The sequence below is a fragment of the Glycine max genome, chromosome 1 (genome assembly GCF_000004515.6).
Source record: "Glycine max cultivar Williams 82 chromosome 1, Glycine_max_v4.0, whole genome shotgun sequence".
Lineage (NCBI taxonomy): Eukaryota > Viridiplantae > Streptophyta > Magnoliopsida > Fabales > Fabaceae > Glycine > Glycine max.
This window is the reverse complement of record NC_016088.4, coordinates 41,806,281-41,878,369: the sequence shown is the minus strand read 5'-3', so window position 1 is coordinate 41,878,369 and position 72,089 is coordinate 41,806,281. Positions and strand designations below refer to the sequence as shown.

Below are 72,089 nucleotides of genomic sequence, written 5' to 3'. Positions count from 1 at the left end.
TAAATCTAACAAAACATAAAAACCCTAAAAATCTAAAGCTACAGTTGAAGTCTTCTACCCTAAAGTGAAGACAAGAAAAAGAGAAAAAGAATCAAGGAACTTACTTGGATGGTGTATGGTTGATGCTTCAAAGTTGAAAATGCACAAAGAAAGCACATATGCAAAATGTGCAAATTTTTGGAAAGAGAGAATGCAGAGATGAAGTTTCTGGAATCTGGCAAATGTGAGTGTAACTGTTGTTACACTCACTTAAGCAGTTTGTTGATACTTTCGCTTAGCGGACCAGTGCGCTAAGCGAGCAAGAAAGACATTTGGTTTCTCAACAAAGCTCACTTAGCGGACCCGTGCGCTTAGCTGACGTTTCAAATTCGAAATTAATTTTTTTTAACAGAGACTTGGCTTAGCGTGAGGGTAAGTCCGCTTAGCGAGGCCTGCAGATTAGAAAAGCTACAACTCTCGCTAAGCCTGGCTCTGGCTAGCTTAGCTAAAATGATGCATCCTAAGTACAAAGGAGCATGCGCTTGGCTAATAGGGACTCGCTTAGTGCTCATATTGCCGCAATGAATCTCGCATAGCTGCCATGACTGGTGCTTAGCTTCATCGACCTCAGTTATTCACAATTGCGCTTGGCGACAATAGGTCACGCTTAGCCACGGATAAGCTATCGCTTAGCGATCAGGCTGAAGCTTAACTGAATTTAGATCAAATTGAAGTTAGCTTAGCTCAACCTTGGCCAGCTTAGCGGACCAAATCTGCCTCAGATGCAAGGGTTGGGCGCTAAGCGCTTGAGACTCACGGCTGAGCGCATGAACAGAGATGCGCTTAGCGAAATGACTGTTTTTTTTCAGAGAAATTTTTTTTTCTAAGTTATTTTTCAGTCGTTTTTCCAAGAAATTGAAATCCTTATGTTAAACATTCAAAGATTGGCTGATATACTCTTATGTACAGATTATATAGCAAGTTTTAGCTGATTAAATGCATGAAAAACAAAGATAACAGAAATTCAAAGCTGGGTTGGCTCCCAGGAAGCACTTCTTTAATGTCATTAGCTTGACGCTTTTACCTCACTGGGTGATCTTATGTTTTGGTTCTTACTTTCAGAACCTCTTGACCTCCTTCCATTACCTGTAAGCAAACATTGTATTCTGGAGCAGGTTTGTTTTCAACAAACAAATCAAAATCAATTTTCTGATCTTCAAAACCTAGCTCCAACTTCCTCTTCCCCATATCAACTATGCAGCTTGCGGTCAACATGAATGGCCTTCCCAATATTACAGGGATGTCAGTATCTTTAGAGATATCCATTACCACAAAGTCTGCCGGGAAGATAAAATGTTTTACTCTGACTAACACATCTTCAATTACTCTATATGGCCTGGTAATGGAGCGGTCAGCTAATTGTAAAGTCATTCGAGTGGGCATTATTTCCAACTCTCCCAATCTTCTGCACATGAAGAGTGGCATCAAATTGATACTGGCTCCCAGGTTAATAAGAGCTTTTCCCACATTGACTTCTCCAATTGAACAAAGAATAGTTACACTCCCAGGATCTTTAAGCTTGGGTGGAAGGATCTTCTGGATCACAACACTGCAATTTCCTTCCACTATGATGTTTTCCTGATGAATATATGTATGTTTCCTTGTTAACATATCTTTCAAAAATTTAAAGTAGAGTGGAATCTGTTGCAAAGCTTCTCCGAAGGACATGGTTATTTCCAGTTTCCTGAAAATATCTAAAAATCTCACCAGATGACGATCTTTTTCTTTCTTGGAAGGTACCACAGGATATGGTACTTCCACACCTTCATCCACAACTTTTTCACTCGTACTCTTCTTTGCATTCTTATTATTTTTTTCTTATTTTTCATTTTTTTCATTTTCTATTTCTTTTTCTACTTCTTTTTATTTTTCTTGGTCCTTCAATTCTTTATTCTTAACCATTATTTGTTCCTCTTTTTCTTGATTACTTTCACCTCTCACCTCATTTTTCTTGCCATCAGTACTTTTTTTGTCAGCAATTTTATTTTTATGCACCACACTATCCTCATCCTCAGCCTCCACAAACCTTTTACTCCTTGTCATCACAACTTTGCATTCCTCCTTGGGATTCTGTTTTGTATTTGCGACAAAACTGTTGGATGACTTGTCAGCTATCTGCTTGGCCAGTTGTCCCACCTAGACCTCAAGGTTCTTCATTGTTGACTCAGTGCTTTTATGATTTGAGCTTGTTACCTGCATAAACTGAGTCAAGGTCTCCTCCAGCTTAGTAGTTCTCTGGAATATGTTAGGTCCTTGTTGGATTGGCCTGTTTGAAGGTCCACTATGGTCTTTGTTGAATTGGTTACCAGGGTGTGTCCTCCACTGTCCTTGTTGATTATAGGGACCCTGCTAGAAGCCTAAAAATCCTCCTTGAGTATACCCTTGTCGCTGTTGATTTCCCATATGATGAATTTCTTGAGTATTTTCTTTAGTGGGAATACATTGGCCTGTTTCATGAGTCTCACCACAGATTGTACAACATGTAACCTGCAAAACAGAAGAGTGTGTAGGTTGACCCATAGACAACTTAGTTGGCAGCTTACCAAGTGTTTCTGTTAAAATCTCAAGTTTCTTAGAAAGCAACTTGTTCTGTGCCAATAAAGCGTCATGTGATGATAGTTCTATCAAGCTTTTCTTCGTGGGTTGGTGGGTTGTGTCTCGTAGAATGGCATGATCACTGGCTAACATGTTCTCAATTAGCTCAGTTGCTTCTTCGGGGGTCTTCAGTTTTATCTTTCCCCCTACAGAAGCATCTAACAGTTGCTTGGTTTGTGGTCTCAGCCCATCTATAAACATATTCAATTGGATTGGCTCAGAAAACCCATGAGTGGGAGTTCTTCTTAACAAGCCTCTGAATCTCTCCAATGCTTCACTTAGAGAATTATCAGGAAACTGATGAAATGAAGAGATTGCAGCTTTGCCTTCTGCAGTCTTGGACTCTAGGAAGTATTTCTTTAGGAACGTTTCAACAACTTCTTCCCAGGTTTTCAGACTGTTGCCCTTGAATGAGTAGAGCCACCTTTTGGCTTCTCCTGCCAATGAAAATGGGAAAAGGCTGAGCCTAATAGCTTTGTCTAGTACACTGGCAATCTTAACAGTGTTACATATTTCAATGAATGTTGCCAAGTGTGCATAGGGATCTTCATTAGGTAATCCTTGAAATAAATTCCCCTCTATTAAATGAATTAAGGAATGTGGATAGTTGATGTTTTTAGCTTGCACTTTAGGACGTGCAATGCTGGTGAAAAATTGTGGTACTGGACTACTTGAATAATTCTCAAGGGTAATCCTCTGGTCATGCTCTTCTGCCATGGTAATGACTTCAAGAAATTAAGTGGCAGATTCCCTTGATGATGGTGAATCAAGTGATAATAAGTCGAAGAAATGAGTCTCCTTCTTAAGAATGGATGCAACTGTTCTGTCTTGCAGAAGTTTCCTTCTCCTCTCGGCCCTATTCCTTCGCAATGTAGCTTCAATTTTTAAGTCCAGAGGAACTAAATTGCTTGTGGGAGATCTATGCATATACAATACTAACAAAACAACAGTTATCCAATTAAACAAGAAAAGACAGAAAGGAATTAAGAACAAATATTCACAAAAACAATCAAAGAATAACAAATAAAGAATACACACCTAAAAACGAGCTAACTTCCCAAATAAAAAGAAGTTCACCAGCAACGGCGCCAAAAACTTGTTCGGCTCCCGGCAAGTGTACCAGATCGCACAAGTAGTATAAAATGGTAAGAACCGAGTATCAGCAAATAGGTGTCTGGTGTGTGTAAAGGTAAGTGTGAATATGAACAGGTGTATAAACTGTTTGTGCAAAAAGAAAGAAAATCACGCAAGAGAAATGATGTATAAAAACAAGTAGAGAATACGTTGGTCCTCCTAATAGGTGACTGATGCTAAAAAGATATTCTCTATCTAACAATGCTCCTGTGTTCTTATGGTGTCTCCTGAGATACTAAACCCTGATTCCTCATGATAGTTTAGCCTAATCCTGATCAAGCTTCGTCCGCAGATTCCTCTTGTAAGACTAAACTCAACTAGCACCGCATTAAGACACACATACTCAACTAAATTATCGCACCCCGATTCCTCGTGAAAGCACGACAACTCAACCCTGCACTATCAAGGACTTTAGAGTTAGACCAGTTTCCACTGTTGAATGACCCTGACAAAGCATGCATCTACGTGATCAAGATAAAAGCATACTGGAATGAAAATCAGATAGCACAGAGAACACACAAAACATCATTAAATAGATATAAATATATTTACATCAGGTATTTACAAGGAAGATCCAACAGAAGATTTAACTTTCCATACCAGGAAGCCTTCTTAACAACAAAAAGAAGAACAAGATGAAAGATTGCAAAAATACAAGTGGTGAGGATGTCTCATTCACCTCTAGGACCTCACAATCACTGACAAACTCATTTCAAGCTCTCAATCGGCTCTTGTTTCAAGCTTTGGTCTCTGCAGATCTTCACACAACAAAATCTCTCAAAACTCTCTGGAACTTGGAGCTTTCTCTCTTAAGAAACCCTAGACATGAAAAGCTCTTAATCCCAATGCAAACTCCCCTCACAAAATCTGATTTCAGGCTTAAATAAATGGCCTTGTTCATGCTCGTGCGCTTAGCACACATATGGACCGCTTAGTGCACGTTAGTGATTTTTGGCTTAGCGCGCCTTTCTCGCTTAGCGGATGAACTGAAGCGGTGCGCTTAGCAAACCTGTACAACTCATCTTCTTCTGGATTCTTCCTCACGCTTAGCCCAGGAGTGTTGCGCTTAGCGAACGCTCGCTAAGCTTGCAGATTGGCTTAGCGAGAAGGTGAAAACAACACTTTCCAAAGCTTGCCTAATTAACCTGAAATTGAGAGAAAATGATTATTAAACACACAAAATGAAAATACTAAGTTTTTATTACCTATACTTAACATAAAATACTTATAACACTACAAAATAACCATAAATTAGGAGAGTTTGATACAATTTATACAAGTTTTATACACAAAAATTAGTTGTTTTCATCGACTAACATTGTGGCAACCAAATGTTGATCCTGCCTCAATGCTAACTCTAGCTGTTATTGAAGCAGGTAGAACACTCTCGTTGAATTCATCTGACTACTCATCAAAAAGTTCACAACTAACAAAAGAAACAACTATGACAACTTTTCCTTCCTTCCATAGATCCTCAGCAAAAGCAACAACAATTTCCAACTTAGAACCAGTTCCAATCAAAATAACATCAGGCTTGTTACTTGATGAGTTGTCGGAAATGAGGTAGCCACCCTTTTCAACTCCCTCAATAGAAGTTCTTGGAAGTTGGGTCAACTTTTGCCAACAAAGTGCAACAATTGAGGGTCTCTTCTTGTTAACCACAACAACTTTGTATGATCCAGCAGTGTCATTACCATCAGCTGGACGAAGCATGAAAGTGTTTGGCATTGCCCTGAAGCTTGCCAAATGCTCTATTGGCTAATGAGTTGGTCCATCCTCTCGAAGTCCAATCGAATCATGAGTCATCACATAAATAACTCCAGCTTCACACAGTGCAGAAATCCATATGGCAACTCTCACGTAGTCAGTGAAGACAAAGGGCATTTAGATTTTGCTGAAACAAATTTCTTGTAGCATCTGCAGGGCTTTTTGGAGTGTATGTATGAAAGCTGAAATTTAATTAGAAGGGTAGTCAATAATCCAGAAAAAATGATGGAAGTCAAGTTTTATTTATCTTAAAACTTTGAAGGCTATACATGCATGAAGCAAAAAGATGGATGATGAGTAAAGATGCAATGTACTTAATATGAATTTTAATTGTAATTAGGAAAGTTAATGATTATAACAAACCATGGAAATGAATCACCATCATTCAGTAAAATTGGATTACACATCATTCAACTATTAAGGAGATATAGCTCAAAATAAATATTAGGAGAAACCTAGAAGTTTGTTAGTTTACTCACCAGAAGTGCGCGCTTTCTCCCTGGTAATTTGCCAATAATAATAGCCTTTAGCTTTGCAGCTTCCTCATTGTATTTCTTCTCATATTCCACAAACTTGGCATTCCACTCAGCTTCAAGTTTAGTACCCTTAGGGGTATGGCGACTCCAATGCCTAAGGAAAAATAAAGAAAGTTTCATTTTAGATCATGAAAATCTCAGCAGAGTAAGAGGAAACAAAGATATCTCTAACTCCCCATCCATACTTCTTGACATCTTCTGGCACATGGAAAGGCTCGTATGGCTATCCAAGATTCTTCCTTGTAGCATCCACTTCTTTAGCACTGAATGCACTCTCATGAACACTGTAGGAATTAGCCTTGTTTGGATAAGCAAATCCAATGGTAGTGATTACCTGTGAAATAGTAATGAATTTGGAAATAGGCATAGCAGATGTTGGAGATGGCTCGACAATAGAAGTTTGGAAATCAGACTTAGAATCTACAAATACCTCCTCACTTGATACACTATTAGTGTGATCAATTGTCTTGACTCTTCGAAAAGGCATAGGCCAAAGTCTCCATCTGCGTCCAGATGAAGCTGGTCCAGGAGCATCATTCTTGGCCTTCACTACATCATCCAGTCCCACTGGAATTGTATCTTTAGGCTCAATAAGTAAGTCTAAACCAAATACAGTTATTCCAAGTACAAGAGGAGCAACCTTTTCCCACAGTAGATACCTCTCTCTAAACTTCAGAACAAGATTTTCATTCTTAATTATGGATAATGTAGAACTTCTAAATTCTTTTGCAGATATCCGATGTGCTTCAAAAACCTCGGCAGCAGCAACCAAACCCATACCCGCTTTAAGTTCATGACCACAAAGTGAGGCCTCAAACTCTGCATATTTTAAGAAAAGTAAATCAACAATTTATTAGTGCCAAACAATAATTGCATAGAATAAGCCAAACCAATTTGAAGCATAGTTGTTAGCTCTTAGTCTCTTACTCAAAGCAGAATGACTTTGGTCCTCCTAATTGGAAGTTGTTGTTTGAGGTTCAGTTAGTTCACTTTTCTTACAAGAATCTTCAAAGGCAGAGGTTTGTTAACTATCATCTACCAAGTTATTTGATACTGACCAATAATATCCTTAGTACCAGAATGACTGCCAGAACCAGTGTCAACTTCTACTAGTGCATCTTTATCAACCTCTTTATCATGGCCCAAAAAAAATCATGGTTAGATCAAATTTATGTGCATCTTGGATTCTATTGTGAGCCAGGTGAACCTCATTTGAAATTTGTCAAAGTTTCACTTTTAAACATTCATTTTCTTCCTCAAGAACTTTCAGATTGTGCCTTATATTTGTCATTTTCTATTCTACATGTTCCAAACAGTCACAACTCAAATTGTGCATTCTTTCTGTTCATCAATAACAACATGCAACATTGAGCTGAACCTGAACCAGAACCAGTTTCTAACATTGCCATATTTAAAATGTTGAACTTGAACCAAGTTCTTCCATTATTTAACATGGCTCTTAATCTTTATTCTTGTCATGTGTTCTAACTTCTATGTTCCTCAAGGACATGGAGATAGAACCTCTTATCAGTTATGCTAGAAACAGTCCCAATAAAAATTGTATAACCAATTTAAGGCAATTGTATAACCAACAGAAACTGAGAGCTCACTGCAAGACATTCTTCTGCACACAAGAACACAGAAACAGAAAAGAAATTATAGGTCCCACATAGAAAATGAATGAATGTTAGTTAATGTAGAATGAGTATGAGAATAAAATATCAAGTTGAGGTGTGAAATGCAGTAACAAAATTATCATTACTTTCTTTCCTTTGCCAATTCTTATAAGCTTCTTATGGACTTAATAGTGTCACCATACTTCACCAACTAAACCAGCAAAGAGGTGATCCCTCTTGCTATCTGATTTTGAATTGGACAAGCATGTAACATTGGAACTGTGAGCATAGCACCAATTATAATGTTGACAACTAGATTGTGAAGTTCACTAGCTAGATAGATAGCTAGATTGTAAACCTAGGTAGCTAGTGAGAAGACATAGCTTGCATGCATGTCCCAAGCATTCAAGTTGTGTCTTATAATATCCACTGCTCTTTCCATAAAATCAATTTCAAAATAACCAAAGTAAAAAAAATCATATATAATATCAAATTGTATACAACTTTATCTGCTGCAAACACTACTATAGTACTATTGCTATGTCTTATAAAATATAAAACTGCAGTTACTTCTCTGCCCCTTCTCAAGGTAAATCACAAGTATTTACCTCCTTAAAGTGGCCAAATACTCCTCTTTGGTCATAGTCTACATTATTTCTATCTCTTTCTCATAATCTAATATTTGTTGAAAGTATAAGGAGCATTAGATAGATCATCTGCGTCTAAACAAAAATATAGTCAATTAGCTTCTACCTTTATCCAAGCTTAGTAAGATACCACTTCAAATGTTCTAGTTCTTCCAGGATAGCAATGTCAACATCCCTGGATGGTATAAATTGATAGCAATGTCAGCATCCCTAGATGGTATAAATTGACAGCTATCTCTTCACCAGGCATTATACTCCACCTTGCATCTGAAAAATACACATGAGAATGACAAAAATATAAGAACTGACGACATTGATATGAAAGTATGAAACATAAAGTAAGATTGTTGGCATAAACCAGTTCTTCTGGTGAAGTAAAATTGAGATTGGTGGGATAAACCAATTCTTCATTTGATTTGCAAAGCCATGGAACCAGCAGAGTGAGTTTCTGCTTTGCAGCTTGTGATGAATATACAGCTCGAAATAGTGGGTTTACAGTTGTTCCCGTCATCCAAGGAAGCAAATATATAAACTAGCTGACTGCCTAGAAAACTACAGCAAAGAAAGCAATATATAATCCTGGCAGGTCATGAAAACTTGATCTTGCAACAAATTCTAGAAAAAGTAAATAACTATAATCATTTGATGAAGCACTAGAAATTTTAACTTGCTTGAAAATGATGAGACATTAACTTGCTTCAAAATCATGAGACATTAACTTGCTTCAAAATCAGACACACATCTTGGTTTGCAGTGCCATATAATCAATAACCCAATTATAATAATTCCTAGGAGTCTAATACCTAGAAACCAACAAAGAGGGAGGGGTCCTAAGAATTGAAGATTATCTTGAAGAACTACTTTCAAAAGTCAAATTTTGAAACTGTTTGATTTATTCACATTGTATGACTATCCTCACTACTGTGTATGCTAATTAGACTTATGACTTTGAGACATTGACAACATCAATTGATATATGTCATACTCTAAGCCTACTCATTGTCACATATTGATATTTGTTTGATGATTAATGTAGGTGGTCATTGAGTTATTTGTTAGATTGTTCATTTCATTTTGGACCATCCTGCACATCATCACAGGTACAAATGTTTGTTACAAATTAATGTTTTTATTACTTGTTCGCTGCCATTAAAGACAACTGATATATGATATACAAACTATGTTCATGATGAGAGAACTTTAGATTCCCGTTTGAGACTGAATGCAATGATTCTTGCGAACAATTTGCATTAATCATTGTATTCAATCTTGAATTGTCCGTTTGGACAGTTTGGGGAGACTGATATTTTTATGGTAGATTCATGCGTTAAGGTTAACATTATTTTGTTTAATTTGATGAAATTTTGGTACAATGCATTTCTAGTTGTTCTCTAAGTGCATACTTGATTATCGGGAAATTAATTTCATCGATTTCATGTCGTGTACTTGGAGACCAATGCGAAATGCTGCGAAATTTTTTCAAATTTAACAAGATAGAATTAACCCTGGCGTATGAAGCTACCATAAAAGTTGGTCTTCTTGAATGGGATAGGGCCACAGCTATAATAAAAAAGTGAGATTTTCATGCATTGAATAACTTTGTGAGTATCACGAAGTTATTACTTAGATGGATCGAACTTGGATGAATGAAAGTCGTATCAGCCCAGAATATGAGGAAGGCGCCGAGCAGTTCTTGCAATTTGCTTCAAAAAGAAGTCGACCGGATGAAGATGGAAAATATTATTGTCCTTGTATCAATTGTTTGAATGGAAGACAACAAATACTAGACAACATACGAATGTATCTATTGTGTGATGTGATTAAGAAGAATTACACGACGTGAATATGGCATGGTGAATTGACAGAAATGCAGAGTAGGTCCCAATCAGAACCGTTTGATGTAGAATTGGGAGATCGCTTGGAGGATATGATTCGTGACCTTGGACAAGAGTCTTTTCAGCAAGCACATGCCCCTATGTATGAAGGATTGCAAAGTGATTCAAAGAAGCCTTTGTATACGGGGTGCAAGAATTCCTTGACGCTGTTGTCGGCAGTGTTAAGTTTGGTTAATGTCAAGGCTAGATATGGGCTGAGTGACAAAAATTTTAGTTCACTGCTTCAAGTAGTGCACGATCTGCTTCCAGAGGAAATCACGTTGCCTAAAAGTTACTATTAGGCCAAGAAGATACTGAGTCCGATGGGTATGGAGCATCAGAAGATTCATGATTGCCCGAATGATTGCATACTGTACAAGCATGAATTCGAAGAAATGTCCAAATGCCCTAGGTGTGGGGCATCATGGTGTAAAGTGAAGGATGATGAGGACTGCAATTCTAATGAAAACTCAAAGGAGGGTCCTCCAGCGAAGGTGTTATGGTATTTTCCTAACATTCCAAGGTTTAAGCATCTTTTTGCTAGTGGAGACGATGCAAAAGACCTTACCTGGCATGCAAATGGGAGAAACTCTGATGGAATGGTCCGTCATCCGGCTGATTGCTCCCAGTGGAAGAAGATTGATGGTTTGTATCTGGATTTTGGCAAAGAGGCAAGAAATCTTAGGCTTGGACTAGCCAGTGATGGAATGAATCCATATGGCAATTTAAACACCCAACACAGTTCATGGTCAATTCTACTTGTAATTTACAATTTGCCTCTTTGGTTGTGCATGAAGCGAAAATACATGATGTTGTCTATGATGATATCAGGCCCAAGACAGCCAGGAAATGACATTGATGTTTATCTAAGTCTGTTGATTGAAGACCTGACAAAGTTGTGGGATGAGGGGGTTTTAGTGTTTGATGGGTTTCGAAAAGAGACTTTTCAAATGCGTGCAATGCTTTTTTGTACCATTAATGACTTTCCAACATATGGGAATTTTAGTGGTTACAGTGTTAAGGGTCATCATGCATGCCCCATTTGTGAAGAAGAAACAAGCTACATACAACTTAAACATGGTAGAAAAACAGTGTACACTAGGCATCGCCGTTTTCTAAAACCTCATCACCCTTACAAGAGATTGAAAAAAGCATTTAATGGAAGTCAAGAGCATGAAACTGCGCCGATACCATGACTGGTGAGCTAGTCTTCCAGCGGGTTCAACACCTGAATATTGTATTTGGAAAGACCCAAAAGAAGGATAAAAGTAAGACTTGCATATGGAAGAAGAGGTTCATTTTTTTTATCTTTCGTACTAGTCTGATGTAGATATTAGACATTGTATTGATGTTATGCATGTGGAGAAAAATGTATGTGATAGTGTCTTTGGGACGCTCCTTAACATTCAAGGCAAGATGAAAGATGGTCTGAATTCCCGTCAAGATCTAGTTGACATGGGTATACGATCGCAGTTGCATCCAAGGTCTGATGGTTCACTTAATTGTTCATCTGGTCAGAGAAATCAAATGTTTTGGTCCTATTTGTTTGCGGTGGATGTACCTGGTTGAGTGATACATGAAGATCTTAAAAGGGTATACCAAGAATCTACATTGTCTGAAAGCATTTATTGTTGAAAGGTACATTGCAGAAGAAGCCATTGAATTTTGTTCAGATTACATTGGAAAGGCAAAACCTATTGGCCTTCTTGAGTCTCGCCATGACGACAGAGTGGACGGTAAGGGTTCAAGAGGACTACATGTTATCACTCCAAGTGTAGAAGATTTGTTACAAGCTCACTTGTATGTGTTGAATAACAGTAACGAAGTTTTGCCATACATACTTCAGCATGAAGGTTTAGTCAAACAAAGTAATCCAAAAATGTCAAAGAACTGGGTCTTGAAAAAGCATAACAAGACAATCTTTGATTGGTTTAAAGATACAATCTTTGCTGATGAAAATGCTTCTGAAACATTAAGAAAGCTAGCAGATGGGCCTAAAATAAATATTATAACTTGGCAAGGATACGACATAAACAAGCATTCCTTTTATACAAAAGCACAAGACGAGAAAAGTACAATGCAAAATAGCGGGGTCACCCTAAAGGCTGAATCTCAACACTTCGCAAGTGTACATGATGACAATCCCTGTGTAGCTTCCATCCCTTACTTTGGGTTCATTGATGAAATTTGGGAGCTTAACTATGTCAAATTTACTGTTTGTGTTTTCAAATGTAAATAGGTTAAAAGCAACACCGGTGTGAGGACCGATGATGTAGGATTTACGTTGGTAAACTTACAGAAACTAGCTTAACACAATGACCCTTTCATCATGGCAGAACAAGCTAAACATGTATTTTATGTGCAAGACCCTTGTGATGAAAGGTGGTCCATGGTTCTACATGGGAAACCAATTGGTGTTAATGTAGAAGATATACATTGATACTTATGTTAGTCTTTTGTGCACACAAATGACTCCTAACATCATCGGAGAAGAAGAAGCTGACGATGTTCATGCTAATCATAATGATCATGATGAAGGAGAATTAATTAACATCGTCTAATGTAATTTTCTAATTATGTATTTCACTTCGGTACATTCATTTACATAACTGATTCAGTTTTTTGATAATGTTAATTAACTTAAGTTTTTTTCTTTACAGGCCCATGTCTACTCCACATGCCTCGCCTCTTCCTCCTCCTTCAGTAGCATTAGCGTCTCTGTCTACCTTGAAGGGGACACGCAAAGCCACACAGCTACGATCCTTGGCCACTAGACCACCTGGGGCAGAGAGACTGGTGGTCCACGTCGATCCTGCGACCAGGAAGGACAACGGTCCCCACAAGAAGAAATTAAGAACATATTTGGGAATTGTCACTCGTGATAAGGTCGACGTGACATACGAGACTTGGAAGGAAGTCCCTGCTGCTCAAAAGGATTTGATATGGAAGGATATTCAGGTATTTTAGTTTTCATCTTTCATTTTCTTTATTAGCCAAAATTTATAATTTACTAACAATAAAACCTAATTTATTGTTTGTCAAGCTGAATTTGGTATTCCTGAAGCTTCTGACGGTAGGACAAAGAAGAAAGTACTTCAGACTCTCAGCGAGCAGTGGAGACAGTTTAAATATGATTTGACGAGGAAATGGGTACTTGCAGCCGACAAGGATAGTGTAGACGACACTATTTGTGAAAAATACGACATTAGCAAGAAGAAATGGGCCCAGTTTTGTCAGACCCACAGAGACCTCTCGTGGGAGGTATGTACTTTGTCATTTTAATTGTTTTCCACTAAAAATTCAATTCTTATACTACATTGTAGTAATCATTTTCATTAATGTTCGATTATTGCAGGATGTGCGAAAAAAGGCACAGGCCATCCAGAAGTAAAACACCGCCCTCCACGTGTTGTCTCGTGTGGGTTATGAATATTTAGAACAGAAGCTGATGGCTGAGAAGACAAAGAAAAAACTGGAGGAAGCTGCTCAATCCAGAAGCACTGAGGGCGTGAATGACCCTCCATCTCCCATCAGATGACACGTGAAGTGAAAGATGGCCTGCACCAAGAAAACTGGGCAGATGACGTCTGAGGCAGGAAAGGAAATTGCTAAGAAGATTGTAAGTCATTTTCAATTAAGAATTGTAATTATATTTGTTTATTCTATGATTGACTAAACAAATATATGTGTTCTGTAAAGGATGCTTTTGGAGGAGTAGGCGTCACAGGGTTTGTATGTCCCCCATGGACATCAGGATCTCTTGACTGCTGCCATTGGGCTACCAAAACACCCTGGCCGTGTGCGTGCTGCTGGAGCCGATGTGACCATAAAGCAATACTTTGGATCGGCTCCACGAACCTCCCGCAGTTTTTCCTCCATGGCTCCCGAAGATCTCGAGCAACTGACTCAAATCAGGGACTAGCTAAAGGAATCGATCATAGATCCAATCACATGGACTTGCACTACCTCCGGAGCCTAAGGTTGGTCCTTCAGCTACTCATGTCAGCACAAAGGAGAGTTGTGGTGATCCCTCACCGACCGATCCAAACACGGGTGACTGTTAGTCGGTGAATACGACTAACTTTTGTGTATAAAATTTATGTAAATTCTATCAAACTCCTCCAATTTATGGTTATTTTGTAGTGTTATAAGTTCTTTTAGTTAAAGATAGGTAATAAATACTTAGTAATTTTGTTTTATGTGTTTAATAATCATTTTCTCTCAATTTCATGTTAATTAGGAGACTCTGAAAAGTGATGTTTTTCACCTTCTCGCTAAGCCAGCAGATTGGCTTAGCGAGCATCCGCTAAGCCTAGCACTCATTGGCTAAGCGCGAGGAACAATCTGGAAGAAGATGGGTTGTATAGGTTCGCTGAGCGCACCGCTTCATCTCGCTAAGCGCACCGCTTCAGTCCATCCGCTGAGTGAGAAGAGCACGCGCTAAGCCGAAATTCACTAATGTGTGCTAAGCGGATCAAAGTTGCGCTAAGCGCACGAGCACGAACAAGGGCACCTATTTAAGCCTGAAATCAGATTTAGAGAAGGGATTTTAGGCTGAGAGCTTAAGCTTTGCATGTCTAGTGATTCTAGAGAGAGAAAGGTCCAAGTTCTAAAGAGTTTTGAGAGATTTTGTTATGTGAAGATCTGCAGGGACCAGAGCTTGATGAGGAAGCTGTTCTGAGAGCTTTAGATGAGTTTGTGAGTGGTTGAGATCCTAGAGGTGAAGGAGACATCCTCACCACTTGTATTTTTGCAATCTTTCATCTTGTTCTTCTCTTTGTTGTAAAGGAGGCTTCCTGGTTATGGAAAGCTAAAATCCTCTGTTGAATCTTCCCTGTAGGTACCTGATGTAAATATCTTTTTATCTATTTAATGATGTTTTGTGTGTTCTCTGTGCTATCTGCTTTTCATTCTAGTATGCCTTTACCTTGATCACGTAGATGCATGCTTTGTTAGGGTCATTCAATAGTGGAAATTGGTCTGATTCTGATGACCTTGATAGGACAAGGCTAAGTTGTCGTACTATCACGAGGAATCGGGTGCGTTAATTTAGTTGTATTATGTTTGTCTTAATGCAGTCCTGGTTGAGTTTAGTCCAACAAGAGGAATCTGAGGACGATGCTTGATCAGGATTAAGCTAAACTATCATGAAGAATCGGGGTTTAGCATCTCAGGAGACACCATAGGAACACATGAGCATTGTTAGATAGAAAATATCCTTTTAGCATCAGGCACCTATTAGGAAGACCAACGCGTTTTCTACTTGTTTTTACACATCATTTCTCTCGCGTGATTTTCCTTTTTGCATAGATAGTTTACATACTTGTTTATATTCACACTTAGATTTTCACACCAGACACCTATTCACTGAAATAACTTACCAAGTAACACAAGTTCCCTGAGAGTTTGATACTCGGTTCTTACTGTTTTATACTACTTGTGCGATCCGATGCACTTGCCGGAAGCCGAACAGTGACTCAAACAAATGCGGGTTGTACATCGAAGAAAATCCTTCCCGCCTGGTTGCACTAGGAAGAGTTTACGAGGGATCCATAGCGGTTCACAACATATCTTTGTTACATGGCCAAGTGAAGGTTGGTGTTGAGGAGGTTAAAGATGTAGAGGCTTTCGTTCTTGTACCCACTGACAAGGTTATTTTAGTGGGGCAGACAGTTAACACCTTCCTTGCTTGGCCGACACATCTCATGAATCGTTTATCACAACAGGTATTTTGCTCTCATTATATGCTTCTTTTTTTCAATTGAATTGTTCACTGTAATTAAATTATGTTAATTAACTATGTAGGATAAACAGGAAATTGTGTCTCCAGCAAAACCTCCAGATAGGTCGATGATCCCTTACATTTGATGACATTGACTATCCCACAACTTTTTTTGAAGCTTCTCTGGGTTATGTGGGATGTTACCATGTTCGGGGTGTTTAATGAACATTTCCCGTTGTACATAAAGCACGAAGATCTCTCTGAAATTGCACACGGTGGTTAATGTCTCAGCATATTTGTTATACAATTGTGGATTTTGTAAGTCAATTTAGATTATTCTTAATTACCTAAGTTATTGTTTTAAATTCATACATAATTAACTTTGTCTTAACAACAATAGGCATCTGACTGAGACAAGTATGTGAGTGGGGAATTCCGATGTGTATGGATTTCACGAGCCACAGTTCATTCAGAGATTTGGGCAATCGCAATTTGAATCAGAAACTTACATGAAGAGTTGGATGTAGAGTTCAAAATGTGATGTCTTCCTTGGAGCCTATTGTGGAAGCAATGCCTTCCAAGGTTATTTTGATGATGCCAAAGAATCAAGAGTCAAGCAAAATTCCAAAGATTCAAGAATGAAGTTTTCAGGAATCAAGTTTCAAGAATCAAGAGAAGAATCAATCAAGATAAGTATTAAAAAAGTTTTTCAAAACATTGAGTAGCACATGAAGTTTTCACAAAATCTTTTACCAAAGAGTTTTACTCTCTGGTAATCGATTACCAAAAGGTAGTAATCGATTATAAGTAGCCAGCATTGTTTTTCAAACTTATTTACAAAGATGTAATCGATTACCATAAACATGTAATTGATTACCAGTGTTTTAAAACGTTAAGATTTTAAAAATTCAAAATGAAGAGTCACATTTGTTGATGTGTAATCGATTACACCTTAATGGTAATCGATTACTAGTGACTGTTTTCAAAAAAATTCATTTCCAAAAGTCACAATTCTTCGAGTGACTTGTTTCTGAAGATTCTTTCAAAAGTCATAACTTTTTAAGTAATTAGTTTTAAAGGAATTGCTAAGAGTTACAAGTTTTGAATTGAGTCATCAAGAAATTATAAATATGTGACCTTGGCATGAAACATTTTTCATTCATCTCAATCATCTCTTTCAATCAATCTTTCAATATTTTTTGTCATCTCTTTCAACAGATTTTTTCTGATTCAACTTTTTTCATCTTTCTAAAAGTTTTTGTTCAAAACTTTCTCTTTCAAGAAAAGTTCTTTGTTCAAAAACTTGTGTTATTCATCTTTTTCATTCTCTTCTCCCTTTGCCAAAAAGAATTCACCAAGGACTAACCGCCTGAATTCTTTTTGTGTATCTCTTCTCCCTTTTCCAAAAGAACAAAGGACTAATCGCCTGAATTCTTTTGCGTCTCCCTTCTCCCTTGTCAAAGAATTCAAAACAACACAGTTTGAGAATTCTTTTGATTCTTCCCTTTCCCATAAGCAAAATATTTCAAAGAACTAACCGCCTGAGATATCTTTTGTTTCCCCTTCACAAAGTTTCAAAGGACTAACTGCCTGAGAACTTTGTCTTAACACATTGGAGGGTACATCCTTTGTGGTACAAGTAGAGGGTGCATCTACTTGGGTTGTTGTGACTGAGAACAAGAGAGGGTACATCTCTTGTGGATCAGTTCAAGTGGAGGGTACATCCACTTAGTTGTTCAAAGAGAACAAGGGAGGGTACATTCCTTGTGGATCTTTGCTTGTAAAGGATTTTACAAGGTTGCAAAGAAATCTCAAGGATCGCAGGTCGCTTGGGGACTGGACGTAGGCACGAGTTGTTGCCGAACCAGTATAAAACTCTTGTGTTTGTCTTCTTCTTCTTCCCTACACTTTTTATTTCCGCTGTGCACTTTAATTATCGCTTTTACTTTTGGTTAAGTTTCTATTTCTATTCTTTACTTTCTTAACAACATAGTAAAAGCCTAAGAAGGATTAGATTTTTAATTAGTAAAGGTTCATTAATAATTAATTCAACCCCCCCTTCTTAATTATTCTAAGGCCACTTGATCCAATACCTACCTGAATGGGTAAGTCAAACTGAACAGCTGAATTTAAATAATGTATAATACTACAATAACCCATATTGGTCTCCACTGCAGCGCACACTGGCAAATGGTCATCATTTTGCCTAAGGAAAATCTTATTGTCTGGTTTTGTTCCTTGCATAACAGGCTAGACAACTACCTTAAAAGAATAATTAACAGGTCAGTGTTGTTTTTCAATATATTTGCATTAGCATAACTCAACAACATCAAAATTTTAATGTTCCTTGTATTCAACAATGCTTTGAAAGGACTTGATGATACTCCACAACCTAAATCCAAGGCTGGTGCTAGGTGGATTGTTGTTAAGGTACGTGATTTAAATAAAACTTCTACTTATATATATTTTATGTGTGTGTACACTAATTATAGTTAATGTTTAATATCCAAATTTCATTATGTATTTAGTGTAATAAACAAAAAGGAAGCACTGAGTGCGGCTTCAACATCATGCACTGGATGTCCACGATAATCTTAGGAACTTTCAGGAATAATTGGGAAACGATAATTGTTTATTTCAAACAAAGTTGATTTTCTTATCATTGGTATTACATTGGAAGCAGAGAGATTAAAGGCGCTTCGCATCCAGTGGGCACGATATTATCTCAAAGTGAGAAATCAAACTTGGGATGTTAGGGAACTATGTAACTTTAGGTTACTTAATTAGTTTACTAGCTTGCATTACATTTTTTACAATTGTTGTTTCATTTTAACATTGAATAATCTTTGTTGATAGTTATTAAAAAATTATTTATTCATAGTTATCAATTGATTTTTTAAATTTGATAGTTTACTAGCTAACTTTTTGCTAAAACCTGTTTGAAAGCAGAATGCAAATGTTAACGTATACATTATCAGTTTAAATTTACAGGTTAAATTTTGGGTTTTTTGTAAAGACAGAGAGAGTATTTTTTAAAAATTCCTAATAACAACATCAGTTTTTTTTTAAAAAAATCGATGTTAACGTATACATTAACATCGGTTCTGTATAAAAACCGATGTTCACTTCCAAATGTTAACATCAGTTTAAGTAAAAAACCGATGTTAGCTTATATGTTAACATCGATTTTTATAGAAAATCGATGTTAATGTATAAGTTAACATCGGTTTTATATAAAAACCAATGTGAACTATCAACATTCATACATTTTTTTTGTGTAATTCTTTTTATATAACATCGGTTATTTAAATAACTGATGTTGTCAATTTTACGTTAACATCGACCGATGTTAACGATAATACTTTCAACATCGATACTTTCAACATTAGTTAAAAACCGATTTAAAAAGTCATAAATTATCGATGTAAACAACATATTTTCTAATAGTATACCCCTTAAAACAAGAGAAATCAGCCTCTCATGGAGATGAATAGCTCAAAAATATACATGGTAGGGGAGAAAATGGATGAAGAACACATGAACACTTGAGAGTTTTTCTCCCTCACTAGAACAATACAAAAGTTGAAAATTGTTATAATTATGAAAGCAAAAGGGAGGGGGAATCTATCTATATTTGCATGTCAGGCCTAAAAATACAAAAACAACAATTTCACTTTTGAGTGCAGACCTGCTCAACCATGAATTTTGGCTTGGCCAAATGGTAGTTTCTATTCTTCCAAAATTTTGTTGTCCTAGCTGATCCTTTTGAAGTTTTAGTACTTCAAACTTCCCCTTCAAGATACATTCTTTTTCTTCAAGCCCTTTTTCTAAAAAAAACATATGACAAATTACTACAATGTAACCAAAAAATCGCACTACTAGACAAAGATTTAGAATATAGTAAAAATAAAGCTATTTGAGTCAAAATAACGCTCTAAATCAAGGTATAAGCAAAAAAAATACCTTTAAAAGTATCCTAAAAGTATGTAATTTTGACACTTAACAACAGGGGATTGTACATTTTGAATCAAATGCATGTTCCAAAAGTTGTAACTTCTAGTGTTGACTTATCATCCTTTCGTCTCAATCCTTTATAAGTGACAATGGGAGGGGCCATGGAGGAGTCATGCCCCCCACCCCAATTTTTTTTCATAATGTATTAAAAATATATTATAAAAAAAATTATGCTCCCTAAAGTTTATAAAAAAATTATTAAAAAATAATATATGAAAATTATCTCATTAGTTGACACTTCAAGAGAAAAATGAAGAAAAGACAGAAAGGTATAGGTATATAATAGGTAATTTAATGTAATAAAAAGAGTAGTATATAAAGTGAAATTATAGACATTAATAAAGTATTTGTAACGTTAAAGTGTCAACATATAATTATTCAAAATTATTTTATACATCTATTTTATCTCTTTTCTGTTATACTACCTCTAATAATATATAAAAAAATAACTAAAATATTAAAGACCAATAAAGATACTTAAGTTAGCTATTTAATTTTAATTAAAAATATCATAAATTTAAATTTTATTATAAAAATACCATTATAATTCAAAGTTTTTTTAAGAGTGAGAAATAAATATAATTCAATAGTTTAAACAATGATTATATTTAATAACATTATTAAATAATTTTTTCGCCAATAAAATTAACTTAAATTGTTAATCACTATTGAATTAAGAAAAGAAGCAAAATGTTAACATATAATATAAATATGTGAGATATACATTTATTCATATCAAAAGATACATGAGAGTTCATAAATGACTACATTTACTTGTTACAACAAGAGAAATCAGCCTCTCATGGAGATGAATAACTAAAAAATATCCATGGTAGGAAAGAAAATGGATGAAGAGCACATGAACACTTGAGAGTTTTTCTCCCTCACTAGAACAATACAAAAGTTGCAAATTGTTATAATGATGAAAGCAAAAGGGAGGGGGAATCTATATATATTTGCATGTCAGGCCTAAAAATACAAAAACAACATTTTCATTTTGAGTGCAGACCCGTTCAACCATGAATTCTGGCTTGGCCAAATGGCAGTTTCTATTCTTCCAAAATGTTGTTGTCCTAGCTGATCCTTTTGAAGCTTTAGTACTTCAAACTTCGCCTTCAAGATACATTCTTCTTCTTCAAGCCCTTTTTCTAAAAAAATATATATGACAAATTACTATAATGTAACCAAAAAATCACACTACTAGACAAAGATTTAGAATATAGTAAAAACAAAGCAATTTATGTCAAAATAACACTCTAAATCAAGGTATAAGCAAGAACCTAAAGGTATGTAATTTTGACACTTAACAAGAGGGAGTTGTACATTTAGAATCAAATGCATGTTCCAAAAGTTGTAGCTTCTAGTGTTGACTTGTCATCTTTTCGTCTCAATCTTTGTAAGTGACACGGGGTAGGGGGACATGGAGGGGTCATGCCCCACACCCCCAAATTTTTTTCATAATGTATTAAAAATATATTATAGAAAAACATTATGCCCCCTAAAATTTATAAAAAATTATTAAAAATAATATATGAAAATTATCACATTAGTTGACACTTCATGAAAAAAATGAAGAAAAGACAAAAAGGTATAGGTACAATAGATAATTTAATGTAATAAAAAGAGTAGGGTATAAAGTGAAATTATAGACATTAACGAAGTATTTGTAACGTTAAAGTGTCCACATATAATTATTCAAAATTATTTTATACATCTATTTTATCTCTTTTCTCTTATACTACCTCTAATAAATATAAAGAAATAACTAAAATATTAAAGACCAATAAAGATAGTTAAGTTAGCTATTTAATTTTAATTGAAAATATCATAAATTTAAATTTTATTCTAAAAATAACATTATAATTCAAAGTTTTTTTTAGTAGGAAATAAATATAGTTCAATAGTTTAAATAGTGATTATATTTAATAACATTATTAAATAATTTTTTCGCCAATAAAATTAACTTAAATTGTTAATAAATTAATAAATGCATTCACTTATATATTTCTATATGAAATGATTGATGAGACAATTAGTAAATTTCACAATAAATTAAGGTATGAAAAATGCATTTAATTGTTTCTTGTATAAATGTATAGCTAATATATTTAAAAAGAGTATGTGCATTTTATAATTATAAGAAAAAAAATGTATTTATTTGTTTCTCATATTTATATAAATGAATAAATTAGTTAAATAGTATTGTATTTTACTCTATATAGTTATATATTTTGTCTTTATAAAAATATTAGATATCTATATTATATATTAAACTTTTTGTATATTTTTTATACACGTAATTTCTTGACTCCCCTTAAACCAAAATTTTTGGCTCCGGCCTTGTCCTTTATTTCTCACAAGGTATCAAAGATTATAAATTACAATTATGATTTAAAGGATTTTAGCTATTATATTTTCATTCAAATTAAAGAAAAATAGACCTCATTAATGCACATTTTTAGTTCTTATTATAACATAGGTTAAACACATTTTTAATTAATGCACCTGCTAAACTAAAACGGTCTAACCTACATTTATAGTCAATATTTGAAAGGCATGACAGAGATAAATAAAAAAATAGTCAATATTTTTCTTATCCATGAGAAAAAAACAGTTAACAGAAAGTTTATAATAATTTTCGTAACACCGTGTTCCCGTTAAATTAGACATCCTTGATAAAATAATATAATAGAAAAACAATTCATGAAAAAAATTAGTTAACTCTAAGTCAACATTACAGTCTAAATTTTTGTTTTTATGTAATATAAATAGATCATTTTACAAGTACTGCTGATTTAATTACTCGTTAAATTATATCGATTCAATAGCTGTTATTTATGAACAGAAAACTATATTTTATGATAATACTTTTATAAAATGTAACAGAATATATTTTTATAGTTCCGATACATATGTTTTGGAAATTTATTGTTTTGGCATTACCACATAAAACCCAAACAACTACTATCAAATTTGAAAAGGAAACATTTAGAAAGAAGACTCATCATAACCTCACTTTTTTGCACACTTTTTATTAATCACTATTTTTCATTAATCACCACTAATGCCCCCACCTTAAAGTTGTGTACGTATGTCCTCCTCCCGTTACATATTCAAGATACATTTGTGCAAATATTCTACAAAGAACTTTGTGCACGAGTTGCCAATACCATACGCTCCATTGCTTCCAAACCAAGAGAGGACCAAAAACAATTCCATGACCAAAAACCAATCCAAATCCGACACTATTCAAATTCCAATCAATTGTATAAGCTAGCCTTGGCTCTGCCTCTTCATCATCTGCATTGTTAGACAATGGAGAACCGTATAGCCTTGGCTCTGGCTCTTCATCATCTGCTTTTTTAGACAATGGCAAACCGTATAGCCCCTCATTACCTTCATAGGAATCATTTTCAAATGTGCTAAATTGTGCACCTGTTGGGATCTTTCCCACCAAATGATTGAAGGAGAGGTCTAAAACTTCAAGACAATGCAAATTTGTAAGCTGCATAGGAATTTCTCCACTCAGGGAGTATTGTGAAAGGTCCAGGGACTCCAAGTTTCTCAAGTTACCCATTAAGGAAGGGATTTCACCAGACAAAGCGTTGTTTGACAAATTGAGGACTCTGAGTTCTTCAAAATCCATTAGGTCCTTTGGTATAGGTCCTTCAAAATGGTTGGATGAGGCATCAATGGATGTTAAGATTATATACTTCCCTATAAGCATCAATGGATGTTAAGATTATATACTTCCCTATAAGCATCAATGGATGTTAAGATTATATACTTCCCTATAAGCATCAATAGTCCACCTTTCCAAACAACTATCGAATTATCTGCATAATGTGCACTGCTATCCTCGGATTCATAAAACGACTTCTCTATAAACATTAATCCACCTTCGTATTTCTCAAGCAATCTTATATTTCTTTTCCAGGTTGCAAAATATTTTCCCGACAGTTTGCCACTAAAATTATTGAAAGCGATGTCCACAATTTGAAGCATTTCCCAAGTCTTATTAGATTCAGAACATCTTAGGGAACCCTTAAATTTGTTATTTCGCAAAACAAGGATTCGAAGGGTGGATATTTCCTTTAAAATGCATGGAAAGCCCCCAGTGATTCGATTTGATCCAACGTCCAATACCTCTAACATTGAGCAATAAGCAAGAGAGTTTGCAATTGAGCCATCTAATAGATTTCCATGAAGATTTAAAGTCCACAAAATACAGGAAGCTGGAACTGTATCTGGAATAGAGCCTGAGAGATTGTTGTTCTTGAGATTTAATACTTGAAGAGTTTCACTCATTATCATTAAACAGGGGGGAATTGTTCCAGCAATGTTATTAATGGAAAGATCAAGCCTTTGAAGTGATGAAGCATTGCAGATGGACTCAGGGATACTGCCGTGCAAAGAATTGTTTGAAAGAGAGAGAAAATATGTCTGAGAAAGGTAATTACCGATATCTCGTGGTATAAGAGAGCTAAAATTGTTGTTTGATAAATCCAAGAACATTGCATCTTTAGGAAAAACAGGTATTGGCCCTTCAAGTTTATTGTAACGAAGGTCAAGGTAATCCAAGTTAGAAGTAAGATTCGGAAAAGGTCCTTCCAACTTAGTCAACAAATTGTAGGAAATAATAAGATCATAAAGATCAGGTAGTTTCCAAATCCAGTTGGGCACTATTCCTTGAATCTGATTATTTGAAAGATCTAGATGCATTAATGTGGACAAGTTTCTCAAGAAACCAGGGAATGTTTTCAAGTTACAAGATGCGATGTTTAGATAGAGAATGCTGGGAAAGGAAGAAGGGCCAACAATTGTAAAATTCCCATTTACTGACAACTTGTTGTATGAAAGGTCCAGTTCAGTTAAACTTTTAAGCTTATTCAGCTGGAAGATAGATGTTGGAAAAGGCCCTGACAGATCATTGCTACTCAAATCAAGGGTGTCTAATATAGAAGAAGACACATTTATGAATTCATCTAACTGACTAAGATGATTGCGGGAAAGCCGAATCTCTTGCAGCAGTGGGAGTGCAAAAAGGGATGAAGGAATCGTCCCAGCTAGATTATTGTTACTCATATAGAGGGTAACTAATCTAGAGGATGTAACATTCATGAATTCCTCCAATTGAGTAAACAAGTTGTCTGAAAGCCAAAGGTTTTGCAGTGATGGGAGTGTAAAAAGGATTGAAGGAGTCCTCCCAGTGAAAGAATTATTACTCAAGTCAATATGGACAAGATTTTGCAGTCCTTCAAAGTAAGATGATGGGAGTATACCACTTAAATTATTATGAGAAAGATCTAAACGGTTAAGTTTTTTAACCATAACGAAGGATATCATTGGACCGGTGAAGCTGTTATGTGACATATCCAGGTAATTGAGTTTTGGTAGGTTTGACAGTGAATTGGGAATTTTTCCACTAAAACCACAATGAGAAAGATCCAATTCGGATAAATTCCTCATGTTACCAATAGAGGGTGGAATTGATCCAGTGAAGTTTGTTTTACTTACTCTTAAGGTCTGGAGAGATCCCCTCAATGGAAAGTCAGGAAAGAAACCATGGAGATTGTTGTTTGAAGATATGTCAATAAGGGACAATGCTCCGATGTTAAAGACCTTCTGTGGAAATATTCCAGTCAACTTGCAATTAGAAAGCCTTAGCATGGTGAGACTTTTGAAATGGGCAAATGTTTCTGGCACCGGGGATGATAAATCGTTCTCATCAAGAGCAATGACTGATAGACTCTCAAGTCTTGCCAGGGAAGGATCTAGGGGTCCCAAGAGATTGCACCTTGACAAGCTCAGTTCTTGCAAGTCACGCAGGGACAACAAAGCACTGCACCATTCATAACCTGGAGCTGATATACTTACACCATCCAGATACAGTTGCCTGATACTGGTGAGATTTTGGACAAGGCTTTGTAGATTTGGGTCCTCAAGTTTCAGGTGCTGCAAAAAAGAAGAGATATGAAGAGTAATCAACCTTGTCAGCTGAGAAATCTCTATTGGAATCTGACCCACAAAGCCAGCATATGACAAATTCAGATAAGTTAACTTGTCCAAGTTGTTGAATCCAGAAGGAATGACAGAATTGAAGTTATTTGAAGCCAAATTTAGACTCTGGAGATGCTGGAGATTGAAAAGAACACTTGAATTGCCAAATCCACCAGAGATTGATTCTCTACTGAGGTCAAGAGCAGTAACATGTCCCTCATTGTCACAGGTTACTCCCATCCACCTGCAACAATCATCACTTGCATTCCAAGACTTCAGCCTGCTGCTATTTCTGTCTGCCATGTTTGTGAATGTGAGGTTGTTCTTAAATGCAGTTTCTGTCTGCCACTGTGTTTTCCACTTAACTTCAGCATTTTTAACTTTTTGAGTTTTTGTCCTTAATTTGGTTCTCACTGTCATTTTTTAAGGGTTATCCTTCAAGAATCGTGCAGCAGATGATTGGTTTTAATGTATGTAAAAGTTAGTAAGACACAACTGTGCACAATTACAAATGCTAAGGTTGATTGATACTCTTTGCACTTTAACTTTTAACAGAAATTACAAAGGTAGCTCAGAAAACTGTATTTCTATGCTTTTCCATGAAACCATTTTAGAAGTTGTTCAACACTACAAAATCACTTTCTTTCCAAGAGCATTCCACACGTCCAAAAAATTGAGCAGTTGCTATGAATAGACAACCAAGCTAATGAGCATGCACCGTTTTTTCCTAGAAATTGAATGCTTTTGTCAGATTAGAGACTTACAATTTATAGTCTTGCCCAGGGAATGGGATAGAAAAAAACTCACAACATATAATTAATAAGGCTCATTTTCTTTTGGCTAACGAATGGAAAGCCAGCAGGTTTAGAGACTTTTGAATGATTCGCCCTTCTAACAAGGGGTAGAATTAGAAAGAACCAAAAAGTTGGTGGAAATTTGAATGGAATGTTCTTTGAATAGTTACATGATTTTCGAAACATATTAGAAAAGAGAGGCTGTAGTTTGTAGTAGTTTTGTACAGAATAATGATGATGCACATGTGTGAATTTTTCTCAATATTTTGCAGGATTTTAATTTCAGAGGCATATGTTGTACTTAATTGTTGAAACAAACAAGATGCTCCAGTGTTAAAATATTAGAATAGTAAAACAAACAATTGCTGAACAAAAAACAGAGAGTAACCAGATGCTCCAGTGTTTGGCTAATGCAGGATGACAGGAAGAAAATTATTAAATTAATAAAAAGAAACATGCAGTAATACACCTCATTGGTTGTAGTATTAAAGTTCTAGCAATGTCTATTATCTGAAATGCAACACTTCTCATATATATAGTGTGCTCAATAGAAGATAAATAAAGGTTTTGATGTTTACATATAAATACAGAGTATTTGACAAATTTAGAGAAGATCTGATTACCTTAATCTCTATAAATTATTTATTTCCTAGCTGGTTATTTTCTCTTAGGTGAGTAAGACAATTTGGCTAATGATTTAATGTAAACACTAAATATTTTTCCTTCTTGACTGCAGGTTCAGTCCACTACGAAACAATGGATCAACATTTGAGATATGAATATTCTATTCTTTGTAGCCATTCTAGTGTATTTTAATATTCCATCAAGTTTCTTTCTCAGCCTACGTTGTCTCCAATGTTCCTCTTACAAATGGTCTATTCTTTCCGGCCAATTCTGAACATCATGTAAAGGGATTCAATCATTGTTATAAACGTCTTTGTTGGGTTGGAATTGGTTGAATTTACCTATATTTATTACTTAAATCGACCAAAGTTTAATGAATTGGACTGAGTCGAATTTGTATAATTATTTTTTCATAAATCTGACCTAAACCAATCCGATCATAAACGAGTTGGTTGCCTTGGGTTAGTCGGATCTACAAATTTTAAAAAAATATTTTTAATTTGTAAAAAATAATATTTTTCATAACAATAATTTATTTTTATCTAAAGCTTTGTAAGTATATAATGACTAAATACACTCAAAAGAAACTAAATCATGATTATATTTGATTAATAGAATTAATGATTTCAATGCTAATATGATATTTTTATTTTAGATAGAAATAAAGTATTGTATTAACATAAGAAAAGATAAAGATAAAAACAACAACTAAAAAAAGAAAAATTATGAATGGTTCAATTTTATTAATTGTATCTCGAAACAATAATTTATTATGATGTAAGACTTTGTAACATTTAGGCCAATTATAAGAATAATATAATAAATTTATCTAAGTGTAGAGTTTCAAGTCAAAAGATAAGGTGTATGCACATGGTGTATTGATTTTTTGTCACTAAGGTTTAAGTGACTTAAATATAAAGTGGAAGATTGCATTTTGCTAGATGAACCTTAGTTGAATTGATGCATTGAAAGTTATTTTTGTTTCAACTTTCAAGAGAGCTTATTTATTATAGTTGGTGTCAATCTTCACTATAAATATAGAAGAAAAATAGTGGAGATATACTACACATGAAGAGATTGTGCGTGAGAGGAGAAATTGTGAAAGAAAGTCACTTTGTTGAGAGAAAAGTATCTTTATCTGATAGTGTTATTATTTTTTGTAAGTTGAGTACTCGGGTTTGTAGAGTGATACACTATTTGGGGTAGTTACATTCATTTTTGTAATAGTAAATCACTTTTTGAGTTTGTTCCGTGAATATAAGTAAGAGGTGTCGAACCATGTTAAATTCTTGCATTTATTATTATTTTTCTCACGATGTAATCTTTATTGTATTTTCACGATACTTTGTGGGTGTGAGTAATTTTCTCTGTGAGAGCGGTGATGACTCAACATGATTTTCCAACACTAAGTGATAGGACATAAATGGTTAATATGTTGAAGTTGGGGATAAATCATTCAAGTAGTACATAAGTTGGATCCTTGGTAGAAATAATTATTAGTCAAACTTTTCTTATTTTCTAATTGAACTTTATCGAACTTTAAATTAGTGAGGATCTCTTATTTCAAATAATTCGGATGGTTAAGATAAAAAATAATAAAATAAAACAAGTGCATGTTTAAAGTATAAAAATATAACGAACAGTAAAAATTTCTTTTCAGTGCAATTTTGGACTTAATGCCTAACCTCTTTATGTAGTTTTATCGTTGAAAGGTGGAATTAACATTTGGCAGAAACTGCATTTGTCTTTCCCGTTCTTTTCAGAAGTAAGCCTTCTGTTGGAATTCAAATTAGCTTTGAGTGTGTGTGGGTGTAGCGCTAAATAATTTTTGGCGTGTTTATCCCGTCAGTAATTTCCAATGACAAGACAAACATGTCTTGTTCAGGTCTTTTTTTCCAAGACGTATCTGGAGGAAATTAATTTCTTTCATTGTAAAAGTCTATCACAGAATGATAATTGGAGAACTTGAAGGTGCTACGAAACCGAGACCAGTCCCAAAGGATCTTGATCATTATCTCAAAGGGTATGTTTGTTTATAGAGAATAAAAGTGAAAAAAGAAATAACTAAATAGTAAATGATCAAATACTTATTTTTATATTTATTTTAATTCAAAAATTTTATCTCAATACACTTTCTTTCTATTCCACCGAATAAATCCCAAAAATTATCTTAGACAACATTTTAAATTGTTAGGTCTAAATCATTATACATTTCATTTATCTTAAATTTTTATGTATAACATAAATATAAATTATTGATATTTTAATGAATTTTTATAAGTGAAAAGAATTATTATGTTAAAGGTCATTCACAATTATATTTTAATGAATTTTTATAAGTGAAAAGAAATATCATGTTAAAGGTCATTCACAATTATAGAAAGTATATTCTATTTCAACCTAATGTTCAACACGTTATATTCAGCACACTATTGTGGAAATTTATTTATATTTTAAATTAAATATATTGTTTTTAGCTTTAGCTTCACCCTCTAAAATCAAATTTATGACTCCTCCTGACTAGCAGCTTTGCATTCAACTATAGTCACATTTTAAAGTTAGGAAATAGAAATTCTTTTCAATTGATAAATTAATTTGTCTCCAAATTAAATTTTGTATTTTGCAGGTCTTCAAAACTTGAAAATTTTAAAAGTGTTAGACTTATATGCAAATTATATGGTCGGTTCAATTCAAGGTACCACTAAACTAAAATTTCATACACTCACGCGTAAATATAAATATTTTAATCAAAATTATTTTTAAGAAAATGTGACTTATATTAATTAATTATCTTTAAACTTTATTTATTGCTATTCCAATGAAGTTATTTTTAATTGAAAATTGATCAATAAGAATACCATAAATTTTTATTGCCAGCTATTTTTAGGTTGACAACTATATATAGTTTCATATGGATGCATAGCATTTTTTTTTTCAACATACCATTAACATGAAATATTTATTAGTTTTGTTTATGATTAATCTCAATCAAAGGATCTAGTTGATCATATTTAATAGGATCTGAAGTGGATCAGAAGGTCACTAGAAGGGGATTGAATAATAACACTTAATTAATTATGACTTTTTCTAGTTCTAAGAATATATCAAGTGTTTTACTTTTAAAAAGCTTTGTTAGTAGCAATCTTTACCATTTGATAGTATTTTGTATGAAAATATTTTTCTTGTAAAAATCTCATAAAGGTGTTGTCATACACTACTTAAGAAATTGTTCAAAAAAAATATCAAAGTCCAGGCAGTGTAGAATCTATATTTTATTTGTTATGCAACCAAATAGATGTTGCTTTTACACTTTGAACACAGTTTGAGAAAGTTCTAATGATTTTACATCAAAGATATAACATTGTAAAATATGTTTCTCAAAGAAAATGATATAAAAGCAAAAAATTAAAACCAGTAAAACGGATAAAACACACATAGAATTTACATAAGTTCATCAACAACCTTATAAAATACGAAAGGAAACAAAGTTTATGATACTAACTTATTTGAAAACATTTAATTGTTTTCCTAATGCGTGCACAACTTATAAAATAATATTAACTATTGTGGCTACTATTAAATACACTAAAAGTAGCTAATTTATCAAATTTGAAATTGTTAAAATCGTACTTGAAACTATGTCACAAGCTAGATTAAATAAACCTGTTTTGATTTCTATTAATATGATTATTTTAATTAAAAATCTTGATTATGAACAAATTATTAATGATTTTTCCAAAAAAAAAGCAAGAAGGATAAAATTCAAATAATTATGATGGTATAATTTTCTCAGTTCACTCTCAGGACATAAAAAATCTCAAGACAGGTCATGCATTCTCTTGTATGTTTGAAAATATTACACTAACATCAAAGGTGAAAATAGGTTAAGACGAACAAGGCTTTGGTTAAATAGGCTTATTTAAAAAACTCAACCCTTGACTTTAGCCTGTACCTATCATATGCTTTATATTTAGGCCCGGCATAACCTATTTGAGAGCCTAACTTGAGTTGTTAGCCTACTTAAAGGCCTATTTTATATTAAAGATTTATATAAGTTTGACTTCTCTTTCTATTGAACAATAGGCCATAAATCATTGAGAAAATTTTATGTGAACCAAACTATAATTTATAAAAATCAAATTGTTGTTACTCAAAGTGTCAAAAAAAGGTCAAGGTCGATCCTAAGCCTTGTCCGGATGTGCAATGACACAGTACCTACGGCTAAAAGGAACCTAAATTTTTTTTAAAAAAATAGTCATTTAATATCTTTTATATTATTTATTTTATTTTTCTAATTAATATAAAATTATTATTTTATTTCATGTCTCTTTTTGTTCAAATTAAGAATGACATATGATTAAAAAGTATTATTATATTTGGTTGTTAGTTTTTTTTTTATGTATTACCTTCACAAGTTCTCACTGAATGATTTTTTTAGCTCAATATAACATATCACAATGTAATTGATTTATGATAATAGATTTAAAATATTTTTATTTTTTAACAAAATAATAAACACAAACAAAAACACCAATTATAAATGAATAAAACTAAATATTAGTATTTCAGTAAAGAACAAAAGCATATGTAATATTTATTAATAGAAAATGATATTTTTTGTTGATGATAGGCAATAATGAACGAACTAACATATTTTCTTGGAGAGAAAGATATTAGATTAAATTATAAATATATAAATAAATTAAAGTTATGAAAAATGTGACAAGTTACTCGCCAATTTATCCAAATTTGTAGAGTCCAACCGGGATGGACATGAATTTAAAATATAGAAATCTTTTTTTTTAAAATATGAACTCATCTAGCTTGTGTTAGGGTGAAGATAGGAGAGTCAAACCTATCACGGACTTGTCTCATTGTCATGTCTATCTTATGTATAAAGATTTATGTTATGTAATTATTTTAGAAACAAATTGAGTGATATGTGAAAACATAAGAGTAAATTGAAAAAAAAAATGTAATATATTATTTTGAGATTTATTAAAGTTGTGTTGTTCATTTAATGTAAAAAACATGTAATTTTTAATAAAACTACATGTTAAATTTTTTATATAATATATACTTATATTTCGAATACTTAAATATAAAAGGACTAAAATCAACTTTTCACCTTGGATCCATAAAATCTAGGGACTCACCCGACAAATATGAAAATAAACCAACTAAGTTTTATAAAAATTAAGTTTAATACAATAATATGGTACAAGTTTATTGTCTTCAAGATAACTTAGTTAAAAAAAAATCTATTTTATAATAAGATCTCTAAATAAATTATAAATTTATCCCTCAATAAATTTACAACTCTTTATGTAGGTCTGTAGGTTGACATTGTAATATTTTTAAAAGATAAATAAATGTATGATTATAATACATTATAACAATTTTAACATAATAATACTAAACATATGGTTATAATTTATATTTACTTAAATAAGATGACATAAAATCTTTTTAAATGGCCTAAAAGGCTTTTTAAATAACCTAAAGTCTGATTTGGGCCTAACAAGGCTAGGTCAGTGGTTCTGTTGGAAACTTAAGCCTATTTTCATCGCTAACTAGCATTGACTTAACATTTGTCAAATTTTACATTAACATTTCCTACAAGGAAGATGAAATAATGGTTAAAAAAATAGAAAATATTTATGTAATTATATGAAATTTTAGGAAATATTGTTGTAATTTACTCTAATAAATATAATAAAAAATAATTTAAAATATCAAATATTTCATTTATATGTCATAATTCTTTAAAAAATTATGTCATCATATAATTAATATTAATATATTATTTTAAATAGAAAAATGCTAAATTGCATGAAGAAGAATTGCACGAACACAAACAAATTAATCTGATTGGTCGTTGGTCAATATTTTTATCTTCAGCGCCCACTAGCTTTCCGTCAATCCCAAATTATCGCTCAGAAGAAAAAAAAACCAAATTATTGGTTCTTTTTTATAAAAAATATTAAATTATGATCATTTAGTTATTAATATTAGGTTAACATTTTATAATTGTCGATACACTTATAGTTTACCTTCATAAGAATTTTTGTATATTTTCAAATAAATAATTTTCTTATTTATAATTATACTTTAATCTTGTGTTTTATTTTATTGTATAAATTTATTTTCTTCTAATATTTTAAATGTTATAGTTTCATATAAATTATAGTTTTTAGTTATTATAAATAAGATATTATAAGATAATATCTCAAAAAGAAGATATTATAAATAAGATCATGTTGAAATAATTTTTTTCGATAAATATTTATAAGAAAAGAAAGCAAGGTAAAAATAAAATAAAAATTATTCTCAAAGGATAAAAGTGAAAATAAAAATAAATGAAAAAAATTGAATTTAATATTCTCAAATCCTTTTTGCTTGCTGTTTTCCAAGATTGTGCATTAATATTGGGTTTGCGCATTCGAGTAATTCTGCTCTGGATCTCATTATCTAAGATTTATAGATAAAAAAAAATATAATTAAAAGAAAAGATCTAGTGAAGATGGACTAACTAGATCCCAATCGGAAGTTAATTATCAATAAATTTGATAAATATTATCACATCAATGTCATGTAAAAAAAATAGGGAGTTAGCCTTCCCCCACTATCTTTTTGGCCTGATTGATATATTTTTTTTTCTTTGATTGTTATTAAAAATGGATCACAAATAATGTATAATCGCTTACAAAAGAAACAATCATTTTTTTAAAAGGATAAACGAATCAATCATAAACATAAGATTGTTATTAAAAACAGATCACAAATAATATATAAAAGTCCTGGATAACTAATTTGAAAGGAAGTGACTAATATGCCCAGCAAGGTCCCATTATTCTTTCAGAAGTCCAGGATAAAATGCAAATCAAATTTATGCACAAACAGTAAATGAAAAAGACAACCATTTTGTACTATGGTAAAAATCAAATATACATAACTAATTTGAATGAAATGTTATAACTTGGCAAGGATACGACATAAACAAGTATTCCTTTTATACAAAAGCACAAGACGAGAAAAGTACAATGCAAAATAGCGGGGTCACCCTAGGGGTTGAATCTCAACACTCAAGTGTACATGATGACAATCCCTGTGTAGCTTCCATCCCTTACTTTGGGTTCATTGATGAAATTTGGGAGCTTAACTATGTCAAATTTATTGTTTGTGTTTTCAAATGCAAATGGGTTGATAGCAACACCAGTGTGCGGACCGATGATGTAGGATTTATATTGGTAGACCTAAAGAAACTAGCTTACCACAATGACCCTTTCATCATGGCAGAACAAGCTAAACAGGTATTTTATGTGCATGACCCTTGTGATGAAAGGTGGTCTATGGTTCTACACGGGAAAACAATTGGTGTTAATGTAGAAGATGATGATTCATACATTGATACTTATGTTAGTCCTTTGTCCACACAAATGGCTCCTAACATCATCGGAGAAGAAGAAGCTGAGGACGTTCATGCTAATCGTAATGATTATGATGACGGAGAATTAATTAACATCGTCTAATGTAATGTTCTAATTATGTATTTCATTTCGGTACATTCATTTACATAAATGATTCAGTTTTTTGATAATGTTAACTAACTCAAGTTTTTTTCTTTACAGGCCCATGGCTACTCCACCTGCCTCGCCTCCTCCTCCTCCTTTAGTAGCATCAGCGTCTCCGTCTACCTTGAAGCGGACACGCAAAGTCACACGGCTACGATCCTTGGCCATTAGACCACCTGGGACAGAGAGACCGGTGGTCCACGTCGATCCTGTGACCAGGAAGGCCGACAGTCCCCACAAGAAGAAATTAAGAACATATTTGGGGATTGTCGCTCGTGATAAGGTCGACGTGACATACGAGACTTGGAAGGAAGTCCCTGCTGCTCAGAAGGATTTGATATGGAAGGATATTCAGGTATTTTAGTTTTCATCTTTCATTTTCTTTATTAGCCAAAATTTATAATTTACTAACAATAAAACCTAATTTATTGTTTGTCAAACTGAATTTGATATTCCTAAAGCTTCTGACAGTAGGACAAAGAAGAAAGTATTTCAGACTGTCAGCGAGCGGTGGAGACAATTAAAATATGATTTGACGAGGAAATGGGTACTTGCAGCCGACAAGGACAGTGTAGACGACATTGTTTGTGAAAAATACGACATTAGCAAGGAGAAATGAACCCAGTTTTGTTAGACCCACAAAGACCTCTCGTGGGAGGTATGTACTTTGTCATTTTAATTGTTTTCCACTAAAAATCCAGTTCTTATAATACATTGTAGTAATCATTTTCATTAATGTTTGATTATTGCAGGATGTGCGGAAAAAGGCACAGGCCATCCAGAAGCAAAACACCGCCCCCCACGTATTGTCTAGTGGGGGTTATGAATATTTAGAACAGAAGCTGATGGTTGAGAAGACAAAGAAAAAACTGGAGGAAGCTGCTCAATCCGGAAGCACTGAGGGCGTGAATGACCCTTCATCTCCCATCAGATGAAACGTGAAGTGGAAGATGACCCGTACCAAGAAAATTGGGCAGATGACGTTTGAGGCAGCAAAGGAAATTGCTGAGAAGATTGTAAGTCATTTTCAATTAAGAATTGCAATTATCTTTGTTTATTCTATGATTGACTAAACAAATATATCTGTTCTGTACAGGATTCTTTAGAGGAGCAGGCGTCACAGGGTTTGTTTGTCCCCCATGGACATCAGGATCTCTTGATTGCTGTCATTGGGCGACCAAAACACCCTGGCCGTGTGCGAGCTGCTGGAGCCGGTGTGACCATAAAGAAATACTTTGGATCGGCTCCACGAACCTCCCACAGTTTGTCCTCCATGGCTCCCGAAGAACTCGAGCAGCTAATTCAACAAATCAGGAACTAGTTGGAGGAGTCGATCATAGAAAAAGTGACTCGGCAGCTGATGTTATCCTTCAACCAGATGCAGTCCCAGTTGCAATCACAAATCCAATCATAGGAACTTGCACTGCCTCCGGAGCCTAAGGTTGGTCCCTCAGCTGCTCGTGTCAGCACAAAGGGGAATTGTGTTGATCCCTCACCGACCGATCCAAACACGGGTGATTGTTAGTCGGTGAATACGACTAACTTTTGTGTATAAAATTTGTGTAAATTGTATCAAACTCCTCCAATTTATGGTTATTTTGTAGTGTTATAAGTTCTTTTAGTTAAAGATAGGTAATAAATACTTAGCAATTTTGTTTTGTGTGTTTAATAATCATTTTCTCTCAATTTCAGGTTAATTAGGCGACTCTGAAAAGTGTTGTTTTTCACCTTCTCGCTAAGCCAATCTGCTGGCTTAGCGAGCATCTGCTAAGCGCAACACTCATTGGCTAAGCGCGAGGAACAATCTGGAAGAAGATGAGCGCTACAGGTTCACTGAGCACACCGCTTCATCTCGCTAAGCGCACCGCTTCAGTCCATCCGCTGAGTGAGAAGAGCACACGCTAAGCTAAAATTCACTAATGTGCGCTAAGCGGATCAAAGTTGCGCTAAGCGCACAGGCATGAACAAGGGAACCTATTTAAGCCTGAAATCAGATTTAGAGAGGGGAGTTTAGGCTGAGAGCTGAAGCTTTGCATGTCTAGTGATTATAGAGAGAGAAAAGTCCAAGTTCCAGAGAGTTTTGAGAGATTTTGCTGTGCGAAGATCTGCAGGGACCAGAGCTTGAAGAGGAAGCTGTTTTGAGAGCTTGAGATGAGTTTGTGAGTGGTTGAGATCTTAGAGGTGAAGGAGACATCCTCACCAGTTGTATTTTTGCAATCTTTCATCTTGTTCTTCTCTTTGTTGTAAAGGAGGCTTCCTTGTTATGGAAAGCTAAAATCCTCTGTTGGATCTTCCCCGTAGGTACCTGATGTAAATATCCTTTTATCTATTTAATGATATTTTGTGTGTTCTTTGTGCTATCTGCTTTTCATTCTAGTATGTCTTTACCTTGATCACGTAGATACATGCTTTGTTAGGGTCATTCAACAGTGGAAACTGGTCTGATTCTGATGACCTTAATAGGACAGGGCTAAGTTGTCGTACTATCACGAGGAATCAGGGTGCGATAATTTAGTTGTAGTATGTTTGTCTTAATGCGGTCTTGGTTGAGTTTAGTCCAACAAGAAGAATCTAAGGACGATGCTTAATCAGGATTAGGCTAAACTATCATGAGGAATCGGGGTTTAGCATCTCAGGAGACACCATAGGAACACATGAGCATTGTTAGATAGAAAATATCATTTTAGCATCAGACACCTATTAGGAAGACCAACACGTTTTCTACTTGTTTTTACACATCATTTCTCTCGTGTGATTTTCCTTTTTGCATAGATAGTTTACATACTTGTTTATATTCACACTTAGATTTTCACACCAAACACCTATTCACTGAAATAACTTACCAAGTAACACAAGTTCCCTGAGAGTTTGATACTCGGTTCTTACTGTTTTACACTACTTATGCAATCCGGTGCACTTGCCGGAAGCCGAACATTGACTCAGAAAAATGTGGGTTGTACATCGAAGAAAATCCTTCCCGCCTGGTTGCCCTAGGAAGAGTTTATGAGGGATCCACAATGGTTCACAAAATCTCTTTGCTGCAAGGCCAAGTGAAGGTTGGTGTTGAGGAGGATAAAGATGCAGAGGCTCTCGTTCTTGTACCCACTGACGAGGTTATTTTAGTGGGGCAGACACTTAACACCTTCCTTGCTTGGCCGACACATCTCATGAATCGTTTATCACAACAGGTATGTTGCTCTCATTATATGCTTCTTTTTTTCAATTGAATTGTTCACTGTAATTAAATTATGTTAATTAACTATGTTGGATAAACAGACAATTGTGTCACTAGCAAAACCTCCAGATAGGCCGGATCATGAGGTCGATGATCCCTTATATTTGATGACATTGACCATCCCACAACTTTTCTTGATGCTTCTCCTGGTTATGTGGGATGCTACCATGTTCGGGGTGTTTAATGAACATTTCCCGTTGTACATAAAGCACGAAGATCTCTCTGAAATTGCACACGGTGGTCAATGTCTCAGTATATCTGTTATACAATTGTGGATTCTGTAAGTCAATTTAGATTATTCTTAATTACCTAAGTTATTGTTTTAAATTCATACATAATTAACTTTGTCTTAACAACAATAGGCATCTGACTGAGACAAGTATGTGAGCGGGGAATTTCGATGTGTATGGATTTCTCGAGCCACAGTTCATTTAGAGATCTGGGCAATCACAATTTGAATTAGAAAGTTACATGAAGAGTTGGATGCAGAGTTCAAAATGCGATGACTGCCTTGGAGTATACCTGAATGGGTAAGTCAAACTGAACAACTGAATTTAAATAATGTATAATACTACAATAACCCATATTGGTCTCCACTATAATGCACACTGGCAAATGGTCGTCATTTTCTTGTTGTCTGGTTTTGTTCTTTACATAACAGGCCAGACAACTACCTTAAGGGAAAAATTAACAGGTCAATGTTGTTTTTCAATACATTTGCATTAGCATGACTCAACAACATCAAAATTTTAATGTTCCTTGTATTCAACAGTGCTTTGAAAGGACTTGATAATACTCCACAACCTAAATCCAAGGCTGGTGCTAGGTGGATTATTGTTAAGGTACGTGATTTAAATAAAACTTCTACTTATATATATTTTATGTGTGTGTACACTAATTGTAGTTAACGTTTAATATCCAAATTTCATTATGTATTTAGTGTAATAAACAAAAAGAAAGCACTGAGTGCGGCTATAATATCATGCACTGGATTTCCACGATAATCTTAGGAACTTTCAGGAATAATTGGGAAACGATAATTGTTTATTTCAAACAAAGTTGATTTTCTTATCATCGGTATTACATTATTAACTTATGTTTTATTTGATCATGCAATATTTTAATGATGTTAGACCATTGAAAGCAGAGAGATTGAAGGCGTTTCGCATCCAGTGGGCACGATATTATCTCAAAGTGAGAAATCAAACTTGGGATGTTAGGGAACTATGTAACTTTAGGTTACTTAATTAGTTTACTAGCTTGCATTACATTTTTTACAATTGCTGTTTCATTTTAACATTGAATAATCTTTGTTGATATTTATTAATAAATTATTTATTCATAGCTATCAATTGATTTTTTACAATTGATAGTTTACTAGCTAGTTTTTTGCTAAAACCTGTTTGAAAACAGAATGCAAATGATATATGTTGTGCTGTGTGGTCTGATTTTAAATTTATAGGTTAAATTTTGGGTTTTTTTTTTAAAAACAGAGAAAGTATTTAAAAAAATTCCTAATAGCAACATCAGTTTTTTTAAAAAAAACCGATGTTAGTATCGAAAAATGTTAACATCGGTTTCTGTAAAAAAAATCGATGTTAACGTATACGTTAATATCGGTTCTGTATAAAAACCGATGTTAACTTCCAAACGTTAACATCAGTTTTATATAAAAACCAAAGTGAACTGTCAATATTCATACATTTTTTTGTGCAATTCTTATTATATAACATCGGTTATTTAAATAACTGATGTTGTCAATTTTACGTTAACATTGGTTTTAAAAAACCGATGTTAACGATAATACTTTCAACATCGGTACTTTCTACATTAGTAAAAAATCATAAATCACCGATGTAAAAAACATATTTTCTAATAGTGTACCCCTTACAACAAGAGAAATCAACCTCTCATGGAGATGAATAGCTCAAAAATATACATGGTAGGGGAGAAAATGGATGAAGAACACATGAACACTTGAGAGTTTTTCTCCCTCACTAGAACAATACAAAAGTTGCAAATTGTTAAAATTATGAAAGCAAAAGGGAGGGGGAATCTATCTATATTTGCATGTCAGGCCTAAAAATACAAAAACAACAATTTCACTTTTGAGTGCAGACCCATTCAACCATGAATTCTGGCTTGGCCAAATGGTAGTTTCTATTCTTCCAAAATTTTGTTGTCCTAGCTGATCCTTTTGAACTTTTAGTACTTCAAACTTCCCCTTCAAGATACATTCTTCTTCTTCAAGCCCTTTTTCTAAAAAAAAATATATGACAAATTACTACAATGTAACCAAAAAATCACACTACTAGACAAAGATTTAGAATATAGTAAAAACAAAGCAATTTGAGTCAAAATAACGCTCTAAATCAAGGTATAAGCAAGAAAAATACCTTTAAAAGTATCCTGAAAGTATGTAATTTTGACACTTAACAACAGGGGATTGTACATTTTGAATCAAATACATGTTCCAAAAGTTATAACTTCTAGTGTTGACTTGTCATCTTTTCGTCTCAATCCTTTATAAGTGACACTGGGAGAGGGGACATGGAGGAGTCATGCCCCCTACCCCAAATTTTTTTTCATAATGTATTAAAAATATATTATAAAAAACATTATGCCCCCTAAAGTTTATAAAAAAAATTATTAAAAAATAATATATAAAAATTATCTCATTAGTTGACACTTCAAGAGAAAAATGAAGAAAAGACAGAAAGGTATAGGTATATAATAGGTAATTTAATGTAATAAAAAGAGTAGTATATAAAGTGAAATTATAGACATTAATCAAGTATTTGTAACGTTAAAGTGTTAACATATAATTATTCATAATTATTTTATACATCTATTTTATCTCTTTTCTGTTATACTACCTCTAATAATATATATAAAAAACTAAAATATTAAGGAGCAATAAAGATACTTAAGTTAGCTATTTAATTTTAATTAAAAATATCGTAAATTTAAATTTTATTATAGAAATACCATTATAATTCAAAGTTTTTTTTAAGAGGGGGAAATAAATATAATTCAATAGTTTAAAATGTGATTATATTTAATAACATTATTAAATAATTTTTTCACTAATAAAATTAACTTAAATTGTTAATAAATTAATAAATGCATTCACTTACATATTTGCATATGAAATTATTGATGAGACAATTAGTAAATTTCACAATAAATTAAGGTATGAAAAATGCATCTAATTGTTTCTTGTATAAATGTATAGTTAATATATTTAAAAAGAGTATGTGCTTTTTATAATTATAATAAAAAATGTATTTATTTGTTTCTCATATTTATATAAATGATCAAATTAGTTAGATAGTATTGTATTTTACTTTATATATTTTGTCTTTATAAAAATATTAGATATCTATATTATATATTAAACTTTTTTTTAATATTTTTTAAACAAGTAATTTCTTGACTCCCCTCAAACCAAATTTTTGGCTCCGCCCTTGTCCTTTATTTCTCACAAGGTATCAAAGATTATAAATTACAATGTATGATTTAAAGGATTTTAGCTATTATATTTTCATTCAAATTAAATTAATGCACATTTTTAGTTCTTATTATTATAACATAGGTTAAACACATTTTTAATTAATGCACCTGCTAAACTAAAACGGTAACTCCTAACCTACATTTATAGTCAATATTTAAATGGCATGGCAGAGATAAATAAAAAACAATAGTCAATATTTTTCTTATCCAGGAGTAAAAAACAGTTAACAGAAAGTTTATAATAACTTACATAACACCGTGTTCCAGTTAAATTAGACATCCTTCATAAAATAATATGATAGAAAAACAATTCATGAAAAGAATTAGTTAACTCTAAGTCAACATTACAGTCTAAATTTTTGTTTTTATGTAATATAAATAGATCATTTTACAAGTACTGCTGATTTAATTACTCGTTAAATTATATTGATTCAATAGCTGTTGTTTATGAACAGAAAACTATACTTTATCATAATACTTTTATAAAATGTAACAGAATATATTTTTATAGCTCCGATACATATGTTTTGGAAATTTATTGTTTTGGCATTACAACATAAAACCCAAACAACTACTATCAAATTTGAAAAGGAAACATTTAGAAAGAAGACTCATCATAACCTCACTTTTTTGCACACTTTTTATTAATCACTATTTTTCATTAATCACCACTAATGCCCCCACCTTAAAGTTGTGTACGTATGTCCTCCTCCCGTTACATATTCAAGATACATTTGTGCAAATATTCTACAAAGAACTTTGTGCACGAGTTGCCAATACCATACGCTCCATTGCTTCCAAACCAAGAGAGGACCAAAAACAATTCCATGACCAAAAACCAATCCAAATCCGACACTATTCAAATTCCAATCAATTGTATAAGCTAGCCTTGGCTCTGCCTCTTCATCATCTGCATTGTTAGACAATGGAGAACCGTATAGCCTTGTCTCTGGCTCTTCATCATCTGCATTTTTAGACAATGGACAACCGTATAGCCCCTCATTACCTTCATAGGAATCATTATCAAATAGAATAAATTGTGCACCTGTTGGGATCTTTCCCACCAAATGATTGAAGGAGAGGTTTAAAACTGCAAGAAAGTACAAAGTTGTAAGCTGCATGGGAATTTCTCCACTCAGGGAGTTTTGTGAAAGGTCCAGGGACTCCAAGTTTCTCAAGTTACCCATTAAGGAAGGGATTTCACCAGACAAAGCGTTGTTTGACAAATTAAGGACTACGAGTTCTTCAAAATCCATTAGGTCCTTTGGTATAGGTCCTTCAAAATGGTTGGATGAGGCATCAATGGATGTTAAGATTGTATACTTCTCTATAAGCATCAATAGTCCACCTTTCCAAACAACTATCGAATTATCTGCATAATGTACACTGCTATCCTCGGATTCATAAAACGACATCTCTATAAACATTAATCCACCTTCGTATTTCTCAAGCAATCTTTTATTTCTTTTCCAGGTTGCAAAATATTTTCCCGGCAGTTTGCCACTAAAATTATTGAAAGCGATGTCCACAATTTGAAGCATTTCCCAAGTCTTATTAGATTCAGAACATCTTAGGGAACCCTTAAATTTGTTATTTCGCAAAACAAGGATTCGAAGGGTGGATATTTCCTTTAAAATGCATGGAAAGCCCCCAGTGATTCGATTTGATCCAACGTCCAATACCTCTAACATTGAGCAATAAGCAAGAGAGTTTGGAATTGAGCCATCTAATAGATTTCCATGAAGATTTAAAGTCCACAAAATACAGGAAGCTGGAACTGTATCTGGAATAGAGCCTGAGAGATTGTTGTTCTTGAGATTTAATACTTGAAGAGTTTCACTCATTATCATTAAACAGGGGGGAATTGTTCCAGCAATGTTATTAATGGAAAGATCAAGCATTTGAAGTGATGAAGCATTGCAGATGGACTCAGGGATACTGCCGTGCAAAGAATTGTTTGAAAGAGAGAGAAAATATGTCTGAGAAAGGTAATTACCGATATCTCGTGGTATAAGAGAGCTAAAATTGTTGTTTGATAAATCCAAGAACATTGCATCTTTAGGAAAAACAGGTATTGGCCCTTCAAGTTTATTGTAACGAAGGTCAAGGTAATCCAAGTTAGAAGTAAGATTCGGAAAAGGTCCTTCCAACTTAGTCAACAAATTGTAGGAAATAATAAGATCATAAAGATCAGGTAGTTTCCAAATCCAGTTGGGCACTATTCCTTGAATCTGATTATTTGAAAGATCTAGATGCATTAATGTGGACAAGTTTCTCAAGAAACCAGGGAATGTTTTCAAGTTACAAGATGCGATGTTTAGATAGAGAATGCTGGGAAAGGAAGAAGGGCCAACATTTGTAAAATTCACATTTACTGACAAGTTGTTGTATGAAAGGTCCAGTTCAGTTAAACTTTTAAGCTTATTCAGATGCACCAACCCATTGAACTTGTTTGAAGAAAGTCGGAGGACAGAGAGTGTACTAAGCTGGAAGATAGATGTTGGAAAAGGCCCTGACAGATCATTGCTACTCAAATCAAGGGTGTCTAATATAGAAGAAGACACATTTATGAATTCATCTAACTGACTAAGATGATTGTGGGAAAGCCGAATCTCTTGCAGCAGTGGGAGTGCAAAAAGGGATGAAGGAATCGTCCCAGATAAATTATTGTTACTCATATAGAGGGTCACTAATCTAGAGGATGTAACATTCATGAATTCCTCCAATTGAGTAAACAAGTTGTCTGAAAGCCAAAGGTTTTGCAGTGATGGGAGTGTAAAAAGGATTGAAGGAGTCCTCCCAGTGAAAGAATTATTACTCAAGTCAATATGGACAAGATTTTGCAGTCCTTCAAAGTAAGATGATGGGAGTATACCACTTAAATCATTATGAGAAAGATCTAAACGGGTAAGTTTTTTTACCATAACGAAGGATGTCATTGGACCGGTGAAGCTGTTATGTGACATATCCAGGTAACTGAGTTTTGGTAGGTTTGACAGTGAATTGGGAATTTTTCCACTAAAACCACAATGAGAAAGATCCAATTCGGATAAATTCCTCATGTTACCAATAGAGGGTGGAATTGATCGAGTGAAGTTTGTTTTACTTACTCTTAAGGTCTGGAGAGATCCCCTCAATGGAAAGTCAGGAAAGAAACCACGGAGATTGTTGTTTGAAGATATGTCAATAAGGGACAATGTTCCGATGTTAAAGACCTTCTGTGGAAATATTCCAGTCAACTTGCACTTAGAAAGCCTTAGCATGGTGAGACTTTTGAAATGGGCAAATGTTTCTGGCACCGGGGATGATAAATCGTTCTCATCAAGAGCAATGACTGATAGACTCTCAAGTCTTGCCAGGGAAGGATCTAGGGGTCCTAAGAGATTGCACCTTGACAAGCTCAGTTCTTGCAAGTCACGCAGCGACAACAAAGTGCTGCACCATTCATAACCCGGAGCTGATATACTTACACCATCCAGATACAGTTGCCTGATACTGGTGAGATTTTGGACAAGGCTTTGTAGATTTGGGTCCTCAAGTTTCAGGTGCTGCAAAAAAGAAGAGATATGAAGAGTAATCAACCTTGTCAGCTGAGAAATCTCTATTGGAATCTGACCCACAAAGCCAGCATATGACAAATTCAGATAAGTTAACTTGTCCAAGTTGTTGAATCCAGAAGGAATGACAGAATTGAAGTTATTTGAAGCCAAATTTAGACTCTGGAGATGTTGGAGATTGAAAAGAACACTTGAATTGCCAAATCCACCAGAGATTGATTCTCTACTGAGGTCAAGAGCAGTAACATGTCCCTCCTTGTCACAGGTTACTCCCATCCACCTGCAACAATCATCACTTGCATTCCAAGACTTCAGCCTGCTGCTATTTCTGTCTGCCATGTTTGTGAATGTGAGGTTGTTCTTAAATTGCAGCAGCAAAGACTTCTGATCACCAAGGCAGAGACCAGAAACCACAATAATGTGGTTAGCAAGGCACAACCAATAGAATGACATCACCAGAAGTGATGCCACAAGCTCCATTTTCATTGTAGATGATGATTATGGGTGACAACTGCGATTTCAAGTAGAAGTTTAAAGTGTAGGAAAACTGGAATAATTAAAAATGGTAGTACTCAGAAACAAAAGATTAAAAACTTACAACTATGGAAAACTCTTCGTTCAACGTTGGCTTTCACCAGCAGACGCAGATGTATCCAAATTGGAGGGGTGGTTTTGTTTTAGTTGGAAAGTTGAAGGCTTTATTTGACACGGGGCTGAATGGTTGGATGGGAAAGCATTTGTTTTGATCTTTGGAAGTGCTCTTACAATTGCTAATCGGTTGGCTATTTATAGGCATGCTGCAGTCTGCACAGCCTTCAAATCTTTTGCTAATGGCACACAGCATCAGCAGGAACAGAGAAAAATACTAATGACTATGTTATGGGACTTTAAAATATAAATTATTTTACAAAATTAACTGTACATTAAATACTTTTTTCCAAGACTATCCTCAATAAATACTTAGTGTCAGCCGTGCACATAAAAAGAATAAATAAGTCATTAATTAAAAAATTAAAGAGTATATTAAAAAATTACCTAATGTTTTATTTAAAATTTAACAAATTAATTTTATTTCTTAATATTTGTTCAAAAATCTCAAATTCCATATATTCTGGAACCGAGAGAATATTAATTATCTGTTTGAGCTTGTCTCTAACTTGGCTGTCATTGTCCTATTTTAAGATTTTCATTTCCGAATTACAATTGTTAAAATTGTTTTAAGAATTATGTACTAAATGGAATTGTTTTTTTTTTTTAATGGAAAAGTGGAATTGGTTTTAAAGTATCTAAAAGTTAATAAAACATAACAGTTCACAATTATTACACGAAGTGGTGAGATGAGCTAAATTTTCATTGTAGACGATTTGTATGTGTGAAAACTGCAATTACAAGTAGAAGTTTAAATTTCAAGACAACTGAAATAAAAAATTGTAGTTCTCAGAAAAATAAGATTAAAAACTCACCACTTCTATTAAAGAGTCCTTGTTCAACGTTGGATTTCACCAGGAGACCCAGACATTGACACTTGGTATCCGCAAGAACGTCGAAGTTACACTTTGGTGCAATTATATTGTGCTAGTACTTTTTACTATTAACCTTTTAATTTTTGTAAACAAATTTGTGCACTTAATAACATTTAAATTTATCCAGAGAAAAAATGAGACTACGTTATGATGGCAAATACCTTTTCCTCAACACTGTTTTCCACTTGACTTCAGCATTTTTAACTTTTTGAGCTTTTGTCCTTACTTTGGTTCTCACTGTCATTTTTTAAGGGTTATCCTTCAAGAATCGTGCAGCAGATGATTGGTTTTAATGTATGTAAAAGTTAGTAAGACACAACTGTGCACAATTACAAATGCTAAGGTTGATTGATACTCTTTGCACTTTAACTTTTAACAGAAATTACAAAGGTAGCTCAGAAAACTGTATTCCTATGCTTTTCCATGAAACCATTTTAGAAGTTGTTCAACACTACAAAATCACTTTCTTTCCAAGAGCATTCCACACGTCCAAAAAATTGAGCAGTTGCTATGAATAGACAACCAAGCTAATGAGCATGCACCGTTTTTTCCTAGAAATTGAATGCTTTTGTCAGATTAGAGACTTACAATTTATAGTCTTGCCCAGGGAATGGGATAGAAAAAAACTCACAACATATTATTAATAAGGCTCATTTTCTTTTGGCTAACGAATGGAAAGCCAGCAGGTTTAGAGACTTTTGAATGATTCGCCCTTCTTACAAGGTGTAGAATTAGAAAGAACCAAAAAGTTGGTGGAAATTTGAATGTAATTTCTTTGAATAGTTACATGATTTTCGAAACATATTAGAAAAGAGAGGCTGTAGTTTGTAGTAGTTTTGTACAGAATAATGATAATGCACATGTGTGATTTTTTCTCAATATTTTGCAGGATTTTCATTTCACAGGCATATGTTGTACTTAATTGTTGAAACAAACAAGATGCTCCAGTGTTAAAATATTAGAATAGTAAAACAAACAATTGCTGAAAAAAAAACAGAGAGTAACCAGATGCTCCAGTGTTTGGCTAAAGCAGGATGACAGGAAGAAAATTATTAAATTAATAAAAAGAAACATGCAGTAATACACCTCATTGGTTGTAGTATTAAAGTTCTAGCAATGTCTATTATCAGAAATGTAACACTTCTCACATATACAGTGTGCTCAATAGAAGATAAATAAAGGTTTTGATGTTTACATATAAATACAGAGTATCTGACAAATTTAGAGAAGATCTGATTACCTTAATCTCTATAAATTATTTATTTCCTAACTGGTTATTTTCTCTTAGGTGAGTGAGACAATTTGGCTAATGATTTAATGTAAACACTAAATATTTTTCCTTCTTGACTGCAGGTTCAGTCCACTACAAAACAATGGATCAACATTTGAGATATGAATATTTTATTCTTAGTAGTCATTCTAGTGTATTTTAATATTCCATCAAGTTTCTTTCTCAGCCTACGTTGTCTCCAATGTTCCTCTTACAAATGGTCTATTCTTTCTGGCCAATTCTGAACATCATGTAAAGGGATTCAATGGTTGTTATAAACGTGTTCACAGGTTGGGTTAGGATGGGTTGAATTTATCTATATTTATTACCTAAATTGACCAAAGTTTAATGGATTGGACTGGGTTGAGTCTGTGCAATTATTTTTTATAAATCCAACCTAAACCAACCTGATCATAAACGAGTTGGTTGGCTTAGGTTAGTCAGATCTGCAAATTTAAAAAATATTTTTAATTTGTAAAAAATAATTTTTTATAACAATTTATTTTTGTCTAAAGCTTTGTAAGTATATAATGACTCAATGCACTCAAAAGAAACTAAATTATGATAATATTTGATTAATAGAATTAATGATTTTAATGCTAATACGATATTTTTATTTTAGATAGAAATAAAGTATTGTATTAACATAAAAAAATATAAACAAAATTAAGACCGAGATAAAAATACCAACTAAAAAAAGAAAAAAATTCATGAATGGTTTAACTTTATTAATTGTATCTCGAAAATTGAGATAAGTGATGTGAGACTTCCTAACATTTAGGCCAATTATAAGAATAATAGAATAAACCTATCCAAGTGCATAGTTTCAAGCTAAAAGATAAAGTGCATGCACATTGGGAATTGAATTTTTATCACTAAGGTTTAGGTGGCTTAAATGCAAAGTGAAAGATTGCATTTTACTATATGAACCTTAGTTGAATGGATGCATTGGAAGTTGTTTTTGTTTCAACTTTCAATAGAGTTTATTTATTATAGTTGGTGACAATCTCCACTATAAATAGAGAAGAAAATTAGTGGAGAAATACAACACATGAAGAGAGTGTGTGAGAAGAGAGATTGTGAAACAAAATCACTTTGTTGAGAGAAAAGTGTCTTTGTGTGAGAGTGTTATCATTTCATGTAATCATTGAGTGAGATACTAGGGTTTATAGAGTGATTCACTATTTGGGGTGAGTTACAATCTTGTAATCATTTTTGTGATAGTAAAATATTTTTTGAGTCGGTTCCATGGATGTAGACAAGAGGTGTCGAACCACGTTAAATTCTTGTGTTTGTTATTATTTTTCCTATGGTGTAATATTAGTTGTGTTCTCACGATCCTTTGTGGGTGTGGGTAATTTTCTTTGTGAGATCATTGATTACCCAACAGTGGTATCAGAGCGTTAATTTTCCAACAGTGGTATCAGAGTTAACACAAAGGTTCGAGATACCGTTGTTTGAATAAACAAATTTTATGATTTGGCAGAATACTATTCGAGACCTTTTGGTGCAGCAAGGTCTTAATCAGGTGTTAGAAGATGAAAGGTCAACTTCTATAAATGAAATCGAGTGGACTAAGATCCAAAGGAGGGTTGTGAGCACGATTCGGTAGCCCTTGCTCCCGAGATAAAACATGTGTTGAAGGAGACAACACCAAAAGCCTTGTGGGAGAAGCTCGAGAATATCTATGCATCAAAGTCACTAACCAATCGCCTCTATTTGAAGATGAAGTTGTATCAACTCAAAATGGAGATGGGAGGAGATCTCCATGACCACATCAACAAGTTCAATCAATTAGTAAGTCAATTGTTGAATGCAAATGATAATCACTCTGATGAGGAGCAAGCATTTTTGTTTTTGACCTCACTACCAAGGTCCTTCAAAGCTTTGATTCAAACGTTGCTTTTGGGAAGATCAACTTTGAATTTGGATGAGGTGATTGCCACACTTAGAGAAAATGAGAGAATGATGAGAATTGAAAATGTTGATGATGAACACAATGCAATAGATGTGGTGGAGTCTGAGCGGGGGGGGGGGGGGGGGATCATTCAAGGAGACATGATGGGTCAAGAGGAATATCAAAATTGCAATCGCGTCCGTAATAAGATATAAGTAACATACAATGTTACTATTGCGGTGAAAATGGTCATGTGCAAGTGAGGTGCAAACAAATGAAGGAGGACTTGAAGAAATTAAGAAATATGAACAAAAATGGCACCAACTCCCAAGCTAATGTAGTAAAAAGTGTGGAAGATGAAGATGATGTGTTTTTGACAATAAATGACGAGGTTGCTAAAACAAAATAGGTGATGAATTCTACTGCCTCAAAGCACATTTGCAGAGATCAAGAGATGTTTGATACTTTGAAAACTGATGGAGAATTCGACCATTTCAAGTTAGGGAATGATGAAAAAATGAAGGTTGAAGGCATAGGGAGCATGAGGATGAAGCTCCATGATGGTGCTATTCGAACTTTCTCAAATGTAAAGTTTGTACCTTCTTCTGTTGTCATATGATTTTTATGGGGAGATGACATCACAAGGGTACAAATATGTTTGTTCAATGTGCAGATGCAAAGTGTACAAGGGGAGACATTTGGTGTTGCGAGGACAAAAAAATAAAGGTGACCTTTGCTATTTGGATTTTCAAGTCTTGAAGAGGAACCATGATATCATAGTGAAGAAGAAAGTGAAGTTTTTTAATGTTGTGGAAGTATTGGAAGATACTTCCGTTGGAGGGGGAGTTTGTTCACTCTCAAATTAATTGAATGATATTTCTCTTTTGGCTTGAGAGGGAGAATTGTAGAGTTTCAAGCCAAAAGATAAGGTGCATGCACATTGGGAATTGAATTTTTATCACTAAGGTTTAGGTGACTTAAATGCAAAGTGGAAGATTGTATTTTACTAGATGAACCTTAGTTGAATGGATGCATTGAAAGTTATTTTTGTTTCAACTTCCAAGAGAGTTTATTTATTATAGTTGGTGGCAATCTTTACTATAAATAAAGAAGAGAATTGGTGGAGAAACACAACACATGAGGAGAGAGAGTGAGAGAAGAAAGATTATAAAACAAAGTCACTTTATTGAGAGAAAGTGTTCTTGTGTGAGAGTGTTATCATTTCTTGTAACCATTGAGTAGAGTACTCGGGTTTGTAGAGTGATACACTATTTGAGGTGGCTTACAATTTTGTAATCATTTTTGTTATTATTTTTCTTATGGTGTAATCTTTGTTGTGTTCTCATAATCTTTTGTGAGGGTGAATAATTTTATTTGAGAGAGCATTGATTATCCAACAAAAAGATAGTAAAACACAATTGTACACAATTACAATTACTAAGGTTGATTGATACTCTTTGCACTTTAACTTTTAACAAAAGTTACAAAGGTAGCTTAGAAAACTGTATTCCTATGCTTTTCCATGAAACCATTTTAGAAGTTGTTCAACACTACAAAATCACTTTCTTTCCAAGAGCATTCCACACGTCCAAAAAATTGAGCGGTTGCTATGAATAGACAACCAAGCTAATGAGCATGCACTGTTTTTTCCTAGAAATTGAATGCTTTTGTCAGATTAGAGACTTCCAATTTATAGTCTTGCCCAGGGAATGGGATAGAAAAAAACTCACAACATATAATTAGTAAGGCTCATTTTCTTTTGGCTAACGAATGGAAAGCCAGCAGGTTTAGAGACTTTTGAATGATTCGCCTTTCTTATGAGGGATAGAATTAGAAAGAACCAAAAAGTTGGTGGAAATTTGAATGAAATGTTCATTGAATGGTTACATGATTTTCGCAACATATTAGAAAAGAGAGGCTGTAGTTTGCATTAGTTTTGTACAGAATAATGATAATGCACATGTGTGAATTTTTCTCAATATTTTGCAGGATTTTTATTTCAGAGGCATATGTTGTACTTAATTGCTGAAACAAACAAGATACTCCAGTGTTGAAATATTAGAATAGTAAAACAAGCAATTGCTGAAAAAAAACAGAGAGTAACCAGATGCTCCAGTGTTTGGCTAAAGCAGGATTACAGGAAGAAAATTATTAAATTAATAAAAAGAAACATGCAGTAATACACCTCATTGGTTGTAGTATTAAAGTTCTAGCAATGTCTATTATCAGAAATCTAACACTTCTCATATATACAGTGTGCTCAATAGAAGATAAATAAAGGTTTTGATGTTTACATAGAAATAAAGAGTATCTGATAAATTTAGAGATCTGATTATCTTAATCTCTATAAATTATTTATTTCCTAGTTGGTTATTTTCTCTTATGTGAGTGAGACAATTTGGCTAATGATTTAATGTAAACACTAAATATTTTTCCTTCTTGACTGCAGGTTCAGTCCACTCCAAAACAATGGATCAACATTTGAGATATGAATATTCTATTGTTTGTAGCCATTCTAGTGTATTTTAATATTCCATCAAGTTTCTTTCTCAACCTACGGTGTCTCAAATGTTCCTCCTACAAATGGTCTATTCTTTCTGGCCAATTCTGACATCGTTATGTGAAGGGATTCAATGGTTGTTATAAATGTGTTCAGGTTGGATTAGGATGCTTGAATTTATCTATATTTATTACTTAAATTGACCAAAGTTTAATGAATTGGACCGGGTCGTGTTTGTCTAATTATTTTTTATAAATCCGACCTAAATTAACCTAATCATAAATAAATTGGTCGACTTGGGTTAGTTGGATCTGCAAATTTAAAAAAAATTAATTTGTAAAAAAAAATTTTTTTATAATGATAACTTATTTTTACCTAAAGTTTGGTAATTATATAATAATTAAATGCACTCAAAAGAAACTAAATTATAATAATATTTGATTAATATAATTAATGATTTGAATGTTAATACTATATTTTTATTTTAGATAGAAATAAAGTATTATATTAACATAAGAAAATATAAATAAAATTAAGACAGAAATAAAAATAGCAACTAAAAAAGAAAAAATTTATGAATGATTTAATTTTATTAATTGTATTTCGAAATTTGAGATAAATGATGTAAGACTTCCTATATTTAGGCCAATTATAAGAATAATAGAATAAATTTATCCAAGTGATAAGCCATAAGTGACAGCTATATTAATATTTAATGATAACATTTAATTTTAAAAATCATTAAAACGGTAAAATTTTAAAGGGACAGCACAAGGATAACACAAGAAGGAACAATAGAGAAGTCAGATCCTAAATGATTAATGTATTGAAATTAGGGTTAAATCATTAGAGTAGTACATATCTTGAGTACATATGTTGGATCCTGGGTAAAAATAATTATTAGTCAAACTTTACTTACCTCTCAATCAAACTACTTTGAATTAGTCATATCTCTTATTCATGATAGATAGAAGGATTAAGATAAAAAAATAATAAAATATAACAAGTCCATGTTTAAAGTATAAAAATATAAAGAACAGTAAAAATTTCTTTTCAGTGTAATTTTGGACTTAATTGCTAACCTCTTTATGCTGTTTTATCATTGAAAGATGGAATTAACATTTGGCAGAAACTGCAATTGTCTTTCCCGTTCCTTTCAGAAGTAAGCAGCTTCTGTTGGATTTCAAATTAGCTTTGAGTGTGTGTGGGTGTGGCGCTAAAGAATTTTTGGCGTGTTTGCCCCGTCTGTAATTTCCAATCACAAGACAAATTACTACGCATCAGGTTCCTTAAAAAATTTTGCTGTGTTTTTTCACGATGGATGTTTCCAAGAACGGATCTAAGAATATATTAAAGGAGCAGTTAGAAACTTTCTTTTACACAATTATTTAAATACCTATTGTCAAACAAATAATTATTTAATAAATAATAAGTTTAACTAAATATTTATTATTAATTTTATATGTAAAATTAGAAATAAAATTCACTAAGAAAAAATTAAATAAATATTAACACAAAAACCTATTTTTATTCATTTTTTATTAATATCTCTTTCATACATACACAAAGGATCTTGATCATTATCTCAAAGGGTATCTTTCTTTATAGAGAATAAGAGTAAAAAAGAAATAAATAAATAAATAGTAAAATAATCACATATATTTTATTTTAATTCAAAATTTTTATTTCAATTTGCTTTCTTTCTATTCTACCGAACAAATCGTAAAAATTATCAGACATAATATTTTAAATTTTTAGGTCTAAACGAGCATGCCTTTTATTCATCCTATATTTTGATGTATAATATAAATATAAATTATTGATATTTTAATGAATTTTTTATAAGTAAAAAGAATTATTATGTTAAAAGAATATTGTCCACTATTATACAAAGTATATTATATTTCAATCTAACGTCCAACACTCTATATTTAACACACTATTGTGAAAATTTATTTTTTAAAATTAAATTATATTGTTTTTAGCTTTAGCCTCACCCTCTAAAATTAAATTTATGACTCTTGCTGACTAGCAGCATTGAATTCAACCATAGTCACATTTTAAAGTTAGGAAATATATACAAATTCTTTTCAATTGATCATCATAATTAATTTGTCTCCAAATTAAATTTTGTATTTTGCAGGTCTTCAAAACTTGAAAAATTTAAAAGTGTTAGACTTATATGCAAATTATATGGTCGGCTCAATTCAAGGTACCACTAAACTAAAATTTCATACACTCGCGCGTAAATATAAATATTTAATCAAAATTATTTTTAAGAAAATGTGACTTATATTAATTAATTATCTTTAAACTTTATTTATTGCTATTCCAATGAAGTTATTTTTAATTGAAAACGCGTCAATAAGAATACTATAAATTTTAATTGCCCATGGATGCATTGCATATCCTTTTTTTTTTTCTAACATACCATTAACATGAAATATTTATTAATTTTGTTTATGATTAATCTCTGCCAAAGGACCTAGTTGATTATATTTAATAGAATTTGAAGTGGATTAGAAGGTCGCTAGAAGGAGACTGAATAATAACACTTAACTAATTATGACTTTTTCTAGTTCTAAGAATACACTACTTAAGAAACTTTGTTAGTAGCAATCTTTATCATTTGACAGCATTTTGTATAAAAATAGTTTTCTAGTAAAAATCTCATAAAGGTGTTGTCATACACTACTCAAGAAACTACTCAAAAAAATTATCAAAGTCCAGACAGTGTAAGATCTATATTTTATCTGTTATGCAATCGAGTAGACGTTGCTTTTGCACTTTGAACACAGTTTGAGAAACTTCTAATGATTTTACATCAAAGATATACCATTGTAAAATATGTTTCTCAAAGAAAAGATATAAAAGAAAAAAAATCATAACCAGTAAAAAGGATAAAGCACACATAGAATTTACTTTAGTTCATCAACAACCTTGGGCTACGTCAAATCCCTACACTTGTAGGATTTTCACTAACACAAGTACCAACTATGCTATTTTTTCTTCTCTGAAGCCTCCACAAGCTTTTACACCAGTATTTTTCAAGCCTTTGTGAGCTCCCCATGAATATTCTTTCAAAAATTTTTACTTGGCTTCACCATAATATTCTTTAAGCGTCTGCAAACTTTAGCCAAGTATCTTTCTGAAAGTCTCTCTAGGCTTAGAACCCTCATTATCACTTGTTATTTGACTCTTATAGCAACTTGTCATGATCACTCAAAACCTTTAGAAGTAGTAATCCCCTAATTGCTCTCCCGAGGTTCCTTATTCCAAATAGATTTTTTTATCAGCAAATGTTAGTTTGTTACAATGTTAGTTTTTTTAGTAGAGGGGGATCGAACTCGTGACTTTTACCCTCTTCCCTTCTCCATTAACAATCGAACCCACTAAATAGGTTTTGTGTAAAGACAAGTATCTGATGCACCTTTCATGGAAAACTCATCAGTAAGCTCCCATTGAGAAGATATGGCTAGATGGATTCAGCTTTAAAGTCCTAAAGAGTCTGAGCTAAGGAAGATTATATCATAAGCTATGTGTGTGTGTGTGTGTGCAATTCAACTTCTAATATATACCCTTGCTATCCTATTTTCTTTCCTAGCAAAGAACTCCTTAAATAGAGCTTTGAATATGTTTGTTGGTCCCTATCTTGAAAGGCTTAGAGACCAAGGAGATTTTGCAGAAGTCTGAAACTCCTTTTCTTGTTACCAGTTGCCTTGTTGGTATAGGACTACTTGTTGTTAACTAAATCTTTCTATTGAGAAAAACTCAAGTCCCACATCGGCTAAAAATAAAGCCAAGATAGAGTATATAAGTGAAGGACAACCCTCACCCCACGAGGTTGCTTTTGGGGTTGAGTTAGGCCTAAACTCACATTCTAAGAATCTAAGATACAAGTATAATTATATAAGACTCAATGTGTTCATGTAAAAATTGATTTTCTCATTTTGAGCATTATCCAAAGTAATATTCAGTTTTTCTTTTCTCTCCTTTCAATCTCTCTACCTTGAACTTTATCATGGTATCAAAGCAATACCACCCTTCACCCATAATTTTTGCTTTGTTCATTTTTTCTCTCTTTCCTCTGTGTTTTTATCAAAGCTTGGTCCTTTAATTTCCCAATTAACTATGTACCCTGAGAAAGTGCTCGACAGCTTCTGGAAGTCACGCTCAGACATGATGTCATTCCCACCGTCGCCACCACACTATGCAACGGCAACATCGATTGCACGCTCTCCCTTTCTTCTTATCCTGGATCTTCTAGAAGAAGCGTTGTATGCTTTGAACTTCCTTCCATACTCTTAGAGATGTGTCTTTGTATCTTGATTTGCAGGTTGGTTCCTTCTTTGTGAGACAACAATCGAATCTTGTTCACCAGTTTTACTCCGATTCCAGTGGCATGATTCACGTTGATGGAGATTCAGTTGAAACCGTGTGTGACGTGTTGCAACTTCATTCAATTGTGTAGTTACTGAATTTTACTACGATTGAAATCAAGACAATTAATTCTCTTGACTCTTGGGATGGAGGTGTGCTTTTGATGGTCTCGGGTTTTGGGAAGATAAAGGATATCAGTGGGAAGTGGAAGAGGAACCAGAATAGTTTCAATTTGCATGGCTAGAGTAAGTTTCTCCATGTCTAGCATTATCCAGTTTTTACCAACAAGGTGTTTGATTAAATGCTTCTAAAGATTTTGAAGACTTTGGCTTATTGTTTTCATCCTTTTAGGTTTGATTTGATGATTTTAAGCTTCTTTCCATGGTGGTTAAGTATTCTTTTAGCTTCTGCCATGGATGGTTAAGCCTTGGTTGTTGTTAGTTCACAAAGTGTTTGTGAAAAGTCCTCATTCAAGATAGATTTTGTGATTCTTCTATTTTGTTGATGTAAGTTTCTGTCTGTGGTGATTAAACATTGTTTAAGCTTTTGTCATGGATGGTTAAGCATTGAATTGTTGTTTTGCTTTTGTCTTGAGTGGTTAAGCATTGATTTTAGCTTCTGCTCTTGATGGTTAAGCCTTGTTGCTTCTGTCAAGTGGTTAAACTTTGAGGTATAGTTTATGCTTCGTGTCAGACCTTAATTTCGTCTGGGAATATTGCTCGATACAATATTTTGATTCTTGCTAGAAGAATTACGATATTTGGCACCAGTTACAGTGTGAAGCAAGGAATCACTCAATGTTTTGATCAAGAAAACAAAAAGATACAAAGGAAAGGGGCAAAAGGGTCTTTTCTGGATTTTTCTAGACACTAGCTCGCCCAGGCTAGCATCTGCCTTGCCTGGGCCATGAAATAGCTTCATGCCTAAGCAACCAGCTCGCCTGGGCGAGCTCATTCCTTCAGGGCTAAGCATCAGCTCGCCTGGGCGAGCTTCCCCTGTCCCTAAATGGCTTTTTCATATAAATAGCCATGCTGGGGGATGGGGTTTAAGGGTTCAAAAGTTGGGAAAAGAAAGAGAAAGAGAGGAAGAAGAGGAAGAAGGAACAAAAGTAAAGTCGAGGCACTACCGAATTGCGACTGTGATCATTCCCTACACCGTTCTCTTGTTCGGTGTCCCTCGTGCAATAGTCGATTAGTTTTTTGCAAGAGTTGAATGTAATCTATGTACCCTTAGGGGTCCCCTCTGTTATTATATTCATCTCCTTCATTTATCATCGGTGATCTCGTTTTTATTTGTAAAGTTTAATCCTAATCGATCACTAGTGCTGTAAAATTGTCTTTAAAAGAAATTGAAAGTTAATAAACAAAACCAAGATAAAACCAACGCATAACTAAACTTCATTTCATCAAATATCACTTGAAATCATTTCAAGGTCCAACGCCTTAAACGACTCTTTGTTCGCAATTACAATAAATCTTTCAAAAACATAAAATCAATTTAACACACAAACATTTAGACTTAAAGAACTACGTAGGTCTGAATTCCTCATCGCACCTGAGGATACATAGGAACAAGGGCAACCCCCTTGTCGACCCCAAAAAAAATATATAAAAAGGGAAAAATAAATAATTTTGAAGTCACATTGTGCATACTCGATTAAAGGCTGTCGTCCCTGGTGACGTATGCGTGGGGTGCTAATACCTTCCCTATACGTAAACAACTCCCGAACCCTTATTTTCAAAATTTGTATACCTCTTTTTTTTATTTTCTAACATTTTCCTCAAATAAAATTTGGTGGCGACTCCACTCGTTTTCTCCCTAGGAGATGAACGTGCTTACCCAATGTATTTTGCTTTCGCCATCTTGTCGTGAAGTAGGTTGCAACAGAGGGCGACTCCATTGGGGACTGCTAGAGAGTTAAGCCATTTTCATCGAGTGTGTAATTTTATCATGAATTTTGCTTTTATTTTATTTTTGCAAAATAAAATGTGCCATTGAACCCTAGGATAGACGACATGTGCTATACTTAGGTTGCTCTGTTCACGCATGACACCTACATTTTTTTCAAACCCCTTTAGATGATGGACCCTATACCCAGGTCTGTGTGAGCCATACGGAGTGGAGGTTGATCTGTAGTAATGTTAGGTCTCCGAATCACTTGATAACAGTGAAACCTCATCTAGGGTTTTCCTCTTTTGGTGAAGCATTGTCGCTGATAGTCCCTATCGCCACAATATATTATCTAAGAGGATGATATCTCTAGAGGCCGGTAAGGTTACATGAAAGTACCCTTAGGAGTTGTCGCTAGAAGTGAACTTTTGGACCCTTTCCATTCGGTTCCTGAATTAGGGGCATAGAGCAAACACACTTTGGCTTGTTCCTTGATCGCATCATGCATCTCTTCATGGCATCATAATGGACATATCATTCCTGCATTTATCATTTATCATATTCATGCATTGCATTTGCATAAGTCATTGCATTATCATACATCTTCATTTGGCATGCTTTTGTTCTACCAATTACGTACATTCTATTTTCATCGTTCGCATGTTATGTTCACTTATGCATGATCCTGACACATAATTGCTCATGCCTTGCATTTTCCTAAAAAAAACAACAACAAAAACACACACAAAAAAGAACAAAAAGAAAGTCAAAATGAAGCGTGAAAGTTTACACCACATTCTTAGTTACATGTGTTGGGTACTATGATGATAGCTATAAACAGACCATATTGGGGTTATACACCCATTTCTCTTGAAAAATGATTCAAAATCACGTGAACATGGTACATAATGCATTGTTAACTAGGAAATGATGGTTCTTCGGGCGTCTCATGTCGATCTCACAATTACATTTGTCATGCATAGCATAAGTGTGCCCTAATCATTCATCTTTATGATAGGTTGTAGAAGTATTGACAATCAAAATTTCTATTCCTTGGATTATGAGGTCGAACCAAGCACATGCTTTTAAGAAAAGGTTTTCATCAAGTATGGAAGTAACCAGCTTGCAAAAGTTGGGGCAGAAGATAGATCGAGTTTACATAGCTTCTTTGGCTACTGCCAACACAGGATTAAGCTAAATGATTTACAAAATTAGGGACTGTTGATGTCCATGTTTTATTTCCAGTTGCACTTTCACTCTGACAAGATGTAACGAGCAATATTGTTTTAATGAAAATCTGAATTGATTCGACCATATGTTCTATTGAAGTCCTGGGTAAATTTTGCAATACTTCAACAATGTATCGTTCACCTAAATCCATGTTTATTTTTCTTTTCACATTGGTTGCATTACTCACTACATTCTTTCCTTGAAAATCAGAACTGTAATCATTGTAATCAAAAGGAAAGAACGCGCTTTACGGCGCCTTTACCAAACGTGTGCTAAAGCTAGAGTGATGAGTGAAATAAAGGAGGTACAAGAACAGATGAAGGCCGACATGGAGGCCATGAAAGAGAAAATTACCACAATGATGGAAGCTATGATGAGTATGAGAAAAATGATGGAGGTCAACACGGCTACAGTCGTTGCCGCAAGTACCGCCACTGAGGTGGACCTGACTCACTTATCTGGCCTCAATCAAGTAAATCATCCAATCTCAGATATGGTAGGTCAGAGAGGCAAAGCATTAGGAAGTACGGGCGCCCCCCATTTCGTGCAGGTCTAGAGCAAGCATTCTTTTCCACCATATGGCTTGCCTTCCAACTATACACCACCCAATGTTGCACCTACTCCCGATGAGAATGTCGATAACTCCACTACAATACCCATTGAGAGCAAACAACCCTAATCTAGTCATGCATAGATCCCTCAACCCATGGGAGAGACACATGAAGTACTCTGAGACCACACTCTAGCCGACTTCGAGCCTCACCTTGGATATGCCACTAAGGGGCATGCATTTTGTGGCGTACCCCTGCCAAACACTTTGGGGGGGCCTCAATATCGCGAACAACCCCAACCCTTACATTTTTCAATAGGAAGAGGGCCTCCTGCTATGGTGGAATGGGAGAAATTTGATCATATAGAGGAAAGGTTGAGGGTCATTAAAGGAGGGGAAAATTATGCCTTTGCTGACATGGCAGAGTTATGCTTAGTTCCCGACATGGTCATTCCTCCAAAGTTCAAGGTGTCAGATTTCAATAAGTACAAGGAGACTACTTGCCCCAAGAATCACCTGATGATGTACTGTAGGAAAATGAGGGCATATGCGAAAGATGAAATTTTTTTGATGCATTTCTACCAGAAAAGTCTTACTGGGGCAGCCATCACCTAGTATACTAATCTGGAACCTTCTCGGGTCCATTCCTGGAAGGACCTAATGGTTGCCTTCATTAGGAAATATCAGTACAATTCTAATATGGCTTCAGATTGAATGTAGTTACAGAACATGTGTAAGAGGGAGCATGAATCTTTCAAAGAATACGCCCAAATGTGAGGGGATCTAGCAGCTCAAGTAGTGCCCCCAATGATGGAGAGGGAGATGATAGCAATGATAGTAGACACATTACCTGTGTTCTACTATGAGAAAATGGTGGGTTACATGCCTTCAAGCTTTGCAGATTTAGTGTTTGCTGGTGAGAGGATCGAAGTGGGTCTGAGAAAACGCAAATTTGATCATGTTGCTTTCATGAATAGGAAGCTTGAGGCAAATGGAGAGAATTAGAAGGAGGGAGAAACCCATGGTGTGACTATCGTTCCTACATGGCCAAATTTCCCACTAGCTCAACAATATCAATACTCAGCCAATATCAGTCATTCTCATTACCCACCATCCTACCAACCAAAAACACTCAATCATCCACAAAGGCCGCCCCTAAATCAGCCACAAAACCCACCTAATGCACATTTGAGGCCAAACACCACCCTTAAGAGGAACCCAAAACACCAACCAAGGAAGGAATTTTCCATAAAAGAAGCCTGTAGAATTCACTCCAATTTTGGTGTCGTATGCTAACTTACTCCCATTATCTACTCAATAATGCAATTGTGGTCATAATCCCAGCAAAGATTCCTCAACCTCCATTTTCCCGAGGATACAACTCGAATGCAACATGTGTTTATCATGGAGGAGTTTCAGGGCATTCCATTGAGCATTGTATGACCTTGAAACATAAGGTACAAAGTCTAATTGATGCAGGCTGGCTAAAATTCGAGGAGGACAATTGCTTGTGAATTCTAACATTGGCAAGCGATACTATGCATGATACTTAGGGCAATTTGCTTAAGTGACTTGCGCTCCTGAGTTGATCTCCAAATCTGTTCAATCAAAAATTGCTCGTTCTACACGTTTAGTGGGGGTGCCATAAACAACGAGTAAAGTTAAAAAAAGAAAAATAAAAATAAAAATTGATTGATTGTGTTTCAAATCAAAATAAGAAGTACAAACATTCATGTGACCTCATTTTATCATTCTTAAAAGTTGTCTTTTTGAGAGAAAAGTGAGTTGTCAAGAACAAGAATCATTTGACTTGATCTGTCAATTGAAAATCCTTTAAATATTTCTTGTCCTTGAAAATTCATTTTTGAGAACCTGCACAGATTCTTTCATTTTTCCTTGCTACAAGGTCATGACAAAAGACAACAATAAATACCTTAGAGCCCTACACTGGGGCAATGAGAAGCACTATGCATGAGCCTCAAGTGAACCTAGGAGTAGATCAGAAGTTCTCACCCGATAGGTTGAAAACCCAAAAGGGCAGCAGCCTAGGAAAAAATTAGGATAATAAAGAAATAAAAAGAAGAAAAAATAAGGAGTGTGTTTATCAGAGGTTTGGTCCCAAAATCCAAACTACAAAAGTATCTAGTCAAGATTTAAAATGACACATGGTCATTGTTTCGACATCCCAAACACTAATTTATCCCTTGCTACCCCCTCCGAGCCAAAGGATATTTGTTTTCTAAAAACAACACAAAACAAAAACAAAAACAAAATAGAAACCCCAAGTAGGAACCACCGCTAAATCGGCAGGAAGAGCAATGCAAACAACACATGCATGAAGTTGGGCAACAATGAAAAAAAAAGAAAATAAAATCCACCAAAGGTGAGTGAAGAAAAAAAAAAGACAAAAGATCTCCAGATTTTACAAGGAAGACACAAAAGTGCAATAAGGATTAATGTATAAGACAAAAAGAGTAGAGCCCAACCAAAAAGTTGAAATGAATAAAAGTACAAGCAACGCTCTCGAGGTTCTTACTCAATATAACCCTTAAACACTCTTTGAGCCTCTCTGGTCCTTTCTATAATAGCTCTATTACCCCTAACCACGTTACAAGCCCAATAAAGCCCATGTGTATCAAGGAATGACTAATTTTACTTTTAAGTTGGGATTTTGAAATGGAACCCACACACACTTGTGATTGATGAATATATATATATATATATAAAGAATCCTCGAGATTTCGCACTTGCATATTTGAGAAGAAAACTCATTTGAATAGGAGCTCGTGGGAAATGCCCAAAGACAATTGTGATAGTAAGGTACATCTGATCTTAGTCACTCATGCAAACTCCTTAGGATTCCTTTTGAATCCAAGGGTGGCCTTTGTTGTATAAATTCTTTCGTGATCAGCCCATGTCATCAAGTTTCAGCGGGATTGATAGATCCTTGGCATCACTCTATGATTTTAAATCAAGAAAGTTTCACTTGGTCACGTACCAAAGTGTGACAATCCATTTCCATCCTTCAATGGAGCGCACGATCGATCCTAAAGCCTTATGTTTCCTTGTTGTGTAGAATAATAGAAGGTTTTAAACAAAAGGAAAGGGACGAACCCTAGGATCAATATTTCAATTGATTGATTAAATGTCAAATGGCTCCACTACCGTCATCCAAAATTGTCAAGTGATTAAATCAAATCATACACTCTGAAGGAGTCCCCAAAAAGATTTGCAAAAGATAGGATGAGGTTGCATGAGTTATCATGTCCTTTAGAAAAAGACATTCAATCTGTGTTTTTTCACACAAAAAAAAGGGGAAGAAAAAAGAAAACAAAATTAAGATCTCCAAAAGAGGAAAGAATGTCATGAGCACTGCACAATTTTTCATTGCATTGCATTGTTGCGTACAAAACCGGCATTTACTTCATTTTAGGGTGAAGTTTGCATGTCCATGCATTCCAAAACCCATGTTTCACATCAGGCTATGACTCCATAGATTTCTCATTATATACCAATTGTCAAAATCCAATTGCATGATTCATAGGACTTAACGTCCTTTGTTTTTTCCATAAGACTCAACGTCCTTTGCTTTATGATTCAAAAGACTACGATGTCTTTAGTCATTTATGCTTTCTGAAATTCTGATACCAATGCCAGATGTCGTACAGGATGTCACGACATCACGCTTCAGAACATGCAGATTATCTCTGAGTGTATGAACAGATTAAACAAGTAAATAACACAAGAGAATTGTTAACCCAGTTCGGTGCAACCTCACTTACATCTGGGGGCTACCAAGCCAGGGAGGAAATCCACTAAAATAGTGTTAGTTCAAGGTCTAACAGCCACTGTTTACAACCTTCTCACCTAACCACTACCCGTGCAACCTCTACCTAAGAGCCACTCTTAGATATGAGAACCCCTCTCACTCCCTCTCAAACACTCTCCCGTGTTTACAATTAAATCAAGGACACTCCAGAGATTGCTCTCTGAACAAAAGAGATCAACTCTACACACTAGAGATCAACTCTACACACTCAGGTCCAACACTTGATGTTAGGGTACCATCAAGGTGGCTCACAAAACACTCAAGTCCCAAAACTCACAAAACAACTCTTCAATCCCGGACTTGGTACAAAACTCGTGCAGCCTCCATGTTTTTATAGCAGTGTGTGTGTCTGGGCTGCAACAGCTTGTGCTGGATGAGATCTATCATTCTTCCTGAAAATCTGCACTTAAAGAACTAAAAGATAACGTTTGATCTTTTAGTTTTTATCTTTAATCTTTAATCCCTGAACGAACTCTTCTAGTTTGTAATTCGAACTTTAATTATCTTTTAATTCGTTCCTAAAGATAGATCATCTAATCTCTTGCTAACTGCACAATAACCTGTTAAAGATATAACAGATTTATATGTCCAGTATTTTCGGGCAAGATGTCCTGGACATCGTATCCGACATCGTGGATCCTGCAACTTCAATGCTTTTAGCAACTCCAGTATTTTCGGGCAGGATGTCCTGGACATTGTATCCGACATCGTGGATCCTGCAGCTTCAATGCTTTTAGCAATTCCAGTATTTTCAGGCAGGATGTCCTGGACATTGTATCCGACATCGTGAATCCTGCAGCTTCAATTCTTCATTTGACACTTTATCTTGCCTTGTGCATTGTGCAGCCCGATCTTATTCTTTGACATAACGTTGGACATCATGTGCAGCAACTCCAGCTTTCCTTCATTGTCTAAGTGCTTATGTTTTAACAAAATCTTAGCCAATCTTTTAAAGCTTAGTAAAGCTACGCACTAACACTTTCAAAGACTACAATGTCTTCCGTCATTTACGCTTTCAAAGACTACAATGCCTTCATTCATTTATGCTTTCAAAGACTATAATGTCTTCAGTCATTTACACTTTCAGAGAATGCAATATCTTTAGTCATTTACGCTTTCAAAGACTACAATATCTTTAGTCATTTACACTTTCAGAGACTACAATATCTTCAGTCATTTACGCTTTCAAAGACCACAATGTCTTCAGTCATTTACGCTTTCAAAGACTACAATATCTTCAGTCATTTATGCTTTCAAAGACAACAATATCATCTGTCATTTATGCTTTCGGAGACCACAATGTCTTCAGTCATTTTGCTTTAAAAGAGCACAATGTCTTTAGTCATTTACGCTTTCAAAGACTATAATGTCTTCAGTCATTTACGCTTTCAAATATTACAATGTCTTCAGTCATTTATGTTTTCAAAGACTACATTGTCTTCAGTCATTTACGCTTTTCAAAGACTACAATGTCTTCAGTCTTTTACATTTCAAAGACTTCAATGTCTTCAGTCTTTTACATTCCAAAGACTTCAATGTCTTCAGTCTTTTTCTTTTCAAAGACTTCAATATCTTTAGTCTTTTACATTTAAAAGACTTAAATGTCATCTGTCTTTTACAAAGACTTCAATATCTCCCATCTTATGTTTTACAAGACTACGATGTCTTTTGCTTGATGCTTTTGATATTTCAATGTCAATGTCCTTTGGCTTTTTTGGTTTCACTTCCTCTGTTTTCGCTGGCGTCCGATTTCGAATAGCAAGATCGCTCAGATGAAATTAGTGTCCTTATCTTTACTTGCCTTTTCATTTTCAATAAAAGATAAGTAAAGATGGGCAACTGTCAGACCCTAATTTCGTCCGAGGAATATCGTTTGATATGATATTTTAATTCTTGCTAGTCGAACTATTATATTTGGCACCAGTTACAATGTGAAGCAAGGAATCACTCAGTGTTTTGATCAAGAAAACAAAATGATACCAAGGAAGGGGGCAAAAGTGTGAATGTATGTATACATGATTTTGATGATGTCAAAAGAAGAATCAAACAAGGCTTGTTTGCTTCAAGATTAATACAAGATTGTTTCAACAAACAAAGCCTTGATTAAAGATTTCTTCAAGATCAAGCATTGCCTCAAAATGAAAGGTTTCAAGTCAACCAAGGCACATGTAATCGATTACCAATGGTTTGAAAGTGTGTAATCGATTACACATCATATGTAATCGATTACCAGAGACTCTGAACGTTGGGAATTCAAATTTTAAATGAAGAGTCACAATTGTTCAAGAAAAATAAATGTGTAATCGATTAAACTAATGTTGTAATCAATTACTAGAGAGGATTGTCAAGGAATATCTCCAACAGTCACATCTTATCATTTGGATTTTGAATGGCCATCAAAGGCCTATATATATGTGTGACTTGGGACAAAATTGGTAGAGAGTTTTGCTGATCCATAATGTCTTATCCTCTCAAAAGAAAATGAGAGAAATTTCAAGAGAACTTAATTGTCAAATGCTCTCTCAACAAAAACTCTTGGGCAAACACCTGCAAATCCATTAAGAGTTCATCCATGGACATCAATTGTAATGTCCTTCTCTTCAAGAGAGAATTCTTCTTTCTTTCTTCTCATTCAAAGAGATTGTTTAAGGGATCGAGAGTCTCTTAAGTTGTAAGGAATGCTGAACACAAGGGAAGGGTTGTCCCTGAGTGGTTCAGACTTTGTAAAGGGTTTTTACAAAGGGAGTGGAAAATCTCAAGTGGGTTGCTTGAGTACTGGACGTAGGCATGGAATTTGCCGAACCAGTATAAAACTGTGTTTGCATTCTCTTTTCCCTTATCTTATTTATTTTGTTGCAATCAATTGTGTCTTGCATGTTTAAAGAACATTCTTAAATTGATTGTTGCTTCTTCTGCATTCTGAGCCTATCTCTTTTAGAAGGGGGTTAAAAGTTTGTTAGTGGAAAATTAATTCACCCCTTCGTAAGTTATTGAGGCCACAAGGTCCAACAAAAAGGGTATTTTTCTGGATTTTCTAGACCCTAGCTCGCTCAGGCTAGCATCTAGCTTGCCTGGGCCATGAAAAAGCTTCATGCCTAAGCAACTAGCTTTCCTGGGTGAGTTCATTCCTTCAAGGCTAAGCATCAGCTCGCCTGGGCGAGCTTCCCCTGCCCGAAAATGGCTTTTTTCCTATAAATAGCCATGTTGAGGGAAGGGTTTAAGGGTTCAGAAGTTGGGAAAAAGAAAGAAAAAGAGAGAAAGAAGAGGAAGAAGGAAGAAAAACGAAGCCGAGACGCTACCGAATTGTGACTGTGATCATTCCCTACATCGTTCTCTTGTTCTGTGTCCCTCGTGCAACAGTCGGTTAGTTTTTTCCAAGAGTTGAATGTAATCTATGTACCCTTAGGGGTCCCCTCTATTATTATATTCATCTTCTTCATTTATCATCGGTGATCTCGTTTTTATTTGTAAAGTTTAATCATAACCAATCACTAGTATCGTAAAATTGTCTTTAAAAGAGATTGAAAGTTAATAAACAAAACCAAGATAAAACCAACTCATAACTAAACTTCATTTCATCAAATATCACTTGAGATCGTTTCAAGGTTCAACGCCTTAAACGACTCTTTGTTCGCAATTACAATAAATATTTCAAAAACATAAAAACAATTTAACACACAAACATTCAGATTTAAAGAACTTCGTAGATCTGCATTTCTCATCGCACTTAAAGATATATAAGAGCAAGGGCGGCCCCCCTGTCGACCCAAAAAAATATATATAAAAAGGGGAAAATATATAATTTTGAAGTCATGTTGTGCACACTCGATTAAAGGTTGTCGTCCCTTGTGACGGGAGCGTGGGGTGTTAATACCTTCCCTATGCGTAAATAACTCCCGAACCCTTATTGTCAAAAATTCGCAGACCTCTTTTTGGTTTTTCTAACATTTTCCTCGAATAAACATTGGTGGCGACTCCACTCGTTTCCTCTCTAGGAGACGAACGAGCTTACCCAATGTATTTTGCTTTCGCCATCCCGTCGTGAGGTAGGTTGCAACAGATGGCGACTCCACTGGGGAGACCCAAGTGGTTAGCTTTGATAGTTTCCTGGATTGATGATTTGAGCTTCTGCCAAATGGCCTTGTTGTTGATTTTGTGTGATGGTTAAGCTTTGATGCTTGCTTTGGATTCTTGGAAGAAGATTAAGAAAGCTGATGTTGGTCAAAGATTTATGGAAGCTACAATTTTTACCCATGTATTTCCGTCTAGATTAGATGTATTTTTCATACTTTATTTTCATTTCCTTTGACATAAATGTATTATCTTCTCCAAGCTGGAAGTGTTTTCAACACCTTTCAGCTTGCAGGGGGATATTAGAGATATAGATTAGTTTGGTTAGTTTCAAATTAGTTATTAGTTTAGTTAGTTACAAGTATAGTTATACAAGACTCAATGTATTCATGTAAAAATTGATTTGCTCATTTTGAGCATTATCTAAAATAATATTCAGTTTCTCTTTTCTCTCCTTTCTATCTCTCTACCTTGAACTTTATCACTTTCTTTTTTCAATTTTATCCACTACTTCAAAAGAGCTTGTCGTGACAATGCCTTTGCACAATATTGCATGACATTTTTCTTCATATAGCTTCTGGTATGTGCTTCTTGGCTATTTAGACACATCAATCTATATTGTTGTCATTTGCACTGCATCTTTTGATGATCTTTATGTCATGTGTAGCTTTTGATAACTCCCCCTTGACTTAAGTTACATCCTGACTCATGCTTCTAGTCATATTTAGCTTTTGATATATGCACTCTGACATAAAATGCATTATTTCCCTTTTTGATTTAGGTTTCTTTCTTCTAAAGTTGGACGGTCTTCGATTTTAAGAAACTTTTGTGCATTGTTTCCATCTTTTCTACATGTTTTTTGATTAAGTCTTGTCTCTTTGAAATTACTTAAGGTATACCATTAGTAGCACAAGTCTAACGGACTTATCATTTTCTTCTTAAAAGTTTGTAGTCATTAAAACATTTAGTCTGAAAAAGGTTATACTTTTCTACCAACAAGGTTCAAACTCGAAATCTTTCTTATAGGGACTGAGCTTAGTACCTTATATCTTGTTTTGAAGAAATCTTTAGAGTGTGTTTGGATGAGGCAATTTAAAATTCTAAGAATTCAAATGCTTCAATTTAAATTCCTTCATTTTTTAAATTCTGTGTTTGGATACAGTCTCTCTCTTCAACAATCACAGAATTACCACCAAATGGCAGCCCCAGATTTCAAACCAAAACCAACAAGTCAAACCCAAATTCTCCTCTCTCTCCGTCTTAGACCCGTCTTAGTCTCATTCAACCCCAACCACCTCCATCCAAGTCGACAAATCTTCGATCTCCGCCACTCCCTCCAAGCTTCTTCCCTTTCATATTAGTCACGGCTTTGACCTCCACTGTTTGGAACCCGGTTATCCCTTAATCATTGGTTGAATCAACATTCCCCACGATAGACGTTGCGAGGCTCATTCTGATGGTGACGTTCTGCTTCACTGCATTGTTGATGCGATTCTAGGGGCGCTAGGTCTTCCTGATATTGGCCAGATTTTCCCCGATTCTGATCCTAAGTGGAAGCGTTGTGCCTCTTCCGTCTTCATCCATGAATCTGTCAATAATATCTGCCTCCCTTTTTCTTCTCTATCCATATCTCATATTACTTTTGGCTATTTCTATTGTACTATTGTTGATTTTAATTCGATCCCTGTCTTCAATGGATAATTTGTGGACACTGCGTATGACTTTTAACGTTAGTATGCAGAGTTAGAACTTAAGTGGTTGCTGAAATTCAACCTTCTCAAATCACATAATTTCCAAATTCACCACTCTCTTGAAGATAGAATTTGAAATTCTATTCTTTCAACTAACTAAAATCCCTTTTAAAATTCTAAAATTTGAATTCCTTTTACTAAAATATCCAAACAATTACTTTTAATAAAAAAAAAACAATTTAATTCCCTATAAAAAATACATTACCTAGTTAAATTACCTTATCCAAACACACTCTTAAGGAATTCTACAATACATAGGTATTTTTTAATTTAAATATAAAAATAATAATAATATAAGAAATATGCATAATAAGTTAAAGAAAGTAAGTGTAAAAACTTTGATAGTCTAGATTTAGTAGAAAAAGAGTAAATTTGAAAATGTATTAAAATCATTGGACGACGGCCCAAGATCCCATTTTTAGAGGGTCGTCAATTTTTTTTATATAAATATTAAAATAAATTTTTTATATAATTTTTAAATTATTTAAAAAATAAAATAATTTTCAATCATTTTTTTAGGGGAACAATATGAGTAATTCATCAATAAATGGTGATGTTTTCACTTATCATTAAAATTTATTCACAATTTTGATAAAAAGAATCGACAATTTAGGTATGGTGTTGAATATAAAAGAGAAGAATATGACATATTATTTTCTTCCATTGCTATTAGCGTTATTATAATTACGTAAACAAAGTTCGTGAACCAAAAAATACAATGCATGCACAACTTATAAAACAATATTAACTATTGTTGCTACTTTTAAATACACTAAAATTAGCTAATTTATCAAATTTGAAATAGTTAAAATCCAACTTGAAACTATGTCACAAACTAGATTAAATAAACTTGTTTTGATTTCTATTAATATGACTATTTGATTAAAAATCTTGATTATGAACAAATTATTAATGATTTTCCCAAAAAAAAAAGCAAGAAGGATAAAATTCAAATAATTACGATAGTATAATTTTCTCAGTTCGCTCAGGACACCAAAAATCTCAAGACAAGTCATGCATTCCCTTGTATGTTTGAAAATATTCCACTAACATTTGGGGTGAAAATAAGCTTGGGTGAACATGGCTTTGGTTAAATAGGTCTAGTCTATTTAAAAAACTAAGCTTTGACTCTGGCTATTACTTATCATATGCTTTATTTTTAGGCCTGACTTAACCTATTTGAAAGTCTAACTTGACTTGTTAGCCTACTTAATTATATTAAAGATTTATATAAGTCCAACTTTTCTTTACATTGGACAATAGGCCATAAATCATTGAGAAAATTTTATGTGAACCAAACTATAATTTATAAAAATCAAATTGTTGTTACTCAAAGCATCAAACAAAGGTCAAGGCTGACCTTGAGCCTTGTTCGGAGGTGCAATGACATAGTACCTACGGCTAAAAGGAGACCTAACATTTAAAAGAATTAAAGTCATTTAATATCTTTTATATTATTTATTTTATTTTTATAATTAAATTAAAATTATTTTATTTCATGTCTCTTTTTATTTAAATTAAGAAATATGATTAAAAAGTATTATTATATTGGTTGTTAGTTTCTTTTTTATGTATTACCTTCATAGGTTCTTACTGAATGATTTTTTTAGCTCAATATAACATATCAATATGTAATTGATTTATGATAATAGATTTAAAATATTTCTATTTTTAACAAAATAATAAACACAAACAAAAACACCAATTATAAATGAATAAAACTAAATATTAGTATTTTAGTAAAGAACAAAAACATATGCAATATTTAATAGAAAATGATATTTTGTTGATGATAGGCAATAATGAACGAACTAAAATATTTTCTTTGAGAGAAAGATATTAAATTAAATTATAAATATATAAATAAATCTAAGTTATAAAAAGTGTGACAAATTTCTCACTATTTTACCCAAATCTGTAGCGCCCAACCGGAATGGAGATGGATTTAAAAAATATA

The 72,089-nt window shown here is 34.0% G+C and overlaps 2 protein-coding genes and 1 pseudogene across 2 annotated transcripts; all 3 read right to left on the bottom strand.

Annotated features, from left to right (window-relative positions):
- Window positions 1-5,073: 5,073 nt before the first annotated feature.
- LOC100806924 (transketolase, chloroplastic-like) lies at window positions 5,074-7,480 on the bottom strand (annotated as a pseudogene).
- Window positions 7,481-22,897: 15,417 nt separating this feature from the next.
- On the bottom strand, window positions 22,898-26,364 carry LOC100806390 (receptor-like protein 6). Its single transcript, XM_026128248.2, has 2 exons — window positions 23,717-26,364; window positions 22,898-23,642 (listed from the first exon to the last, which is right to left on the bottom strand). Exons 1-2 carry the CDS (start codon window positions 26,362-26,364, stop codon window positions 23,006-23,008), a joined length of 3,285 nt encoding a protein of 1,094 aa, XP_025984033.2. The 3' UTR covers window positions 22,898-23,005.
- Window positions 26,365-42,200: 15,836 nt separating this feature from the next.
- LOC100805327 (receptor-like protein 6) lies at window positions 42,201-46,015 on the bottom strand. The gene is made up of 2 exons (XM_006573305.4): window positions 45,840-46,015; window positions 42,201-45,752 (listed from the first exon to the last, which is right to left on the bottom strand). Exon 2 carries the CDS (start codon window positions 45,725-45,727, stop codon window positions 42,356-42,358), a length of 3,372 nt encoding a protein of 1,123 aa, XP_006573368.1. The 5' UTR covers window positions 45,728-45,752; window positions 45,840-46,015; the 3' UTR covers window positions 42,201-42,355.
- Window positions 46,016-72,089: the final 26,074 nt, after the last annotated feature.

Coding starts and splice junctions, on each gene's coding strand:
- LOC100805327 (XM_006573305.4), bottom strand. CDS start 45,727: ATGAAAATGGAGCTTGTGGCATCACTTCTGGTGATGTCATTCTATTGG.
- LOC100806390 (XM_026128248.2), bottom strand. CDS start 26,364: ATGACAGTGAGAACCAAATTAAGGACAAAAACTCAAAAAGTTAAAAAT. Junction 23,643..23,716: donor GGGAAGTATATAATCTTAAC/ATCCATTGATGC, acceptor TATAATCTTAAC/ATCCATTGATGCCTCATCCA.